The following is a 72,089-nucleotide window of genomic DNA, read 5'->3' on the forward strand; positions in this document are numbered from 1 at the left end:
GACACTCACAAAGTCACGCACGTTCACAAGTCAAATAAATCACACCACTGTCTACTACCACTGTTTTTCGAATCATCGTCCAATCCGCGAATCTACTGTACCTCCTTACTTACTGTTACCACTGCCTATTACCACTCCTGTTTTACCGTCCGTGGCTTGCATATATCCCATCCTCCTCCTAACCAACACCATACCACTGCCTACTACTACTACTGTCTGGTTCAGTGTTTGTACCCTGTATCTCTCCTATCCTCCTCCTAACCTGTACCATACCACTGTAACCTATCGCCATAATCTATTTTTTCGCCTGTTCGTGGTATCTATCCTACCCTACAAAGTATACCATACAACAGCCTTCTACCATTACTGCCTGTTTTACCTTCTGTGTCTTGCATCTACCTTACCCTTACCCTCACCCCCTCACCCCATATTACCTTTAGAGGACAGCACACAAAAACAATCAAGGACTTTACTTCTTGTCAGTCAGCCTTGATGAGCAGACGCTACACGAATGATACACTTTTTATTGCAGTTTTTGTCGCGGTTGCAGGTCCTATAAACATCCAAGGAGGTGCAGGTTGTTTGTACCCTAGCTTTATGGGGCAAACGAGGTGCATCTATTACGAAGAGTGGCTCCTCCACCACGTCTATTTTATAATCAGGGCACGTCCATCACTTTCCTCCCAAACACATCATATCAAAGAGAATCATCCGTGTCATCTACGGCCAGAGAAACATACCAAGCCTCTCTAACCTTGGGAATACTGGCAGAGGAAATAAGAAGTGTCTAGAAAGTGCTCAGGAAAGACAAACTGCATCATTTTACTCACCAAGCTGCAGTAAAGGAGGCTGATTCTGCTGCGTTGCTTAATTGGCTCTATTGTCAACTGGAAATAAAGATGATAAAGATGAGTTATCTATGTCTTGTCTTACTGATTACTGACTCCCGCACTACGATAGCATAGCGTTTGTACTGACTACTTGCACACACACACACACACACGGTCACTCCTGGGAATGGTGTTTGAACAAGATGTATCTGAATTATAGCATTTTTTTTTTCCTCGCTCTCTCTGAAAATGGGGGCAGGGTACGCTTTACCTCCCATTACCCACCCCACCACACCACTGACTAAAACACTTCGAAACTAAAATTACTTTAGTAAGGCATTATATGGTAAAGAAAATGCCTTCACAGAAAACGGAAATATTACAAGGGTGGCTGTTTGAAATAACTCCAGGCGACACTTCCTGGCGTTGAGGCTTACAATGACTATAACAATAATAACAATAAAATAATAATAATAATAATAAAATCTTAAACTTCTCGTGGTCGTGAAAACTATAGTATTGTTTTCCTGATATCTTAAATCGATTCCTATTCAGGTCAGAGTGTAATGCATATGTCTTAATGTATAGCTGGTTGTATGATGCAGTTGCAGGAATGTATAGCGTAGCTGTTAGGAAGTATGTCGTGGCTAAATTGGTGTATTTTTCAAGTTCTGCGAAACGAGACCAGTGACCGGCCCTCGTTGCCGCCCCTCTCTCAGGCAGCAGAAGACAGAACCTGACACATCCAGCTGAGTAAATCAAGAAACCATCGTATACAAGTTTTACTTTTACACTTGCACCTGCTCCGTCCGTCCACGCCTGTTACAGTGCATGAAGGAACCTCAGAGTGTACTGTGAAATTCAGCCCTATAATGTCCATGCAATGCAGCTAACGTCAGATGATTTTACTAAGCTTACAGTGGATCATTATAACCTAAGTGTATGGACAGACAAAAATAATCCATGAGCACTTCCCCGCCAACAAACGGGGATGTATGGTTCCTGTGACGCTCCAAACAAACATTATTGCATTTACTCCTTCAATGTATTGACGACTTGCATAATTTGTTCTTACTACCTCTAAGCACTTCTATTCAGCTTTGGAGAGACTTTCTGAAACGGAGAGGTGAGATATAGCCTTCATTAACCTCTTGATCAGAAAGGCGAAACTCCTGGTTTAAATGCAATAGACTGACGATAGCTGGGACACTTCTTTGTAACCAGCACTGGGTTCTAGTGTAGATCTATTGCTACAGCTCCCCATTCGAATGAGAGATGGCAATATAACTCCTAATTAAAGCGAACAAAGTGTAGTTAAGAATGAGATGTTAAAAATCCTGCTAAGCGAAAAAGAATACAACCCTAAGTGTAACAGATGTAAAAACATATCCTCGACACCATCGTTAACGGGGCTTTCACTGCACACACCACCACCGCCAACACAATGAATGTTCTAAGTGCCTGGACTTCTACTGTATTTTTTTTTTCTATACCACTATACTATGCTAATCAGGTTAGAAAATCGCCTGGTATTCTGTCTGTCTATATATCTCTTTGTCTATCTATCTGACCGTCTGTCTATCTATCTATCTATAATCAGAGGCCTTAACCCCGGAAGAGGTCGCCACCCTAGTCAGTCTCACATTCTCCGTTATTAAGAGGATATAATATTGGGTGTAATTCATACCGTTTATAAATATTAAGCCATTTCCTGGTGGAGTAAGAGATTTCCTAACACTTTTTCCTAAGCGATTTAAACTTTCATATCACTAATTAATATCCTCTTGTATGTATATGAGGGAGGGGGAGTGAGCTGGGGGGAGGGCAGTCAAATGGTGGGTGACAGAGCGACTTGGAGGCGTTTTATTTGCGGCCACCCTTTGCGGGATTAGGGCTTCAGGCTATAGATAGATAGATGTTACTGATGCAAACTATTTCACTATTATAAGCTATGGATTACACACAGACGAGAGCACTGAGGTGTAACAGGCAAAATACGAGTAAATCGCCAAGGAATAGGTGCAACGATATCCCCTACACCAGCAAGAAAATATAAGAAAATTTTTACCCGAGGGCGTTTACACTCCCTGACCTACCCTAACTTGCCAAACCACAGCAGGGCGTCGGCAAAAAAATAATAATAATAATAATAATAATAATAATAAAAAAGAAAGAAAAGAAAAAAAGAGAAAAAGGTTGGGAAGAAAAAAAAATGTCAGTTGTATCTCAGGGTGATTTTATTTTATTTATATTTCTTGCATTTTTTTTGTTTGTTTTTGTAACGTGTCAGAGTGATGTGTGTGTGGAAGGGAGAGCTGGCTGCAGGATATGTATCTGTGAAAAGAAATAGTAAGATAAAGTAAGATAAAGTTTAATTAAAATAAGATAAAGTTTAATCTTTGCGTAAAGTGAATACAGAAATCATCATTATTATTATCACTGGAGTGAGGTGTGTAAATGGACTGTGATATTTGTGTGAAAATCAATAATATAACAGAAAATACGAAAAAAATAGTGTTCGGCAATATAATGTACATAAAGATTATCATCATCATTATTATCATCATCATAATCATCATCATCATTTTATTTTCTACTTTAAAATTAGGGTGGGCAGGATCCAGGCAGGAATGGGAAACAATAAAACAGAACATACTCCCTTTATGTTCTCACTGTCCGCTCATTTTCTCACTCATCTCTCTCACTTTCTCACAGTTTTTTCACATTCCACTCAGTCTTACTTTTCTCACTCGGTCCTCTCATTTTCTCACACTGTCCCTCATTATGCCAGTCAGCCTTCATTTTCCCACTTAATCCCTTCATTTTCTTACTCTTCTCATTTACTTCTCTCAGTCTCCATTTTATTGTCCAATCCCGTCATTTTCGTACTCAGTCCTCTCAGTTATTCAGTTCCCTCATTTTTTCATCAATCAGTTCTATCGCTTTCTCACACAATTCTCTCATTTTCTCACCCAGTTCTCCCACTTTCTCGCCCAGCACTTCGCTAGGCCTCAACACACCCCTAGCCAGACCCTCCCACCGCCCCCACTGCCTTACTATCCCAGTCTCATCACAGATCACTTCACACACTCGCTCAGTCTTCCTCAAGCTTCTCAGCTTCACCCAGCCTCACTCACCGCTTCCCAAGTTCACCCAGCTTACTCCCAGCTCCTCCACATCACTCCCAGCTTCCTCCACATCACTCCAAGGTCCACCTTACTCTTCAAGGCTATGCAGCACAGTCTACATTATTCTGATTTCCTCAAGAATCTGTCTACAGTAGCTCTACACTCCACAGAACTCCCATCTTCCTTCACATCCCTATCAGGTCTATTCCTCTCCATAACGCTTCATACTCTACATTACTCTGAATTCCTACGGCATCTGTAAAGCTCTACACGTCACACTTCTCCACCTAAGACATGTATTAAGCTCTACTTCTCACTCCACTCCAACATCCTAAAATATCCATTAACCTCTACTCCACTGCCTTAGATGATACATTCCACACTACTCTGACTTCCCAAGGTATCTGTCAAGCTCTAAACTACATAGTAATCCTACTTACTAAGGCATCAATCAAGCTCTAAATTCTACACTATTCCAGCTCCTACAGGCATCCATCAAGCTTTGCTCCTCTCCCCAAGGCTCCACACCCCACACTACTCCGGCTCACCCAGTGTTTGGGTAAGTTATGATAGCCTGTCATTCACAGTCAAAACACACACACACACACACACACACACACACACACACACACACACACACACACACACACACACTCACACACTTTTGCTTGATTGCAGCCCTTACAGTACGATGATGCATTTTTTGCTCATCATTGCTATTTCCAGGCGACATAATTCAACTCAGCGAAGGCCTCTGGTAACGAAAAGGATAATGAAGGATTTGTTTAACCTCTCACTTTCGGAAAAAAAAAAAAAAACTCTTATTCCTTATTAATATGAGTTTTGCTGTCTGGAATAAAACACTGAAATGAAAAAAAAAAAAGAAGATACCATGGTGAAAGGATTATCGCTGCATGTAACAATGCCACATTTTTGCACAATTATGAGACACATAATTGAACAAATATTAACCCAAATAACACTAAAACAAACTATTGGAACCAGGATGTGTGGTCAGTGTGGCTGATGTAGCTTATCACTTGTGACGCACAAAAACACTTCGTTATATACACTTACAGTAGCAAAATAATAGAAAACCGAGGAACTGAGACAGACACAACGCAAAATTTTGCTGTCCGACCAGCGTGTCATTTTGAGGATTAAACTTTGCTATATTTTAATTCTGTATGTACAAAGCCACCTAGTTATACAAGCTTCCAGTTGCGACATGAGAGATTACACAGAGACTGAGATAGACAAAACGCAGAATTAAACTGTCTGGCTTAGGATTTGCGTGTGGTGTGGTGTGGTGTGGCGCAGTGAGGTAGTGTAATGTGGTGTGGTGTGGTGTGGTGTGGTGTGGTGTGGTGTGGTGTGTGTAATGTAATGTGGTGTAGTGTGGTGTGGTGTGGAGTGGTGGGGTAGCCTACCGCTTGCGACAGACACATACACTACCGTCCTTGCCCCGACCTCCACGCTTCTTCAGTTGCCTAGTCCTCCATTCTTTGCATCTCACTGATCTTATTGTCCTGTCCACTCTATGTATGAGGGGCCTGGGAGGGTCGGGGAGAAAGGTGCTGAGTGGGTGGTGGTGGTGTGGCTGAGGGAATGATGGGGAAGGGGGTGAGAGAGAGTTACATGTTGGCCTTTCTTCATTTACTGTATTTTTGTTTTCTTTGTTGTTACCGCTGTGTTTGCTGCGTGTGTGTGTGTGTGGGGGGGGAGATGAGGGGGTGGTACAGGAAAAGAGACTGGATAAGAGAGAGAGAGAGAGAGAGAGAGCTTGTTCCTTACCCCTTTCAGTGTTCTACTCCCTTCTTCTATGCTGATTCTGAGATTAAAATAAATATTGCGTTCTAAGGCTTAAGGGGTAAAGGCCTTATTTCTGGCTAGCTTCGGACAAAAATTTTATTCAACGGAAGAAAAAACATTAACACTCAAATGGTCAATCTTTTAATCCCCTTTCCACATTTATTTATTTATTTATTTATTTTTTGTGGATATTCGGTTGAGAGATGAGGGTGGTGGGAAAGCGTAGTTGGGATGGGGTAAGGAGGTGAAGGGGAGGCGAGGCGGGAAGGGAGGTGAAGGGGAGGGGAGGCGGGAAGGGAGGTGCAAGGGAGGGGCCCCGAGGGGAAAGAGGGGAAGGTTACATATTTCTTCATTTTTCCACAGTTGTTTTACTTTCCCCATTTCTGTTGTTGTTGGGGGAGGGAAGAGGTGAAAGAGGAAGGGTGGGCATGGTCGAGGAGAAGAGGAGAGATAAAAATGAGGGGACACTGGGGAGAGAGGGAGGGAAATGTTACATATTGTTTCATGTTTTCATTTTTTATATATTTTTAAATTATTATTTTTGCGGTCGGTGGGGTTTCCGGTCGGGGGAAAGAACATGTGGAGGTAGTGAGGGGAAGAGAGGAGGGGAAGGGAGGAGGGTAGGGTAATGGAAGGGGAGATAATGGGTAGGGAAAGGGGGAAGGTTGTAAGGTAATTTCCATTTTCCAAGTCACTTTCCCCCTATTCTTTGTTGTTGTTGTTGTTGTTGTTGTTGTTGTTGTTGTTGTTGTTGTTGGTGGTGGTGGTGGTGGTGGTGGTGCTGGTGGTGGTGGTGATGTTTGTGGTGATGGTGGTGGTGACTCCGCCGTGAAACGGAACTGCCCCGAAGATTTATTGCTTTGAGGCAAATATTGTACACGTTTCATGGACATTCGTAATTTTAGTTCAAACAATTATTACAATTATAGTGAGATTTACAGTTTTGGGTAAAAGTAAACATTATGAAGGATGTTTGAAGCCTCATGCCCAAATTGTTTAGGTTCTTCGACAAATCTATTAACCACGGTCAAATATCGTAAATACTGTAAGGACATAAAGAACTTTAGGTCAACTTCTATATATTCAAATGGATCTATAGTTGTAGGTCACATCAATGAACTTATAGAGATTTTTTTGATAAATAGGTGTGGATTTTATGTTATTATAGGAATACTTACAAGGGTTTTTGTATGATTTTACGGCAGACCTACTACTTACTATAAATACTTCTAGGAATTATACAAAGGGTAACGTTCAAGAATATTTTCTTACCTGTAGGTAATATTTATATTTTTCTCGGTACTGCGTCATCCTCCACTTACAGGCTCTTTGGGATGTTCCAGGAAGATAGAGAGGTTTCTTGATGGGTGGAGACGAGGGGAGGGGTGGTAAGTGGTGTGTGGTGGGATAGTGAAAAAGGGTGGCTGGAAGTGAGTGGTGGTGGTGGTGGTGGTGGGGGTGTGAACTGATATGTGGGTGTGGTGTGGTGGTGATGGTAGGCTGTGGTTGGTTGGTGGTGGTGGTGGAGATGGTGATGCGTGCTGGCTGGAACCTGTATGTCTAGTTGTGAGGTAGGCAACTTGTGGTGGTGGTGAGTGAGGAGAATATATGATGAGTGAATGCGTAGGGGCGTTGAGGGTGTAGCAGTTGGAGATGTGGGGGGATGAATGAATGGGTAGAAGGAATGGGGACGGGTAGCAAAAGGGAAGGGAATGGGTAGCAGAAGGGAAGGGGATGAAGAGGGTAAGGAAAGGTGATAAAGAGAAAAAGGAAAAAGGGTAGAGAATGGAATGGAAAGGGATGGCGAACAAGGTTTGGGGATCGAGAGAGGGAGGAGGATGAAGATTTATGAAAACAGTAAATATTGTAGGTTAATATTTTACGCCTATCGACTCAACGAAGGCCACTGAAACAAACAAACTACCTGTATGATCTGCAGAGCCCGAATCTTCCCCCAAAACACGACCACCATTAAAACAGTGCAGGGGAGTTGGTAGAGGAGGCAGAGGAAGGGGAAGGGGGCGTGAAGGGGAGGTGACAGCAGTGAGTCTTTTGTCCCTCATTCCAACGTTATCTTAGTTACTGTGAGGTGAGGCACGGCTGGTCTATCTCTTAAGCTTGTTTTAGGCGACACAGGAGATTTCGTAACACCACTTCATGTACGATTTATTGTGCATATTTCAAGTTTATATCCTCTTCTGAGTCAGTGAAGTAAATTACGTCGGTACTAAAAATATATAGATAACGAGAGAATTTGAGTGTGCAAAAGACACGATAAATCGCTTAGAAAAAGTTACTACGAAGCCTACAACTCATTAATCCACCGTCAACTCCACTGTTATATTCTGGCTGCCATTAAGCTATTTATCATGCAGATACAGTCCCTATCAACTCTCTCACGGTCGGGTCAACCATAGCGTTATGACCTGGCAAACACAAAACGATTTTATTCAGTCAGGGGTGAGCAATGACAGCCTTATAGTGTTAGGAGAGCACTCTGAGTAGTAGTAGTAGTAGTAGTAGCAGCCCAAGGTTTATCTGAACTGCGAACCAAGTGGATTGCAGGCTCAAATTGTCCTCTTTTGCTGTCCACCATCCTCCTTTTCGGGGATACGGAGGGAGATGAGGGATGCTTGCATAACGGAGCAGCTCCACAGCCCAATCACATCAGTGCTACCACATGAAGGCGCCCCCCTCCGTAACCCTTCTGAGTAGTGACGGGATTTGACGTGTGTCGGAAGATAGCCTGATTTAAATGAACAAGACGTCATCGTACCTAAGGGGTCAACTATTTCGAGTACATATGGAGATTATTTGCACTACTTTTCATAAGTCTGTTTATTCTCAAAGGGTCATTACATTAGGATTTCTTCTATAATCGACTTTCGATTCCACGAACTGTGCCCTTGTTAAGTATAGCAGCAACTTCGTATTTATTTTTACATTATCTGCCATTCTCTACGAGTTCCAACACCCTGGGAACTTTCTTGCTGAAGGCCAATCAGGGATGAAGCGAGCTGAAATACAATGGAAGTGAACATACATGACAATATCGCATCTCGGTGAAATACTAAGTCACCCATAGTTCAGTGTCATAGAAAACTGTACCAAACATTGGGTATCTTAAGTGAACGATGAGTGAAGTTTTTATGTGCTATATTTGCTTTTCTGCTGTATTTGTTACTTATTTTCCTCTCTCATGTGGTAACGTGCTTCCTCACTGTGTTTGTTATTGTCCCATGTTTGCATCACAGTACCCTTCCTGCTTGACCTACAGCGACAAATTCCCACTGTGCTGAGGTTTGTACTGAATGCTAAATAATATAAAATATGCTCACACTCTACCTAAAACGTCTCTTCATCAACCACTGGACTCCTTGATTAAGGTGAAGTATTGATTTTAATTCCTGTCATCCTCATACAATGTCAGTCAGCTTAGAGAAGACTTCAATCTCAAGGGGAGAGATATAACACTGGCCTTAATAAACCTCTCCTCTACTACCGATCCCTCCCTAGCTGAATACTATGGAGAATGCAAGTGTACTAAATGATGCGCCCCAGGGTTAAAAGGGCTAAGGCTCCCTCATATTTGGGAGGACGTTCTCATCTTTTATTCCGATTTCCTTTTTAATTTCACAACTTCCGTAACCTGTATAGTTTTTTACACTGATTTATTTACGATTCCTCCATCCACTCTGTGTTCCCGTGTGAACCAAACTGTCCTTGCATCGCTGCTGTAATGTGTGAATAATAGTTTTTCAACCAACATTTGTAAAATCTCTGATTGGGTGTGCTAAACCGAGGTGTACTTCTTTTTATCTCTGCACAGCAGTAAACTTTATACAGGAGCGTTAGCCTATTTTCTCCTGTGTAAAGAAGGTTACAAATCTCGTGTGGCAGGGCTCACTGCATACAACTCCCCTGAATAGGGTGGAGGCAAAGACAATTCGTCTCATTTGCTCTGCCTTCTCTTACTGACTCCCTTCAGCCTCCCTCTCTTTGTTCCAGAGCTGCATCTTTATTCCTCTACTATCACCATTTCAATGACCACTACTATTCTGAGCTATATGCTTGCATAGTTCCCCCGTTTCGGTGGCCGCGTAACACCTGTCTAGCAAAAGATTCTCACCTTTTTTCTGTTCAGCCCTCCGAGGCAAAGGCTATCCCATACCCTCACGCCATCATGTATGCAACTGGTCAACTCTGGGGTCTTCAACAGTTTGTATCGACCTCTGCCTACTACCTCCAGTTTCTTCAAAGAATCATCTCCACATATCTCGACATGACCGGATCTTGAATCTGGCACTCTTTTGTTTACCATTCCCTGGAGAGAACAACTATTTTGTAGGCCTATAGTGCTTGTTTCGGTCCTCTATGCATAAACAAAAAAAAAAAAAAAAACTTTCCAAACTTGTCAACGTACAGTTAACTTTTATGATGCAAAAGTTGTAAAATTTTCTGCCTAAGCCATCGCATTGGTTATCATCAACACAGATTATGATGACCATGAACATTTATGCGACGCGGTAACTAGCTCTAATTTCAGTCAATATAAATATGTAATGAACCGATGTTAAAATTTTAGTGTGCCGGCTTTGTTTGTCACGTACATATGTAATGGTAAACAGGCTCGCAAACGCACACGCACACACACGCACACACACACACACACACACACACACACACACACACACACACACACACACACACAGATATTAGGAACTTTTATATACGCACTTTTCACGTGAATTTTTGCCTAGACGGACAAAATGTTTCAGCGTTGCTCCAAAAAAAAAAAAAAAAAAAAAAAAAAAAGTACTCTTCAATCCCTCTTCATTTCTCTAGCTTCAGTTGATAGCAATTACGGTCGCAATATTGACAATCCGAACAGAAAAGACACATTTCTCTCCTTGCCATTATTTCTTGTCTTTTCTCTTGAACCCATATTTAGGTGGTAAGGGTTGGGATGATGATGATGATGATGAATCTTCTCTTTCCAGGAGGATGAGGAAGATGATACGAGCTGCCCTTTGCCTGAAAATTCGGGGGAGGGAGTTTGCAGGAGCCTTAAGAACACCCACGCACAGCAGCAACAAGCTCTCAGTGGTTCCTCTCTCCTCCCCGGCAATTCACAACAATAAGCAAGCAGAGGAGGACAATGAAGAGAGTGGTATGAAATGTGGAAAGATTATCAGTAAGATCAATGGGCTGAGTAGCATGCACACTGGAAACGCTGCTAGCATGATTTGTGGAGTGAGTAGAAGGGACATTTCAGTGGCCCCTTTCTCTTCAGCATTCCACAACACCAAGTATTTAGTGGAAGACAGTGGAGGGATCAATATAAAGAGTGGTCAGATTGTTAGCAAGATTAGTGGAGTAAGTAGCAGGGGCATCTCAGTGGCTCGTTTCTCCTCTTTACCATTCCACAAAAAGAATGCAGAAAATGAAGGAGGGATTAACAAGAAGAGTGAAATGACTCCCAGCAAGATCAACAGAGTGAGTAGCAAGAGGATGATTAGCAGCTCAGACAGAAGTGAATCCAAATCTCCAGCGTCTGTGAAGGAGTCAACTCAAGCACTTCCCTTCTCTGACATGCCAGGTCCTAAGCCTCTGCCTGTCATCGGGAACAAGCTGCTCTTCACGGCCTTAGGTGAGTCCCCCATCCTTTCTCATGGATGTGTGTGTGTGTGTGTGTGTGTGTGTGTGTGTGTGTGTGTGTGTGTGTGTGTGTGTGTGTGTGTGTGTGTGTGTGTGTGTGTGTGTGTGTGTGTGTGTGTGTGTGTGTGCGCGTTTTTTATTTTTTGGAAATAGTTGCATGATAGACTTGTTGGGTAAAGTTGGCTGGAGTGGCGTAAGTGGAGGAATTCTTTTAGAGTCACCTTTTTCAATGCAAAAGAGAAAGAATTAAAGGCCCAGGGCATGCAAAATCGCCCCTTTCAAGTAAAACTGAACCAAAATGACGCCAAATTCAAGATTCGCTCGTTTTCATATCTGGACACAGGAATAATAAAATCAAAATATGTCACTGGAGGTAAAGTGAGCTGGACTACAGTAGCCTAACCCACGCTGCAGAAGGGGTAACAAGGGGCTGGGCGGCTGGCTGTCCCCGTTAGAACTGTACACCAGAAAATACTGCATATATATGGAATTACAGAACAATAAAAATCAGAGGAAAAATATTTAAGAACTGGCAAGCTTTTTATAATGCGCTTTTTTCCGGGAAGGCTACGCCACACCTTTTACGTAGATTTTTATATATCCAGGTGTTAAAGTTCCTGAAAAAATTACATTTATATTTTTATGCCACATGGCAAGAGGAAATTAGGAAAGGAATTGTCAAAGGGAATTTTAACTTTGTCACAGTTTAAACGATTTTTGTCAGCTGGGAAAGGGAGCGACGAGGAAGGAATCGGGGCACAGTATTCTTGATGTCGTATTCTGTTGGACTGAGGGGATTTTCTTTAGCTGGTTTGTTTTCATCAGACGGAACTGAGCCACTCCTGCAAGTTGAATATTATGTCTCTGTTGCATTAAATACGATGAGTCTTAGGTTATGCTGTAAGAATGAGTCTCCCTCGCTAGTTGTAAAATCAACCCTCCCATCTGTTTACCCCTGACCATCAACTGTGCTGGATGGAGTTAGGCAACTTCTTTAGGTTAGAAAAATAATCTATGATACGTTTTCCTTTGCGTTATAATTTGATTAATACATTTTACTAATCTCTTGCATGATATTTATGCATTTTTAATATAAACACAGACTACATAAATAACACATACGGGAATATTGGCGTGACATACACAAAAATAAAGTCGTAAGGAAGGCATAAGGAGGCCTCTTCTATCGACGAAAGTACTTGGGTGGCATAGGAGGTTTCGTGGCGTCTTTTTTTTTTTTATAATTTTTATAGTTCCTTTCATATTTTCGAGTCTTCCTCTCATTTTCCCTCCTTCCTTTCCTCTTCTTATCCTTATTTCTTTTATCCTCTTTTTTCTCGATTTTCTTCCTTTTGCGCTTCCCTCCCTTTCTTTCATCATCAGAGATTCTTATCCATCTTTTCTTTTTTTTTCTTTTCTTCATCCCTTTGCCAGATTTTCCTTCGCCTACCTTTGATCTTCCAACTTTCTTTTTTCAAAATTTTCTCTCTTCCTCTCGCGCTTCTTTCCCCGCCTTTCATCTTCCAAGTTTCTCAATTTCTTCTTTTTCTTCTCGTCTAACAAACTTTTCTTGTGTTAATCCTCTACTGCTTTCGTCATCCAGTTTTCATATTTTCTATTCCTTCTCTTCACATTTCTCTCACTGTTCTCACATGTCTTTCCTTTCTCCTCCTGTTCTTTCTTTTTCTGTCTTCCTCTCTATTTTCACTTCTTCCTTCCTACCTCCGACCAAATCGTCATTTTTTCCTTTTATCTCAGTCTTTATCGTACACTCCTCTCGTCTTTTCATCTTCCACACTTCTCATTTTCTTCTTTTTTCACATCCTCTCATCTCACTCTTCCATATCATCGTCCCGACTTCACATTTCCTCCTTTTCTTCTTTACTTCTCTTAATTCAGTCCAGAATTTTCATTTCGTGATTGCTTCCCTTTTTTTCGTTTTTTGTTTTTTTCTGTCTTTTTCTTTCTTTCCTTTCGTCTCTTCAGCATTTTTCTTTCCTTCCTTTCATCATCCACATTTCTTATTTCCATCACACCCTCTCGTATTTCTCGTCCTCATTCCTTCAACGACACAAATATGACAAAAGAAATGAATATGAAGAGAAAAGGGGAAGAAAATGAAGAAGACAATGGAAGCATATAAAGGAAAATATTAGAAAGAGGAAAGCAATGTGAGGGAAAAAGGAAAGGTAATTAATACTGAAAGGAAACTAAGGGAGAATGGGAAGAGGAGGGAAAGGAAAGACAAGAAGAAAAAGAAAATAAATCAAGGAAAGAATAGGAGGACCTCAAGAAAATGAATAACTATGGGGGGAAAATGCGAAAAAAGAAGGCCTGTAAAATGAAGTTGCTCTAATGGCAGAATGACGAAACAGGAGAGACAGGAGTTAAGTGTTGACTCTCTCTCTCTTTCTCTCTCACTCTCTCTCTCTCTCTCTCTCTCCATTTTCTGTTTCCATTTTATTATCCTCCTTCCATTCCTTTCTTCTTCATTTTTGCTCTTTCTCATCTCCCGGGGTCCTGTTTCTGGCTATCCTGTTTCCTCCCGCTTTATTGCTTTTTTCCTCTTCTTCCTCTGGGCTAGCTTTTTTTTTCTTCTTTCCTGTCACGTTCTCTTTCTGTCCTATGTGAAATTCTTCCACGTCTTCATGTTTTCATTCTTTATTTTTTTAACCTTTCTAATCTTCAGCTTCATTTCCTCTTTTGCAGTTCTTCATTCTTTTTCTTCCTTAATTGTTCCTCCTCTTGTCTATTGGGAATTTCCTCATCTTCGAGAAACAGCTTCACTTCACCACTATTTACTACAGTTTCTTTAACATTTTTTGAGGGATTTTACTAATACAAGGAGTTCGTTCTCTCTCTCTCTCTCTCTCTCTCTCTCTCTCTCTCTCTCTCTCTCTCTCTCTCTCTCTCTCTCTTCTTGTATAGTTAATGTCTGGAGAGTGAAAGTCTGGATTTTCTGGGTGGTGAGGTCAGACCCTCTAGTAAGGAGCTTAAGGTCTGTAAGGTCTTTGTATCTGCAACTTTAGGTTAACCCCTCTAACGCTTCTTCCTTTACCTGTACCTCTCAGTCTTCCGTCTTCCTTGTATCTTTTCCTTTCCCTTTGTGTTTCTGTTTCAAGTCATCCCTTCCCCTCTTCCTTCTCTGTATGCATTTCTCCCTAAAAGTTCTCTTCCCTCTCCCAGTCGTCTCTTCCTTTCTCTACCTCTCCCCTGTCCCTCCCTCTTTTTCTTGCAGAATTCTTCCTCTCCGGGAGTCCACCTGGTCCCCGATTCCATTTCCTTCTCCTTGTTCTCGGTTCCCTCGCTTCTCCCCTCTGCGCCTTCGTCGTTTTTATCTTCCCCTATCTCAGCTTACGTTTCCTTTCCCCCCCACAAACTCTTTTTTCCTGTTCCCCTTTTGTCTCTCCCTTCTTCCTTTCCCCTTGCCCTGCGTAGTCACCAATCACTCCAAACCAACATTCACAGGGATGTTACTAAAGTTTGACATGATTTTCCCTTTTATATCTCTCTTTCTTGGCTTAAGCTTCCCTTTCTACCACTTCCCTTTTAATTTTTTCCCTATTCTCTTTTCGTCTCGCCCTTCTTCCTCTCCCCAGGCTCTGTAGTCACCGTTCACTCCAAACCAACATTCACAGGGACGTTATTAAAGTTTGTTATGATGTTCCCCCAAAGTCAACATAATACGAGAAGTTTGGGCAGCTCCCCAGGTGATATTCAGATCCCTACTTCTCCGTTCGCATCAACCCTGCTCCGTCTCTCCACAGGACGATCGGGGAAATTTGGGTGGCGTACAGTTATAGCCCATTTTTAAAAGTCTAGCATTAGGAAATTTTTAGATGATACTGTGAAAAATAATTGTTGGTTTCTCAATATCACATTCATGTTCTCGAAAGTCACTGCTCACTCATTTATTTGTCATAATGAAGTGATTTAATATTTGTGTCCGCAACTGTACTTGTTATGAACGGAGGGCTTTTCGTCGCAGGCAAGGTTAAAAAAAAAAATCTTCCCTGTATGTCGGAAGCTTATTTTGTACGATCGAAATATAAGCAGACTCATAGCTAGACTAAAACATGTCTGGGAAGATTCGACTCTACCACAATATACTTAACACAATGTATGACTGTGTAATTCGATGACCCTATGTATACATTTTCATTGGGATTTATGATGGCATGACTAATCTCTATACTTGTAATCTTGCTTGTTATACCCAACAGATCAGTTTTCCACACACTACGTCACTCCCTCCTCCGTCCCTACGTTCAATCTCCACTCCCGCCTCCCCCAATACAAATCTCCACTCTCCACATCCCATATCACTCCCTACTTCTGCCTCCACACCTTAATTCTACACTTTCACTTCCCATGCATCTTCGAACTACTAATTTCAACAACTGCACTCTCCACATCACTCTCCACCTCCACACTTCCGCTTCACATCCACACCTCCTCCTTCCACATCTACACCTCCACTCTCCAAGCCCACACCTCCATTTTCCACACTGCAGAATGTAACCAAAACAAAGAAAAACGATACCAATATTCCTTGATTCATCCGTGACTGTTCACTTGATCAAACACTTCTTCCTACTACCCTCTCCCCACAACTCACAAAAAGGACACTTGTTTTGATATCAGTCGTACCCAGATACCGGGGTCCATTCTCTCTGACTGTGCGTCTTCCGATTTGGTGGAGTGGCAGAAATCGACCAACCGAACGTATTGCATCGGATATTGACTCGAGATTTGTTAGGTGGATACAGTAGAGTTTTCTGCAGGATATTCAGGCAAAAATCCGTCTAATGGAGAGTCTAAATGTGGATTGTGAAGAAGTGCGATGATTCTTTTTTCTCGTTAGTTCATCCGTTTACATTTATATTCTTTATTTGCCTTTCGGTACGAGCAGCAACAATCTGGGGAAAGCTGTTGTTTTTGTGTCTTATCTCTCTCTCTCTCTCTCTCTCTCGAAAATATCTAAATAAGAAACACAAATAACAGGAGCACTAACTAATGAGAGAGAGAGAGAGAGAGAGAGAGAGAGAGAGAGAGAGAGAGAGAGAGAGAGAGAGAGAGAGAGAGAGAGAGAGAGAGAGAGAGAGAGAGAGAGAGGAGACTATTACTGTAAGTCTTTGGCGAAAATTAATATATTGAACCGCCTGCAATTAAATTACCTGGGCCAATTAGAGCACTCCTCGGCTGCTAATGGCTTTTGCATTATGAGAGAGAGAGAGAATGTGTGTGTGTGTGTGTGTGTGTGTGTGTGTGTGTGTGTGTGTGTGTGTGTGTGTGTGTGTGTGTGTGTGTGTGTGCGCGCGCGAGTTCGTGCGTGCGTGTACACACACACACACACACACACACACACACACACACACACACACACACACACACACACACACACACACACACACACACACACACACACACACACACACACACACACACGCACACACACACACACACACACACACACACACACACACACACACACACACACACACACACACACACACACACCCTCCACCATCCATCCAACCATCCATCCAGTTAACCTTCCCCCATCCACCACTGCAGGAGGGTACCCGGTGGAGCGGTACTGGGAGACAGCCCTAAAGCTCCATCGTAACTTCGGCCCTGTGGTGAGGGTGGAGCGATTCTTGGCCGGGATGGACATGGTGGTGACCTTTGACCCCGACGACGTGAGGAGGATGTTCAAGGTGAGAGGATAGAAGTGATCGAGCTAGTTTTTTCAGTCACGTAAAATGCTAGCAGGGGCGTAGGTCTGTATCGTGCCCTAAATTGTTCTGGATTAGGGTAGTCTAGCCTCGGGCCCCTAAACACTGACGGGGAAAACATGGGATTGATTGTTTTTTATGAAGCGTAAGTGTGGATGTTTAAACCTGTGGGATGGAGTTAGGATTCCGGAGGGTTGAACGGCGAGTGAATTACTTGGTCCACTTAACTAGGCTGACTTTGAGTTAGTTTCTCCTTCAGTCAGGCTTTTCCTTGCTCTCTGGGCTGTACCACGTGCATTCTTAAGTGGGAAAAAAGAGGTCTGAATGATGTGATGATGACGATGATGAAGATTGTGATGATGATGGTTATGGTGATGATGATGGCTGCCTTTCCTTGCTCTAACCCGCTCCATCCCACCCCGCAGGCGGAGGGCAGCTACCCAACGCGACCCGGCCTGGACATACTAAGCCACTACAGAGCATCAAGGCCTCAGTGGTTCTCCTCACCGGGGCTAGTTCCAGCGTAGGTGACCCCCCCCCCTCTCTCTCTCTCTCTCTCTCTCTCTCTCTCTCTCAGGGATTGTTCAAACTAGGTGTTATACTGCGGTTCTCTCGGGTGAAAAACGTTTGGCAGCGGATATGAACAAACCCAGATGAAGAGATGGGTCCCGGTAAAATGAGACGGAGCAACTGAAAAAAAAAAAAAAAAAAAAAAGAAAGGAAATAACGAAAAATCAACAAAAGCAAGACGAGGAGAGAAAATGTTGAATAGTGAGGGAGAATGAGGAGGGACTGAGGAAGGAGGGGGATGGGGCAGGGGAGGGAGATGGGGAGATAATCAAAATGGAGTGGTGAATGAGGGAAATTGACTACAAGGAGAGGTGGGGAGTTGATGTGGAACAATTAGAATAATGTCACAGGGGAAGGGAAAGAGGGAGAGAGGAGGAAGGAAGGAGGAAGGGAGGGAGGGAGAATGCGCGGGGGGGAGGAAGGACAAAGTGGTGGGGAAATGAGGAAGATGGGGGTACAAAATGAGAAATAAATAGTGCAAATTTGAAGTGAAGGAGAACAGATATAGAGTGATGGAGATTGAGATGGAGGAAATGGAATGAGAGCGAGAAGGTAGAGGCAGGGAAGGGGAGGGGAAAGTGTAGGAGGGGGAATGGGATGGGGGAATGGGATGGGGGACTGGAAGGGAGGGGAAGGGAAGGGAGATTCGAATGACCCCATCGAATGCACTCACCTATAATATTTCAGCGATATTAATTAACCTCCGAACAAACATTTCGCTTCAAATTCACCAGTAAATATGCTCACGCCCGAGTGATAGTCAAATCCAATTGCCTGGGTGTGTTGAAGCTTTCGAGTGGAATTTTTAGTGTTTCAGTCCAAGTGTTACGTACTGCCTCGTAAACAAGGTCGGATGCTTGTTGTACTTCCTCTCTCTCTTTCTCTCTCTCTCTCTCTCTCTCTCTTTCTCTCTCTCTCTCTCCAGTGTATTTTAGCAGGTCCCAAACACCCCCTTAAACAGTCCCCTCTAGTCCCTATCCCAACTCAAGTTTCCCACCTAAAGGGGCGTTTACATGTCGTGCGCTGCCAGTTGGGCGCCTTTCATATTTAGCGAGGTCAGGTTGAAGCGGATGGAGCAGATAGGCGAGGTTAGCACAGAGGAGGGGGAGAGACAGTGAGCGGGAGAGACAGGAAGAGACAGAGAGCGGGAGACACAGGGAGAGACAGAGAGCGAGAGAGACAGGGAGACAGGGGCGGAGATAGGAAAGATGAGAAAAACAAGAGACAGGAGAGGAAACTCGGACCGAACGTGCTCGCGTAAGAAAACAGTTTGATACACTCACGGTAGGCTGTTATTCGAGTGATGCTGGAAAGTGTTTCAGGCCTTCAGGTGCTAAAAAGGAAAGGGATTTTGTGCTCATGGGGAAATATAATAGGTTTGTGACGGCTCAGTGAGACGTACAATACACTGTCGTTTGTGGCAGGCTAGATTGTCAGTGTTTCATGCAGACGGCAATTAAAGCGACAGAAGCTACTTGTGTTCTAAGAAAAAAATTAGCAGGAACTCTCGCATCTTTTATGACAATTCGAAAAGAGGTTAGCTGTCCTTGTAGGGATGCTAAATTGTCAGTGTTTTAAGCTTTTGGTGGTTAAAATAAAGTCTGGTTCTGTGCTCAGTGGAGGTTACCTATCAGGGACATTCGTATTGCCCAGGGATACAAGGACTGAAAAAGAGGCAGGTTGTTCGAGGGATAGCAAAGTGTCAGGGCTTTGTGATTTCAGTGACTTTAAGAGTGGAGTTGAGAGTCTATCTGTTCTGAGGGAATCAAGAAAGCCTTATATTTCCAGGTCTACACCGACTCCAAGAAGGTTAGACTGTCGATCCAGGAACTAACACGAGAGGGACTTGTCTGTGTTCAAGGGGAAACTACCAGAAACAGGTCTAGTTCTAGGGAAAGCGACTATTTAAAAAAAAAAAAAAAAAAAAAAAAAAAAAAAGGCAGACTGTGGTTTCGGGTTGCTAAATTATCAGAGGTTGAAGGGTTCGGCCGCTTAAAGGAGAGGGGTTGTCTAGTGCTTGGAGGAGAACTTTCAGGACCATTTTCACCTCCTTCAGCGCCATGAGGTCCTTTCTGTTTCACTCCGGCTGTTAGAGGACAGTTTTACTTTGGCTACGAAGGACCCCTTGTACTAAACTCCTGACAGCCACACCTGGGCTAAATAAAATCGTTCTGTTATTTTGTATGTTACCTATGTCTCTCTGATAACGAGGTTGATTAATAACATACAAGAGAATATTACCATGGCGGATACAGAATAACCTGGTAAGAAAAAGTTAATAAGGAGCTTTCTTAACCGAAGAGAACAAGGCTCAAAGAGAGAAATTTAATCTCACGGATGGTAACCCTTTCACTACAATGACGTCATTAGTTTTATGTTCGTGGTATGTCAAGACGGATATATTCAGCTTTAGAGAGACTTTTCGGAACAGATGGGTTAAATACAAGCTTCAATAACCCATTCTCTGCTATGGGGATCTCCTAAACCAAACAAAGTAATCTAACAAGCTATAAGGATCGCCTAAACCCAGTAAAAATCATCCAACAAAACTAGTAAAACAGTGAAAGAAATGGCACCGGACTGAAGGCGCTATATTTTCATGGGGTTTCATGGGTCTGGTGGGCAGGGAGGAAGAGGTTATCCATGCAGAGAGCCCCGCTGCCTTGACAACTAAAGAGGATGTTTGGTAGGAGGTACACTCGAAGAAACACTATATTCCCAGTTCCGTCTAAAGAATATTTACATATGGTGAAATGCAATGAAAACCCCATCTCTGTTCTTGCGTGTTGCTGATGATTCGGTTTTTTCCGCTATGTATTCGTCAGACTTAGGGAAGACACTTGTATCCCTTCCTGTACAGTCATTATCAAGAGTTCCTGTCTCACCTCCTGCTTTTCTCACCTTTAACTCTGAAAATCAATGTAGTGAATACCTGATGACACTGACCTGTGGCCAAATAAGTTATAAGTGTCGGCTGCAGCTGATTCACCACACTGCTAATCAGAATACAAGGAAAGAAACACAGGAGAGACGACATGACTTTTGATGCTGATGGTACACTCATCAGCTACAGTTCTTGTTCTTTCCCTCATCCCTGAACAGCTGGCTTCTCCTATATTCCTAGGTTTCGAGACTCGGAATGTTGTACTATCCTAATTTTCTTCTGACCTGATGGAACTGGGCCACTCACACAACGTACATACTAAGCCGTGGTTAAATGAACTAGTTGATTAAGAGGTAGGAAAGAGTGTCCTTGGTTACTAGTCAAATGTTCCCTTCTGTCTAGTCAAACGTGAGCACTGACCAAACTGAAAGGGGTTGAAGATCCTCGTCAGGTAAAAAAAAAAAAAAAAAAAAAAAAAAAAAGAGAGAGAGAGAGAGAAAGAAACCCTCTGCAACACGTTTATAGTGACATCAAGGCAGCATCCTGACACAATCAATTCGTACACGCGTCAGCCACTGTTTCTCTCCACCCACTCACCCACCCCTCAGAAAAGAGGAAGTGACAGCCTTGGTTTCACAGCTAACGAAGTCTTGTTGTTTGTTTAAAGCTTTTCCAGACTTTGACGAGTAACAATGTCATCACAAACCGTTCCTCGTGCAGTGTATCAAAGATCTGAACTACACCCTTAAAATGGATAACGGCACTTTGGTGCTGGAGAGGGATGCCCTCAAGTGGTGGCGTTGATATAACTGGGCAGTGGAGCTGCCTGGATATATAAACGTCCCTCATTTTCCTCCCTCTCCACCCGAATGGAAAATGATGAGTTGCAAGAGAAAGTCAGCTTCAACCTGCGGTCAACTGGGTTTGTATTCAGAGGAGTTTGGGGCTGCAACTAGAACTACCATCAGCATTTCGTTCGGTGTGAAATAATGTCCTGAAGGTGAGAAACCATATCAGATTTTTCTTAATAATTCAAAGTGCTTATAAATTCAAGATGCACTTAGCTCTGCGTAAGATGAAGCGAGTGGACGATAGACGCATACCAGGCAGAGTCCAGTGACCCAAAGACAGTAGATGCCTCAAACAGGTCAGAGTAACAGTGGGCCGCATTTCACAGCAGGTCGGAAAGGGTGTGGGTCAGTGGGTGGAAAGGTGGACGGAGGCACAGTAAGCCACTTTAAGGGGAGTGATCTCATGGTTTTAGGAGTGGGCACATTCCGTGTGGCATTAACTAATCCCCCCCCCTCTCTCTCCCACACACACACACACACACACACACACGATTGGGTCACCACTACCCCATCCATCCCATTCACCTACTTCATCTGTTTCCAAAGCCTGACTAACAAGCGAATGAAATCGTGGCGCATCTCTGCTGGGAACTCTCATGATAGCTCTCCAACTCGTGTGTCTTCCATTTCCTGTTCCTGAATCTCCTACTCTCATTCATAATTGCTGGAAATTTTGATGATGATGATGATGGTGATGATGATGATGATGATGTAGGATAAAAATTTATTTGTTATCATGAGAGTTTAAAAAAGGTTGATGTCATTACTAGCATAACAGCTGAGGAAAAAAAAGACGGTGTTATGTTCTGGCCTTGCGGAAATATTTTGGGCATTTTTCGGCCGTATTTGGCTCTTCCGGGATAAAAATTTAGTACCAATGGAAGATAGTTTTCATGACATCTTCAAAATGGTGCATTATGCTGCGATTGGTTCAGTAGCTGTGAGGAGAAAATTCTGGTGCTCCTCATGTAGGAAAATTTTACAAGCTATATGGAGCGAAAATTTTACACACCAAATTTCAGCTTAAGTACTGTGTTTTCGCTGGCTGGAACAAACGAATGAGAAGGAGCGGGAAAGATGAGAGGGGAAAATCGCAAGGTGAAAAGTGTAAATTATTATTGTGTAATATGAAGCAAAATCTCTTAACATTCCACCTGCCTACCTACCAATCTGTGTATCTATATATCTAGGGCCACATCTTATCTTACACCGGGATCTGTCGTGAAAGAAAATAACTGCAAAATCCTAATCATTCCTCATCTGCAGCCTTATTTTTCCTGCCGTAATACTAACTACTCAGCCCCAAAGGGGGTAGGGCATCTTTGCCAAGAAATTTAACTCATTTGGACCGATAATGCAGCTTCTGTTAATTTTGCTATAGCTGTGCTATTTGACTCACCTAAGGAGAACATTTTCGAAATGAAGAAATGAATCTACATTAATACCTCAAAAATTAGGATGAGGCCACAATTGCTCCAAACATGTGATCGATAAGTGAATGTGACGCTCAGAGGTCCATCCAACGTTCCGACTTGGATATTGCAGTGGCTCTAACCCGGTGCTTCGTTTCATCTTGTCGATCACATGTTTGGAGCAAGTGTGACCGCACCCATGGAGGTCTGTCCTGAGGGTGTGGTGATGGGTGCATGTGGTTGTGTGACGGAGGCGGGGCTGGGTAAAGGTGACTGCACCTTTAGACCCGCCTTGCCTTGCTTCACAGAGCCAAGCCTTTATCAATCCCGCTTCAAGTCGCAGTAACTATCGGGGTATTCGGGGCCTGGAGGGGATGAGAGCCTGAACTTAGAGAAAATGAAGATAAAGCCGAGAGAAAAACTTAATGACGTATATTTCTAACTGCATTTACGAAAAAAGTACGAGAGTGATTTACATCCATCGAGATATTCTGAGGACGAGGAAAGATGTACTTTGCGTGCGAGGGAGATGTCTTGAGTATGAAGATGAAATTGTCAGTGTAAAGGAGGGTGGTGGAGCGTGGAGTACATGCAGATGACGCCGCGTACTCTGGTCCTCAGGGAAGACACTGGTGACACCCCCTGCCTTTGATCCTCAGTCCCTCTCCTCGCCTTTGTCAAGCGTTTTTACTACTCACAGTTTTCGTCTCCAGTATACGAGGACTCACACCATCCAGAGTACCACGACACACACGCAGACAGATTCACATACATACCTGTATACATACAAACTGTATACACACACACACACACACACACATACACACACACACACATCTAGGTGTATATGTTCCCTATCCCTCAACCTGTCTGTCTACCAATCAGTCTATCAGTCCTTGTATCTATCTCTATGTATATGTCCATGTATGTATTTATGTATGTACCCATATAATACTACCTACACACAGTATTAATTAGTTTAGAAGAGAGACTTGGCCGTGAAGGGGTTAATGAAGGCAAAATTCAACCTCTCCAGTTCGAAAAGTCACTCCAAAGAAGAAAAAAAGCCATCCTTACCTAACCAACAGAAAATTCGTCCTGGCAGTGAAGGGGTGAAGGCAAAGAGAATGGGTCCCAGTACAAGGGATCTTTCTTTCTCTCTCTCTTTTTTTTTCTTTTGGATGGTTAATGGAAAGAGAAGAGGTTTGGTCAAGAGGAGACAATGGGAGATACAGAAAATAGCGTTAGAGTACAGCTGCGTGGTGTACTGTAGGTTGTTTTGTGTGTGTGTGTGTGTGTGTGTGTGTGTGTGTGTGTGTGTGTGTGTGTGTGTGTGTGTGTGTGTGTGTGTGTGTGTGTGTGTGTGTGTGTGTGTGTGTGTGTGTGTGTGTGTGTGTGTGTGTGTGTGTGTGTGTGTGTGTGTGTGTGTGTGTGTGTGTGTGTGTGTGTGTGTGTGCGAGCGCGCGCGTTTGTGTTTGGGTGTGGGTGTGAATTTTGTCTTTCTGTCTGCAGTTCAGGTCAGACGTCTGGGTTCGTATTTATAAAGGATCCCATGAAATCTTTCACGACAAGAAATTCCCCATAAAAGTTAACTATTACCACAGATAATTTTTTTTCTTTTGGTCACTTACCCTACGTTAAACAGATTAATTCTCTCACAATGATGCGACACACACAACCTTTGAATTCATGATTAATTTCGTCAGGTTCCCCCTTATGTAAGAAAAGAGACCGGAAGAAGACGAAAGGGGCCGAAGGGCAATAAAGGATGATAAAGTGGAACAAAATAAGGATACACGGATATGAAATGGCAATAAAATTACAAGAACAAATCATAACAGGAGGATAATAACAAGAGGAGGAACGACAGGTGTTAAATAAAAGGACGACGACGCATGACACGGGACGAGAACCGATGATAGAGACGATAACGGACGATAAGAGGACAAGGACGAACCACAGAGACGAGAACACACGATATGGGAGCGAGGAGGGATGATAAGAACGATAAGGGACAAGAACAATGAGAAAAGACGATGAACGAACGAGAAAAGGCAATAAATTGATGATAAGAGGACAAGAACAACTAGAACAGACGACGAGAGGACCATTAAAAGTACGAGAACGGCCGAGAACGGACGATAAATGGGGGATATGGGGACGAGGACACTATTTCCAGCAGGCATATATGAAAGATACAACGTGTTAAAGGCGACACAGTCCCACCACCTCCCACGTACCCCACAACAGCACTTCACAGAAAATTCTCAGATAATCCTCGTCACTTTTTGCAATATACTCGCTAATACTCGTGAGTTGTTGGAGAAAACTCAGAATAAGCGGAAAATAATCGTTGCTTGGTGCAATACTCCCTGGAAATATGCGTGGCTTGGGAGAATATTCGTGGGCAATACTCGTTTCGTTGAAATATTTACTAAGACTCGCCACTTGTCGGAGAACACTTAGGATATGCTAGTCACTCCCTGGAATATACTCACTAATACTCGTCACTTGATGGAATGATTCAGATAACACTCGTCATTTACTGGAAAGTGGAACTGAATTATCGCTTATCGCTGCAGAAGATTCAAAATACTAGTCACTCACTGAATTACACACGGCTCGTTTGAAAATACTAAGAACATACTCGTCACTTGCTGCTAAATACCTGAAAAATACAAACTCCCCGTCCCCTCCCTCTTCCTGATTAATAAACCAGCACATCCTACACTCAGCTCATTCTCTTCCCATAGGAACTTCATTTCTCCATCCACGATTTTTCCCTCATTACTCCCTGGCCACTTCGTACTCCAAATCTCCCCACGCCCTCGCAGGTACTTCAAGCTATCGCCCTCTCATCCGCTCCCCAAACACTTATCCATTCAGTGTACGTCGATTTTTTTCTCCCATCCTGTACTCTCACGCTCTCGTTACACATACACCATACTATTTAACATCACCTACGCACTTCACGCACTCCTACTCAGTCATACAACACCCACTCCCTTACACTCACACATCATCCACTCCCTCACACTCACACATCACCCACTCTCCCACATTCACATACCACACACTCCTACACACTGAAATACCACTCACTTCCATACACATACCACCCATTCCCTACACTTACACTTACCACCCAGTCGCACATCACTCTCCCACATTCACATACCACACACTCCTACACACTCAAATACCACTCACTTCCACACACATACCATCCACTCCCTAAACTTACACACCACCCAGTCGCACATCACTCATAACAATTCTTCCCCACTTGTATAACACAGATACCTTCCAATTCCCTTCCCTTCTCCACAGCCCCCAACCCACAACTCCTCCCCCACTCCCCACCCATCATTCTCCACCTAATTCTCAACTCAATTCTCATCAGTTCACCACAACTCCCACCCCACAACACCCACTGCATAACTCTCCACGCACTCCCCAGCCACATCTTCCTCCTCACCCACAACTGTTCATCCAGGAAACCCTGCTCACAAATCTACACCTCCTCCCCACTGACTCCTCAACTACATCCCATCGATTCCCTACCCATATCTTCCTCCTCATCCAGTCCCCATCCACTTCCCATCCAAAACTCCCTACTCACTTCCCATTCACAGTTTCAACTTCCTCTCCATCCACTCCTCACCCATATCATCTTCCCCAACCACATCCCACCCTCAACTCTCCACCAACGCCCCACCCACAACTTCAACTTCCTCCCCAACTACACCCCACCCATATCTTCCTGCACCGTGGCGAGGGAAGGGATCGTGAATATTGTGCAGCGTCTGGGGGAGGTCGTTGCCGGGTTGTTGATGAGTCGTGGTCCACTGTCTGAGTCGTGTCTACCTGTCGTTCCCTACATGCTCCACCTTCGTCTCTCTGTCCCTCCCTCCTCCTCTCTGTCCTCTACCTATTATCTCTGTCCCTTTTCCTCCAACACCGTCTCTCTCTCTCTCTCTCTCCCCGTTTCCTCCTTTGTCTTTTGCATATCTCCTCTCCACTGTCGCTTTTGTTACGCCCTCTGAATCTGATTGTATCTCTTCCCTGCCCTTTTTGTCTATCCTATCTGCCTCTCTCTCTTGTCTCTCTCTCCTACCTCTCTTTTCTCCTTCTCTCTGTCTCTCGTGCCTCTCCATGCCTCTTCAGTATTTCCTTTCCTCTGTTTGTCTCTGTTTCAATCTCTTCTGTCTCTATGTTCTTGTGTTCTGCTGGTCTGGGTGGTGTGAACTGTGAATGACCGTGGCTTGAAAGGTCTGGGTGTATTTAAGTGTGTGTGTGTGTGTGTGTGTGTGTGTGTGTGTGTGTGTGTGTGTGTGTGTGTGTGTGTGTGTGTGTGTGTGTGTGTGTGTGTGTGTGTGTGTGTGTGTGTGTGTGTGAGAGAGAGAGAGAGAGAGAGAGAGAGAGAGAGAATCTAGGAGTGCGTGTCAGATTTTTCATACCAGTGTTTTTGACCTCCGTGTGTGTGTGTGTGTGTGTGTGTGTGTGTGTGTGTGTGTGTGTGTGTGTGTGTGTGTGTGTGTGTGTGTGTGTGTGTGTGTGTGTGTGTGTGTGTGTACTTCATCCAGGTCTAAGTGAAGTCTACGCACTTTATCCTAATTTCCAGGTTAGCTTATTAAGAACTTTATATTTTTGCTGCCAATTTTTTTCTTTCAGCGGTGGAAGAGAATTTTTTACATCCTCCCAACTCTTCCTACTCTCTCTCTCTCTCTCTCTCTCTGCAGAGACTTGGCATTTATCCCTCGTGTGCACGTTGCAGGAGAGAGCCCGGATTGCCTGTGTGTGTGTGTGTGTGTGTGTGTGTGTGTGTGTGTGTGTGTGTAGCTAATGACGACAGGGGAACATAAAGTTGATTACCTCTCTCTCACTCATTACTGGCCGAGTGTGTAGGTGTGAGATGAGGGGAGAATGGGTGATGAGGGGAGAGGAAGGGGAGGGAAGGAGGGGTTGGGAGTGAGGAGGGGTGAGAGTGATTCCGGGAGGGGAGAGGAAGGGAAGTGAAGAGGGTCTGGGAGTGATGGGGTGAGAGGGATGTGTGAGGGGAAGAAAGGGGAAGTGAGGGGGGTCGTGTGTGTGTGGCAAAAGGGACAGTGTGTGAGGGAGGAATGTGTGTTAGATGGAGGGGAGATGAGGTGAGGGGAATGTGTGAGGGGAAAGGAGGAAGACTGCAATCGAAGGGGAGAATTGTGTGAGGGGGAGAGAACGTGAGATATGGGACGTATATAATGCAAAGGGAGGGAGATTGTGTGAGGGATGGGGAGGGGGACTATGTGTGGGGAGGAGAGGGGGATTGAGCAAGGGGTGGGGAGAGAGACTTTCTGAGAGGAAGGAAGGGAATTTGTGTGGGGGAAAGGGAGTGAGACTGTTCGAGGGAAAGGGCGACGATGTACAGGAGGAGCGATGTGGGAATATGTGAAGGGAAAACCACCAGGGAGGTAGCAAGTACAGACGGAAGGGAGGGAATACCAAGAGAGAGGGAGGGAGATAATGCCGATGTGAGGGAGCGAGAGATAAAGTGAGGGAGGAATTGAGCCGATGTAAGGGGGGAAAAAAAAAAAAGGAGGAGTACCCACGGTAGGAGGGAGAGGTCAACTAAGGGAGGGGCTGTGAGAGGGGGTGAAGCTGTGACATACATACATACATACATACACACATTATATCTATCTCTCTATCTGTCTATCTATATATCAATATCTATATCTATCTATCTATCTACCTATCTATCTATCTATATCTATCTATCTATCTATATATGTGATGTGTGTGTGTGTGTTTGTATACATACATACATATTTTATATATATATATATATATATATATATATATATATATATATATATATATATATATACATATATATATATATGATATATATATATATATACATACATACATATATATATATATATATATATATATATATATATATATATATATATATATATATATATATATATATATATATATATATATATATATATATATATACAGTGAATGTGTGTGGTAAGAGTGTAGTGTTGCGACCAGCCAGGCAAGAGAGGGGATGCTAACAAGGTCTCTAGGTGAGTGAGCTAGTTGTCATGGAGACGAGAGGGGATGTGTTGTTGTGCTCTCTCTCTCTCTCTCATTTCCCTTTACCTCCCTCTTCCCACTCCATTCTCCCAACGCTCTCCCTTTCTTTTCTTTTTTCCACCTCCGTCACTCCCATACACTCACATCACGTCTTCCTACTCCTCTCTCCCTCCCACTTCCCATCCTCATTCCCTTAACATCATTCTTTTCTGCTTCATCATTCCCGTTTCACTCATTCCTTACCCCTCATCTAGACCATTCAATTTCCCTCCCTCCAACTCCATTCTCCTCATCCACTTCCATTTTTACTCCCCCCCATTCACTTCCACACTTTTCCCCTCATCTACTCCCACTCCATTCCCCTCATCCACTCCTACTCCCACACTCCTCACCCACTCCCACTCCCATTCCCCTCTACCAATCCCCTCTCATCCATTCCCACTCCTCCCCTCCCCCACTGCCACTGTCACAGCCACTCTTCCCCTCTCTCACCCAATCCAAAAGCGATTACATCCATATTAAAACGCTGACAAGAGTTAAAAAGCGTGGAACATCGAACGTCAATGTATCCAAGCTGTTAAAAAAAAAAAAAGGGAAAGAAACACACCTACCGAAACATAAAATAAATGCAAAAATCAGTGGAAACACACGCTATATTTACGACTGTTCACTCTCTCTCTCTCTCTCTCTCTCTCTCTCTCTTTCTGAAGGAAGAAAAGGAAAGCTATGAAGGAAACGAAAGCGAAAGAAGGTAAGAACGAGGAAACTTGAAAAGGGAGAAGAGGGAGAAAGGAAAACATTATTGGAAAGAGGTAAGGGATGGTGGGTGAAAGGGAGGGGAAAGAGAGAGGGAAAGGTGAAGGAGAGGAAGGAAAGATAACTATGGAGGAAGCCGGCGGTAGGGACAAACCGAACTTGGGGGAAGAGTGAGTGAGATGAAAGGGATTGAAGGGAAGGGGAGAGAGATAGATAGATAGATAGATAGATAGATAGATAGAGAGAGAGAGAGAGAGAGAGAGAGAGAGAGAGAGAGAGAGAGAGAGAGAGAGAGAGAGAGAGAGAGAGAGAGAGAGAGAGAGAGAGGAGCGTGGTAAGATATGGAGACGTATCAAGGAAGAGAGGGAAAAGAAGGTAGGAAGGGAAAGAAAGGAAGGAAGAGAGGGAGGGGGAAGGACGCGAGGAAGGAGAAGGAAGAGAGGGAGAGAGAGGAAAGTAGGGACGACGCATATGCACACACAAAAAGACCTTTGGTTGACTGTACGCACTTAACCCCAACTTACGTCCCTCCGCAAACCTCGAACACGAACACGAACACGAACAAGAACACGAAAACACACACACACACACACACACACACACACACACACACACACACACACACACACACACACACACACACATAAAAGAAAAAAGATTAATTGGGATCTAAGTATTATCTCGTTTCCTTTGTAAAACGAAAATCCGGATTCAGACGGCAACTGACAAATATCAGATTCGTTTCCCGAACACAATGGGAGTCTCTTATTCAAATTTCAGACATATATATCTTTTTAAAGAATCCTTTTGACCGTTCTACAACAAATACTTAAAGAACGATCCGGCTTTAGATACTCATTCAAGCAGAATCAATTTCAACAGCAGGAACGAAAATACAAATACAGATATAAATATACATAAATACATATACAAATATTTTCACCAAATCCTTTTTATGCCTAGCAGGCCACGATGAATTGGTTCATTTGCAATACCTTTTCTTGTCACAAGATAATGCAGGTATAAGTTCCAAGTAACGTCAGAGAAATACATACTGGTAATCACAAACGTTACCTGATACCTAACCAATATACATCAATACCATTTAGTCTGGCAATGCAAGCAATAAACAATGACGGTGCTGGAGAGGGGCGCTTTTACGTTGTGGCACCGAAATGACTCAATGACTCCGCTACCTGGTTAAACAAACGTCCTTCACTTCACTTTCAGTACCCCAAAAGGAGGACAGTGGACTGCAGGGGAAGGGCAGCTTTATCCTTCAGACCACTGAGTTCATGTTCAGATAGGCCAGGGGTTACAAATACTATAAATAATAATAATAATAAACAGTGACAAGAATGACTTACCGGAAAACGTTATTCAAACCCCATGTCTTCATTTTTCAGAAACGGGCCAGAGTGGAAAAGACTGCGCAGCGCTATCCATCCCCTTCTGCGCAGGGAGGTGGTGAGCGCATACCGCCCCGCACAGGCTCAGGTGGCGGAGGACCTGGCTCTTGTCATAGCGTCCAACCACCCTCTGGAACCGTCGAAGGGAGGAGGACAGGAGGAGGGGTATCTTGTCCATGATCTCCTGCCTCTCCTTTTCCACTACACTCTGGAAGGTAGGAATAATGAATCTTAAAATAATGCCTATCGACCACACAAGGACCTTTAATGCAGTGTATCATTACCTTATTTTTTCCCCTTGATCTTCCCGAAAAATTCGATCCGCAATAGTCCCAGTCCCCATTACAGCTGGGAAAAGGAGGACAAGGGGGGGGGGACATACTTTATCCAGAAGTCTAGCCGGCCAAGGAATGGAAGGTATGTGAGGGTGGATCTATAGAAAGAGGCACAGGGAACAGTGGGTAGTCAAAGAGTCATAAACAGAGGGCAAAAGGATGGGTATCTATTTTCTGACCTCCTGCTTCCCCTTTTCCACTACACGTTGGAAGGAAGGAATAAGATACGTAGGGAAAAGAACAGGTATGATGTGACGGAAATAGGAGGTGGACACAGGTAAAGAGAAGGGAGGAAACAGTTCGTAAAGCGGGGGCACATATGCAAATAACAAATCAGTAAAATATATGGCAGGAAAAAGAAGTGGTGTTGGGAGGATGGGAAAACAGTGGAAAGAAGTAGAAAAAGGGTAAAGACCATTGACTACTGAGAAAGGGAGGGGGGAACAAAGAGGAAAAAAATTATAAAGAGAAAGGGAAATACGCGAGGGGAAGATGGGACAGCCAGTGAAATATAGGGGAAAAGAAATGAAGATCAGACAAACAACAAATGAAAAACATGAGAAATATGTGGATCTGAGGAACAGCAGAAATAAAAGAATGAAAATGGGAATAGGCACGAGTGAAAGATGAGTGTATGGAGAGAAAAGACAAAACTGGGAGAGAAGGGAGAGGAACATAGATGAGATATAGCTAAAGATACAGGAAGGGAGGAACGGAGAGAAATTATTGGAGAGAGAGAGAGAGAGAGAAACACACTGACAAAATATTAAAGCAGCGGATATACAAAACTCGAACAAACAACCCCCCCTCTCTCTCTCTCTCTCTCTCTCTCTCACACACACACACACACACACACACACACACACACACACACACACACACACACACACACTTCACTCACACAAAAGTCCCCTGATGAAATTACTCTTACCCTCATTACCCTCTTTGAAGGCACAGCTTCTAATGGAGCCTCGATTGCCCTTTTCACTTCCCTTCTCCTCTTAGATGTGACTTTTACACTTTTGGGGGCTTTCTCCTCCTCGTCTTTTCTTTTTCTCTTCTCTCTCTCTCTCTCTCCTTTCTGTGTTTTTCCATTCCATTTTTTGTCGACTGTCCTTTCCACTTCCCTTCTCCTTTCAGCTGTGCCTCTTAAAGCGTTTTTATCCCCATTTCTCTTATCTTTTTATGACTTTTATTTTTCTTGTGTCTTCTGTTCATTTAGCTGTACCTATTTTTGCCCTTTCCTCGTCTCTCTCTCTCTCTCTCTCTCTCTCTCTCTCTCTCTCTCTCTCTCTCTCTCTCTCTCTCTCTCTCTCATTTGTCTTTCTCTTCTTTCAGCTGCACATCTCATTAGCCTTTTTATTGCGTATTCTCTTCTTCCACATTTTCGAGCTTTCGTCTTTCTCTGTCCCTTCTTTTTTTTTCTTTGTCTCCATTAATTGGCTCGACTGCTCTTTCCACTTCCTCTTTTCTTTTAGCTTTGCATTTCTCTCTCTCTCTCTCTCTCTCTCTCTCTCTCTTCTCTTTACTCCTTCCCTCATTACTCTCTTTGAAGGGGCAGCTCCCAATGCCTCGATTACCCTCTTCACTTCCCTCCTCTTTTCAGCCTCACCTCTCTTTATCCTCCTTTCCTTCCTCTCTTATATTTTCGTGTCTTCATTTGTCCTCCTTTCTTCTTCCATTTGTGTTCATTATTTATTCACCTTTTTCCTCCCCTTTTTGTTCCATCGTCTCTTTTCCGGGTCGTATTGTTTCTTTTCTTTCTTTTTCTCTTCTCCTTCATCCTTCCTCTAACATACGTCTCATCTCTCCTCTCCTCTCTTCTACTTTTTTTGTGTCTTACCTCCTACAGTTCATTCACATTAACTAGGTAGAGATGCTCGTCCTTTTGAGTCCCGTAGCTCAATGACAGTATAAGACACTACTACAGTCCTGTATCCTTTTCACAGCATTTCTTCGTGACTAACAGGTGGGTGGGGTGGGAGGGCTTTGTGGATGGGTGGGAGGGCTTTGTGGGTGGGTGGGTGGGAGGGCTTTGTGGGTGGCTGGGTAGTTTTTTTTGGGGTGGGTGGCCTTAGTGGGTGGGTGGGAGGGCTTTTTGCACAGGTGGGTGAATGTGCGGCATCCCGGAGGTCAAGCAGGGAGATGGACTTAATACACTTGGTAAGGCTGTAGGTATGTGGGAGGGTGCGTGGATGGATGGGGGAAAATAAGCAATACACTATCGGGTAAATATGTCCATGGTTACATTATGTTCATGAGGGAAAGAAGGTCCATGGGGGATACGTCCTTGCAGGTAATGGGTCCGGCTGAAACCTAAGCCCAGAGTGTAAAAAAGATCCATGGGGGAAAGAGGTCCATGAGGGAAAATAGATCTACGTCGGGATTTGGTGTGCCCCCACGGGAAGAAAACAGGTTTATAGGAAACAACAGATCCACGTGAACAACAGATCCATGGAGAGAAAATGGGTCCAAAGGAAAATACGTTCACTGGGAACATAAAGGGCACCCAAGAGAAAATGGTCGTAGGTTCTCTGACGACAACAAGGTCCAAGGTGGAAAACAGGTCCAACGGGGGAAGTAACTCCATAAGGAAAAATAGGTTTATCGGGAAAATAAATAGATTGGAGACAGCAGGTCCTTGGGATAAAAAAAAAAAAAAGTCCATCGAGTAAAAGCAGATCCAAAGGAGAAAGTAGGTTCACGGGAGATAACAGGTCTATGGGAAGTAGGTCATGTTTAAAACAGGTCCATCTCTAGATATATAGATCTATCTCTCTACATATATATATATATATATATATATATATATATATATATATATATATATATATATATATATATATATATATATATATATATATATATAAATAGAATATATATACTCCAGAGTGCACAGCCTTACACGATATTTGCTGAGAGAGAGAGATTGTTAGACTGCATATGTTTAAATGTCAAAGTGAGGTTACAAGTGCGCGATATGCTGGTATATCTATTTCTTTTCTCATTTTGTATCTTTGTGTATGTTTAAGTGTACAACGGTAAATGCGTGCATGTAGATCAGAGTGTGCGAGTACGTGATTGCGTGTGTGTGAATAAGTGAATGTGTGTGTGTGTGGGGGGGGAAGTATGGTGCGAATTCCGTGGAGGAGACGCAAAAGATCATATTCTCCTTACCCCCACTTACTGTGATTGTCAGGGAAGGGCCAGAGGGGTGGGAGGGAGAAGAGGGAGAGGGGGAAGGAAATGGGGGGAAGAAGTAGATGGGAGAAGATAAGGGGATGGAGGGAGAGGTGATGAAGGGAGAGAGAGACGGATGGAGAGAAGGGGATGCAGGAAGAGAAAGAGATCGAGGGAGAGGTGGATTAAAGGAGACAGGGGGAAGGAGAAACAACCAGGGAGGAGGATGGAAGAGAAGGAGATGGAGGGAGAGAAGGGGATGGAGAGAGATGAGGAGATGGAGAGAGAGAGAGGAGGGTGGAAGGATGGAGAACAGGAATTGTGAGCAGAGAGGAAAGTGAATATTGACAGAAAGAAGTGATGAATAATGAGGGAGGAGAGGAACAATGATAAAAACAAGGCGGAGAAGGAAAAAGAGGAAGGTAAAGAAGTAAGTATGGAGATATGGAGCAGAGAAGAAGGTAGACAGAGGAAGGGGATGAAGAGGATAGAGGAACAGGAGACCAACGATAGATGAGAGGGATGGGGGAGCACGAAGGGAGCACCAAGAACAGCAACAAACGTCCTGATCTTTTTCCACATGAATTATCGTAAAGTCAGAACCAAGTTATCTAATTACTGAACCTTAGACAAGGGTTGTAAATCTGGAAAACGCCTCACACATCACTTCCCTCAGCAGAAACCGGTAGGTAATAAGAGGAAAGAGAATAGAGAAACTGTAATGGAAATTTCACAGGAAATGAAATTTCTTAGGATCAGTGGAAAACGTGTTCAGCATTATTTTACCGTGTAACGGAAAGAGGTATCAAGTAAACATCAGGTGTTATTGAATTAGTGTGCAGTGCTTGGGATCTTATAACCATTTAGTGAAAAATATGGTATGTAAAACTGAACGGCATAAAACAACTTCTTATTTATGGTCAGACTAAAATATTACTTAAGCATGCCCCCCTGTATTTACTAAGACTGATACTTCCCACCTCTTTAACATAAACTTCTGCGCTCAGTACTACATAACGAAACTACTGTGCTGTTGCATACTTCACATGTGCCCGTCCCTCCATCCCCTACCCACTACCACGACGACATTCATTTTTAATCTGCTTTAAAAATTTAAGTCTGAACAATTCGTGTTAGGAGATCTGGAGCTGCAGTTTGTATTATCTTGCACAAAATTTCCTGTTCATAATATATTGCCCATGACGTTCTGTTGTGACCGTGGTCTCAGGTGAATGAAGAGGTCACTGAGAGAGAAAACATCAGTTAGGGAAGCTGCATGACTGGTGAAAGTAGTCGAATCTCTCTCTCTCTCTCTCTTTCAAGGTCTGCTCAACTTGACGTGACAGCAGCCCGTCTGTTCCTCTTTAATCTTCCACCTGTATCTTTTCTTCGTTGTTTTCACGCTCGCTATCTTTCACTCTTTTAATCCTTTTTAATCTCTCTCTCTCTATCTATCTATCTATCTACCTCTGCCATTCTCCTGCCTCCTTCATTACCCTAAGCTCTCTCTACAGTGGCAGATTCAGCTCGATAAGGGGAGGGGGAGGGGCGCTCGTAAAACCTACGATCCCTTCTCATAATCCCCTCCCTTCTCCCCCTCCCCTTTCCCCTCACCTCGTCCTTTCCTTTCCCTCTCCCCGCCACCCCCGCCGCCAAGGTGCATTGTCTAGACTCAATAAAGGAACAAAAGGGCTCCTGGCTAAGCATTTATAGGGAACATTTCAATAATCATTAACTATAGCATTACACTTAGCCACAAATCTATATTCCCAAGTTATTATTTCTGTTCTTCCTCCGTTCCTTACTGTCTCTTTCTCCCCCTTCATCTCTCCTCTTCTCCCTCTCCATCTTGCCGCTTCTCCCCCTCCATCTCTCCTCATTTCCCTGTTCGTCTCCCCCCGTCCATCCTTCTCTTTCTCCTCCTCCATCTCTCCTCATTTCCTTGCTCATTTCTCCTTGTCCATCTTTTTCTTTCCCCCTCTCCATCTGCGCCTTCTTCCCCTTCTCTTCCTCCTTTCTCCCTCATTCTCCCTCTTTATCTCCCCTTTCTCCCCCTTCATCTCTCCCCTTCTCTTCCTCCTCCTCTCCCCTTCTATCCCACCACTCCCCGTCATCCCCTCCATCTTACCCTTTCTCCCACAACCTCACTCTTTCTTCCCCTCCATTTCTCCACCCTCCACCTTCACCTTCTACCCACCTCGGTACTTAAAGCTGGACCGAACTGCAATTTCCCGTGTGGAAGGGGGGAATTTTCAGGCGTCTGGCAGAAGGGGGGCCATTTTCCATTGAGACTCCAATATCCGGCTAAAGTTCCGGTAGGGTTGAAAAAAAAAATGAAAAGAAGGAAAAAAAAAAAAACGGTGGATGGTGATTAGTATGTACGGAAATGAGAGAGAGCTGGGATTTTGTTGCTGATTATGATGATGATGATGATGATGTTTGTGTTGTAGTCTGTATGCCTGCTGTTCTTTTTCTTTATCATTATCATCATCATCATCATCATCATCTCAAATCCGGCTTGGTTTGAATAGACGAAGAAGCAAAACACTCACAGCCATTAAAAAAAAAATGAAGAAATGGACTAAAGATGAGGCAAAACTAATAAGGCATATCTTTGCAATATGGGAGAGAGAGAGAGAGAGAGAGAGAGAGAGAGAGAGAGAGAGAGAGAGAGAGAGAGAGAGAGAGAGAGAGAGAGAGAGAGAGAGAGAGAGAGAGAGAGAGAGAGAGAGAGAGAGAGAGAGAGAGAGAATCAATATCACCTCAGCTCTGACTCACCTTGCCGACCCTCACTTCCGGTCAGACACGTGCTGGGGGGACGAATGAAAGGACGAGTGAGTGAGAGCAGTGGAAGAGAGCAAAAGGTAGTGGTAGAGAAGGACAGAGGAGTAATGGTATGGGGAGCGCGGTTAGACAGAGAGAGAGAGAGAGAGAGAGAGAGAGAAGCGGGGGGTTCTGGAGAGAGCGGGAGGGCAGTGGTAGGGAGGAGTGGTAGTAGTAAAGAGAGAGGAGTGGTAGTGGTGGACAGAGAGCGGTGTCAGTAGTAGTGGAGAGAGAGAAAGGGATGAAGCAGCAGACAGAGAGAGGGGAGGGGGGTTGTGGTGGTGAGAGGTGCTAGTGGCAAAGAGTGAGGTGGCTGAGGTGAGAGAGAGAGAGCGAGAGAGAGACGGAGGAGGGATGGAAATAGTAGGGAGAAGATGCTGAGTAGAAAGAGGTGGAATGACAAACAGTAATGAAAATGGGGAAAGGAATAATGCTGGATTACGCTGCTACGATGACTGATGATGATGATGATGATGATGATGATGATGATGGTGATGACTGCAGTACTAACAACAGCGGTAACAACAACAATAACTACACCATTCATCATCATCATCATCATCATCATCATCATCCCTTTAATTAACGAGGAACGAGAACATCAAAACACATACAATAACGAAACACTAATTGGAATATGCATCGCCAATATCTGTGATTTTTCGCTCTGATTATTGTGTGTGTGTGTGTGTGTGTGTGTGTGTGTGTGTGTGTGTGTGTGTGTGTGTGTGTGTGTGTGTGTGTGTGTGTGTGTGTGTGTGTGTGTGTAACCTCATGTGCTTGCTTCTTTTGCTTGCTTTTGTGTGCATACCTCAAACGCACTCTTTTCCTCATATTTTTTCGTTTGCGTGCGTGGCGGGGAGACGGCGTGTGCGTGCATATTCATACCACTTCCCCCCAATCACCCCCTCCCCAAATCCCCCTCTCTACCTCATCCCCACCTCAACCCCTTATGGCTAGTGGCCCTCTCGAATCTCATTGTCTGGATTCTGTATTCCGGAAAAATATACCATTCTTTTTATCAAGAGTCATGTCTATTAGTGAGTATTAGTGGTGTGTGTGTGTGTGTGTGTGTGTGTGTGTGTGTGTGTGTGTGTGTGTGTGTGTGTGTGTGTGTGTGTGTGTGTGAGATTCTGATGCTTGGTAAATGAGTGTTTCCCTCTGACTTTTCTAAAACTGTGTGAATGTGTTTGTGTTAGTGCTTCTCTCTCTCTCTCTCTCTCTCTCTCTCTCTCGTTGGCAATAGTATTAATAGTACCTAATTTCTTTGCCAATTCTACTGACCACTCTTTTTATTTTTTCTTCAGCTGTGGGTGTGGTGTCTCTTGGCACTCGGTTGGGCTGCCTCGATCCCACCCACGCCCAGCCCTTCACTCATATCCAGCCTTCAGTTCACGGCCACAAGGATCTGTCAAACCAAGAAAATCATACAAATCCTCTTACCGAAAATCTTGATTCCACCCACACCCATCCTTCAACCTCCACCGATATCCATCCTTCTCACACTCACGCCCATGCTACCCAATCTAAATCATCAGCCAATACCTACAGCTGTCATACACACTCCCATACTAAGACTTATCCTACCCAAATCCACACTCATCACACCCACACCCACACCCGTGCCCAAAGTATAATTGCTGCCAACGAAGAATTCTTGAGGGTTCTGGGAAAAGCCATCTTCTCGCCGCCCCTGTACAAGCTCTTCCCCACAAGGGCCTTCAGAAGACTAGCTGCAGCCCAGGACACCATCTCCAGGTAAGGGGATTTGGGGAAAGGGAATCGAACAATACTGATAGGGAGGAATCTTTGGGGGGATTAGAGGATGGAATTTCAGGGAGGTGGAAGATGGGGATGAGAGTGGAATGGTTGCTAGGTGGATAGGAGGAGGGTGGATGCTGTCGAGGGGGAGGAATGTTGGAGGAAGATAGTTATTGGTGAGGACGATGAAGGAGGAGGGGGAGGATATAAAAAGGAGAATGAAAAAGTAGTATGATGCGAGAAGACAGAACAGGACAGTGAAGATAAGAAAGAGAGAAAGGAAGACCGATAGGGATGAGCAGTGAGAAGGATGAGAGGAGGAAGACGAGGAAGGAAGAAGAGAGAGAGACTTCGAGGGGTAAAGGAGATAGAAAGGAAAGCTAGTGAGGAAGACACGAAAAGAATAGCATGAGAAAATGAGGAAGATGAGGAAGGAGAGGCAATAGGCAGGGCAGAAGGGAAGGAAAGGGAGAAGGTGGGTGAGAAGACAGAATAACCACACTATCACCATCCCAAACACCCAAATTTCTCACATTTTCCACTCTTGTCTTGTCTTTTTCTTCCTTTTCTTCTTCCTTGTCGCCGTCGTCGTCGTTAGATTAGTCGTTATGATGATGCCTTCTCTATCTCTCCTCACTCTTCTCTCTCCTCTCCCTCCTTCAGAGCGGTGGAAGAGGATGTGAGGCAACTTAAGGAGCAGTTGCCTCCTCTACCTCTTCTTTTCCTTCTTCCCCTTCCTCAGAGTGGTGGAGGAAGAGGTGGAGAGACTGAAGAATGAGAGAGCCGCCTCACCCGACCAGTTCTCCATCACCCAGCCCTTCCTCGAGTCCCTGATGGCCAACCCAGACCTCAGCGCAAAGGACGTTCTTCTCCTGCTGGTTGAGGTCTTCCAAGGGGGCATTGACGCGGTTAGTGTGTGTGTGTGTATGTGATAAATGGAGTGTATTAAAACATGTGTATCAAAAACTGTATACTTCTGCTGCAACTGTGAAACAACTGGAGTGGGTAAAATCATGCATGTCAAATGGCTATATACTGTATATTTATGCTCTGTCTTCATACTACTAATTGCCTGTAAGAGTCTGAAATTAAGCGTGCCAAAGATTGTACACATATGCTCTGTTTCCATGTAACAAGTGGAATGTTTAAATTAATATATATGGCAAAGACTGTAGACCTGTGTTTTGTATCTACGCAGTATCCGAAATGTCTTTAATCATATGTCCCCCCCCCAAAAAAAAAAATATAATTGTGTGCTCATTGTAAAAAAAAATGAAATGGCTATGTCACCCTCAGACGGCCACTACGCTAGGCTTCTGTCTCCACTTCCTTGCCCTCCATCCATCTACACAGGACCGCCTCTACCGCGAAGTGAAGGACGTCGACCCATCCACACACTCTCTCCAGGTCAGCTTTCTCCCTCTTTACTTCCCCTTTTCAGATCAGCTCTCTCCATTTCTCCATCAGTTAAGTATATAGAAATAACCAGGAACACCTTCTTCACTTCCTACCTCCCTTCCAATCTCGTACAATCCCCTCTTCCCTTTCCTCCTGCTCCCATTCTCTCTTCTTCTTCCCTGTACCCTTTCCCTCTCCCCGATCTTCCTTGTCATTCCCTCCTCCTCCTCACACTCGCCTCCTGTTCCCTCACCTCTTGGTCACAGATTCTTGCCTTCTTATTCTCTTCGTACCTCTGATCTTTCCCTTCTTTCCTCCGATTCGCAGCCAACCCCCCCCCCTCTCTCTCCTACCTCCCTCATTTTCCACACCATTTCTTCACCCACCTCACTCTTCGCTCTCTCCCTTTCTCCTGCCCCATTCCTCTCGTCTGTTTCTTCTGTCCACTTCCCTGTCCTACCTCTCTTCCTCCAACCTTCCTCCCTTACACTCCTTGACTTTTCCTCTCACGCGCTCCAGCTTTTTTCCCTCCACCCCTTTTCCTTTCTTGTCACTCTCTCCAATCATCTCCTTCCTTTCACCTCCTTGCCTTTTCTCTCCTTCCCCTCTACTATACCTCTCACCCCCTCCATTATTCCACAGGGCCTACAATACCTGCGCGCGGTGGTACAGGAAACACTGCGGCTTCGACCCTCCGCCTCATCCCGCAGCCGAGTGATTCAGGAGGACACGGTGCTCTCGGGATATCACGTACCGGCTGGGGTGAGCTTTGCATGTCCGTATTCTGGTCGATTTGGGAACTTTTCTACACCTCATCCAAAGCGACTGAGTTGGCATATTACACTTCAGCATTCATTTGTATATATGTCTTTTTGATATCGTCTTAGATAACGTCAATAACATTCAAATTAAAATACTTTTTCTCGCACCTCTTCCTTAGCGATTATTTTTTTATATTATTCGTGTTTTTTTTATTATATCGCCTTGGATTACACGACGTGTAAGTGATTAATACAGTACCTTTCCTAGCAATTCTTCTTTAGCGATTTAGTGTGTACATTACATGCTCATAATACTCTCTTATCTTGCTTAGATTGTATGATATCGTTGTACATTATACAAATGATATACATGGAAATAATACAGTGCCATAAACAGAAATAAACTGACTATGAATATAAGCAAGGGAACCCTCTAGGATGAAGAAAATAACATGCCCCACCTTTGCACTTTCTCCTTGTGTCTGGATCCTGACTCATGAACATCCCACTTCTGTGTTTTCTCTCTCTCTCTGTTTTTAGATCCCTTCGCATGAGTGGGTAACATGTGTTGTCCCCCATTACAGACATACGTACTCTCCCCTCTGTAGGTTTAAGTGGGTAATGAATGGATAGTGAATGTTGTCCCTTCAGTTCCAGACCTACGTCCCTTCTACTATGGGTAATGAGTAGATAATTTTAGTGGGAGATGAGTGATTAATGAATGCCGTCCTGCCTACACTTTCCAGACCTTTGTGCTGTCCCCTCCCGTAGTGGCGTGTCGTGACCCTGAAGCCTTCCGGGAACCAGATACATTTCGCCCTGAACGCTGGCTCAATGTATCCCGCCCAAAACACCCTGTCCGCCCTGCCACCACCCCTACCACGAGTTTTGACGCCAACCCTGCCACCACTCCTACCACCAATACATATCCAACCCCTGCCACCAGTACAGATCTCGCCCCTGCCACCAGTACAGATCCCACCCCTGTCACCTCCCCTACTAGTAGCCTTGACATCACACCTTCTACAACCCCCGTCACTAACCCTTCCGCCAAGCCTATTACCAGTGCAGATGCCAACCCTACCACCTCTCTTGTCACCAGTATAGATGCTACCCCTGCCAAGAGCTTTACCACCAGCCCTGCCGCCGCCCTCTCATCAGAGAGAGGCAGGGTTGATGGCAGGGGGCTCGTCCACCCTTACACCATCCTTGCCTTTGGTCACGGGGCGCGTATGTGTCCGGGGCGACGGCTGGCAGAACAAGAGATATACCTTGCTATTATACAGGTGAGGAGAGGAAGGGCGAGAAAGACAGAAGGGTGGGAGATATAGCAGGTGGAAAGGACAGAGGGAGGGGTTGAAAGTAGAAAGAATGGAGGTAGGGAGAGAGGTTGGCAAAGCAAGAGATATACCTAGCTCTTATACAGGTGAGTAAAGGAAGGGAGAGATCGATGCATTATGGCCATACATCGATCTACACTTGCGTTTATCATTTGTCTGGTAAAGGATAAGGAGAAAGATTTCTTTGCTTTTACAGTTTATATATCTATCCATCTATCTATCTGTCTGTCTACCTACCCATTTGTCTGTCTGTCTCTCTATCGATCCACTTATCTGACTAACCATCAATCAGTCAGTCAGTCACTGAACCTGTTCATTACTTATACAGTCAGTCAATCTATATCTGTCTGTCCATAGATCCAGCTGTCTTTTACACAACTTTCCTTTCACCCATCCATTCACCCGTCTATCCATCTATCAATCAGTATATATGTATCCAAACATATGTAAAACTGTCCATCACTGTTTTTCTCTCTCCCCGTCAGCTTGTCAAGAGATACAGGATGGAGGTGAACGGGAAACAGGTAATCGGTCAGGTGATGCGGCTCAACATGATGCCCGACGCACCGTTTTCTATCAGCTTCATCCCCAAAAGACGCTGAAGGAAGAACTAAAGAAGACGAAGTAGAGTAGTGTAGAAGAAAGAGTTGTAGGAAATGGGAAGCTACTTTGATTTTTTTAAAGTAGGTAAAAACGCAGCTGACATTGTATTTCTCCATTAGAGATAGGAGGCTCTTAGGAGTGATATTTGTACGAGGATAAATAAAGATAAATGAAAATTAGCTCTGGTTGTTTTTCACTCGGCTTCACATGGTGCCTGATGCGTCATACTCTACCAGATATATTCCCAGGAGGAGATGAAGGAGAGGACACTAAAGAGAAGTAAGAAGTCGAGATTTCAAATGGGAAAAAGCACAGGAAGCTTTGAAGGAGAAAGACTGGTGCACACACACACACACACACACACACACACACACACACACACACACACACACACACACACACACGCACGCACGCACGCACGCAAGCACACACACACACACACACACACACACACACACACACACACACACACAAACTGATACACGAAACGAACGGGGGTACAAAACGGAATTTGAACGAACGAATGAGGGTACAAAATGGAATGTGGACCAACACAAACGAACGTGAATATAAAATGAATACGGACGAACATGAACGAACTGGGTTACCAAAGGAATACGAACACGAATGAACGGGGTTATAAAAGGCATAAGGACGAATTCAGACGAAAAGGGATACACAAGGGACTTTGGACAAACACGAACGAAAGTGGTTGGAAACGCAAACTCTCTCTCTCTCTCTCTCTCTCTCTCTCTCTCTCTCTCTCTCTCTCTCTCTCTCTCTCTCTCTCATTCACAAAACGCACACGACCACGAGTCAGAAAATGGAAAGAACTCACTAAAATGCGGAAAAAGGTGAATGTGTAAGAGGCAGCCAGTGTGCAAAAGCAAGAGCCAACAAAACTGGAATGGAAAGGCAGATCCCGTCACTGCAAGCTTAATCAGAGGACAACCCGGAATCAGAGGGGACTTTAATATGATTTCCAGCGAGGCGACCCGATACATGGAGAGTTACAAGGTACTGGGCAATACTGAAGAAGGTCAGAGTGCAAAGGTATTGGTGTCTGATGAGAGATGTTGCGGTAATGATGCTTATTATTGCATTAGAAGCTGGAATTACATATGGGTGAAATGCGGGAGGTATAAATAGTTAGGATGTGGATTGGGATGACGATTGTTACGTTATAGTGAAAATAATCAGATGGGTAAGCTTTGGTATAAACTGAAAAGTAACTTCTTCACCTCTTCACTTCTAAGAGATTCTCCAATGCTAAAAAAAAATCATTTGGTGGTTGTGAGAATAAACTTTCAAGGTCTCCATCCGACTGAAGGGGTTATTACAGGTTGCTTCAAACTCTCTAACTGCTGTAGTCCAAAAATTAATACATTCATCTGGCCGCAGCATAAATAAAAATATATTGGCGTCATAGCGCTGAAGGGATTAAAACATGATGCTAAAGTGAAGGGGACAAGTTAGAATGAGAGATTAATAAGACCTGAACGAGTAAAAAAAAGTCAAAGTAGGAAGAAATAAAAGTGATAACCAAGATCCAACCGAGAAGTAACAAAACTAAGAAAATATCAGTAAAATATACGCAGATGGGTTTGGCAGGGAGACAGAGAGAGAATTTCAGGTTGAAAAATGGAAAAATGATTGACTGGTCCATTTCACCGTACTCTGTTGATATTTCTCCCTGATTTTTGTTCTTTCCCTTTGCTATTTCTGGAACCCAACCCCGATATTATTTTGAGGGAATGAGGATTATATTGAAGGTGAAGGTGATCATAATTATGATGATGATGATGATGATGATGATGATGATGATAATAATGATGATGATAGGGAAAGTAGGATGGGTGTATGAGAATTAAAATGAGATAAGAAGAGACAAGATAGAGAATGTACAGGGCAGAAAAAAGATGAAGCGATCAGAGAAGAATCGGAGAAATGGAGGAGAAATAGGAGAGATAACAGGGCCGTTTGGTAAGAGATAATCCTGAGTGTACTCGTATCGTGTGTCAGGCAGCTTTGATCTCTTGTCCTCCCCCCCTTCTCTCTCTCTCTCTCTCTCTCTCTCTCTCTCTCAGCTTCTTTCAATCCCAATTCTCCAATTTCTCGTGATTGCCGCCTCGTCTTTCACTTCCAATCCTTAACTTTTCCTCTCTCTCCTCCTCCCTTTGATGCTTCGCCATTTCTTTTATCCTGTACGTTCCATTTTTCAAAATTTTCTCGTTTCCTTGTTGGTGTATATAAATGCTTTCTTATTCCTCCTAACCCTCGCCCTCCGTGTCTATCCCTGGCTATCTCGCCCGTTCACTTTCTATCTGTTTCTGTCTCTCTTCTTTCTCTTCGTTTTTCTTCTCCTCCTTGATTTCCACTCTCACTCATTTTTTTCTTCCGTCCCCTACTTCCACTTTCCATTCTTTCTTACGATTTCTTTACCTGTCTATTTCCCTTTCTCTTTCTTCAAAACTCTCTCACTCTTTGCTTTCTCTTCCACCTTTCTTTATTTCTTACTCCATCTCCCTTACCAGATTTCATGCTCCTATTTTACCTTTGTCTCCCTTTCTTCCCTTTCCCCGACTCTCTCTCTCTCCCTCTCTCTCTCTCTCTCTCTCTCTCTCTCTCTCTCTCTCCCGTCCCTTCCTCTCTTCTGCTTTCACGAATAACCATCTTCCTTCCCCCTTTCCTCGTTTCCTCCCTTACTCCCTCCTGTACTCTTTCCCTTCTCTCGTTCTCTCTCTTTCTCCCTCGTATCATATTTTTTACCTTTATCTTCCAAATCCTCTTATACTCCTCTGTTATCCTCTCTCCTCCTTCCTCCTACTTCCTTCTTGTCCTCCGTTTTTCCTTGTGTGTGTGTGTGTGTGTGTGTGTGTGTGTGTGTGTGTGTGTGTGTGTGTGTGTGTGTGTGTGTGTGTGTGTGTGTGTGTGTGTGTGTGTGTGTGTGTGTGTGTGTGTGTGTGTGTGTGTGTGTGTGTGTGTGTGTGTGTACGTATACAGCTTGAAAGGAGAAAATAAAACAAACATAACCTCACATTCATTACGTCCCATCCCTCTTCCTTCTTTAGAACATTAAAAACAGCGAAGATTTAATTCATTTACTCTTGAACAACATAATATGAACAGGCGAAGGAAAAACCTATTAGTTTTTTTTTTGTACATAAATGCCTGAATAATCGAGAGTCTTAGAGAGTTTTTGGAATAACAGAAAACACAACATCTGATCATTTAGTTCCACTGAATAACTGAGAAGATCCGTAATTTTAGGCATGTGTATGCTGAGAGAGAGAGAGAGAGAGAGAGAGAGAGAGAGAGAGAGAGAGAGAGAGAGTTATTGGCAAGCACTGACCACGGCTGCAGGTCAGTGATATCCACCCACATCCCCCCCTTCACTGTGGCCCTTCCCTACCTCTCCAATCCTGTCCCATTTCGCCCCTTCTTCCCCACGCGCTTCCCCTCCCTCCCCTTACCTCCCCCTTCTATCCCCTCCCTTCCCAGGAACTCTCCCTCTTCCCTCCCCTTCCCTTTAACTTTCATTCCCTTCCCTCCCCTTCCCTTTAACTTCCATTCCCTCCTCTCCCCTCTCTGACGTTCTCTTCCTTCCCCCTCCCTTACCTCCTCTTCCTCTCTCTTTCCTTCCTTCTCCATTCCGAATCCATCTCACAACCCTTCAGTCCCCCACTCCTCTCCCTGCATCTCCCTCTCATCTCTCTTAATCCTCTGTTTCTTTTGTTTCCCCTTTTTCTTCCACCATCCCTCGTCTTTCCTCTCTCATTTTGTCCTACCTCCTTGCTCTCCAGTCTCTCCACCATCTCTTCTCTCCTTCTTCAGTTTTTCCCTAACGCATCCCTTTCCAGCTCTACCCTCTCTCTCCCTTACATTCCTCTCTATCCCCAGTACACCTCTCACTACTATCTTCTCCTCATCCCTCTTCAATATTATTCTCCCTTCTCTCTCCCTCTCTTCTTTTCTTCACCTCTCCTCCTTCACCTCCCTGTTACTCTTTCCACTGTTTGTTTCCCTTCTTCCTCCATCTCCCCCTTTCATCCATCCTAATCTCACCTCAGTTACCTAATCCTTCTGATTTCTCTAGCCTTTATTTTTTCCATCATCTCTCCTCCCTCACCACCAATAAACTAGCCTTCTCCATTTTCTCCTCTCTCCATTCCCCCTTCCGTTCTCCCCTCTTGCTTCTCTCTCCATCACCCCCTCCACCTTCCTTCTCCCCTCTTCACCCCCCTTGCCAAAAGCCCATGTCCCTCCCTCTATCTGCTTCATGCACACACGCACACACAAAGCCGACAGAGGGAAAAACAAGCAAAAACACAAACGAAATAGAAGCTAGCGGACTATAAAACGTGTGTGTGTGAGAGAGAGAGAGAGAGAGAGAGAGAGGAAAAAAGAGCCGATTAGTAGGACAGAAATAGAATTATTGGAAACACTGAAAGGAAAGGAGAAATGGGCGAGCTAATAAGGAGGTGGAAGCAAATGAACGAGTAATGTGCAGAACACTCTCTCTCTTTCTCTCTCTCTTCAGCGGTGAACCCTGCCTCACCTGGCCTCTGGAAGTAGGTCACGGTAGCGCTTTACCTGCCTCCCTATCTGCCTCACTTACCCGCTTCTCATGGTGGTAGGTGGTGGCAACCATCATCCACTCACTTCATGTAATGCAGCCTACTCCTTCTTTCACTTTTACCATTCTTTCCCTGTGGCTGCCCTCCCCTCTTCCTAGGACTCCCATCCTTCCTGTCACTTTTTATTACCTATCTTTCCATTTCAAGTGGTTCTACACTGAGTGACAAGCCTGCTGCCACTAAACAATTTACAGCTCACATCATTAATGACTCAAACCATCCAGCCACAAAATCACACACACAAATCCCGCACAACGACACGGACAAATAACCATCACCGGCCGAACAATATTAATAAACACAGCGAGCGCCTGCGAGATAACTAAATATTTAATTTATTTGCTACTAAACAGGTGAGAATTAATGCCCTTTTAAGCTCCGGGCATTAACCCCATTTAGCGGCCTGACGTGGCATCAATTAGGTATTTACACGGGGGGATTTGGACAAACATTTTAATGCCCCCTCCCTCACTCGTAAATATAGAAAATGTTGTAGCGACCTGCTGTGATGAATGGGGTGAGTCTTGGGGTAGGGTGGGGGTTGTGGTGTGTGTGTGTGTGTGTGTGTGTGTGTGTGTGTGTGTGTGTGTGTGTGTGTGTGTGTGTGTGTGTGTGTGTGTGTGTGTGTGTGTGTGTGTGTGTGTGTGTGTGTGTGGGTGGGTGGGTGGGTGGGTGGGTGGGTGTGTGTGTATGTGTGTGTGCTTATCTTGTGTATACTGTTTGTTGATACGTATGTTCATTCACATGTGTACATCTGGCCACACATGCATACATCCAGGTGCATGCAGGTACTCCCAGGCAAATGAACGTATTGTACAGTATATTATACAGTCATATGTACGTACGTACGGTCACATATATGGTGTTTCTATTACACACACACACACACACACACACACACACACACACACACACACACACACACACACACACACACACACACACACGCTTCAAACGACAGACCCTCCCTCCCTCATTAGAAAAAATAAAATCGATAGGGAACTTCAAAGGGGCGTTTAATGGCTGCAAGGGCAGAACGTATAAGTAGGATGACCGTGTGGTGGAGGATGTAAACTGGACAATATATAGATAAATAGATAGGCCGACAGACACACATGTAGACAGACAGACAGACAGACAGATAGACAGATAGATAAATAGACAGACGGATAAAGGACGACATCTAAAGCCAAAGTTCCTTAAAGCGTCATGATAGAATTCAGTCTGTCTACATCTCAGAATTTCTCTGTCATTTTTTGGCTTTCATTTTACTCCTCTCTCCCATTTGCTTCCCTGTACATGTCTAGATATTTATTGCATCGCGTCTCAGTACCTTCCCATTCACACTCCACGTTCAATCCATCTTATTACTGATGATTATGAAGTTTTTGTTTACGTTTTCAGATCATTATTTCCTTTACCATTTTGAGAACATGACCTTACTTTGCCACCAGACGATTTTATTCAGTTGAGGGACACTTCTGTTTTCGAAAGGTTTAATACACTCTGCTCTTTTATTTTTCATATTTTTCGTCTGTTCTTCAGCTCTGATTAGTTTTATATGTCTTTGTTCTTGTTCTATTTTAGTTCTTTTGTTTTTGCTTTTATATTTTTGCGGGGCCCTAGTATTCAGTTTCATTGTAATCTCTTCACCTTTATTTCTCCTGTTGCAGTTTTTCCTTTTTCTTTCTCTAAATGTAAAAATTTTCCCTCCGTTTCTTTCACTTTCTATTGCTGTCGCTTTCACCTCATACTCTCCTCCACTCTCTTGATTGTTTTGATTTTTCACTGATACTTTCTTTCTCTTCTTTTAAGTTTGGATTGCTTTTGTTTGTTCTTTTCCATTAACTCCCTCATGGTTGGGACAGCTCTAATACTTTTTTCTTCCAGCTAGTACCTCCTCCCCCTCTTTTCTCCCTATTCCTGATTTTTTTTAAAATTCCCGCGTCCTTCTCCTCTTCTCCCTCCTCTCATGTTTTGTAATTACTCCCAATCCCTCCCTCTCTTACTCCTGCTACTTCTCTCTCTCCCTCAGCCTAGTTCATCCTCTTTTACTGTTTTTTTTTTTTTTTTTTAGTAACCTCTATCTCTCTCCGCTCCTGTCCCACCAATTATTTTATCTGTTCCGTAATTACTCGCGATTTCTTCTCTCCCTCCTCCTCCTCCTCCTCCTCTCCTTTCGGTCCTCCCGGGTCCTCTTTCAGTTTCAAGTTACGGAGCAAATCAAGGGCTGCCAACAAGTGAGAAAGGATGTACCTTTGACGTCAGAAAGAGTTAAACATCAAATAATACATATCCCTCTCCCACGCACCCCTCCCACGCACACACAAACACACCTGCAATCGAGAGTACGTGCATACGAACCCCACACGGATATAAACACACAAGCTTATACACAGACAAGCACACAAACACTCACATACATAATGCAGACACACACATGCATATAAACGCACGCATACACACACACACATAAACGCAGAAGCACCAATAAGTGAAAGCACATGCAGAAAAACGCGTGCACACACATACATGCCCATGTACACGTCCAATAATACATATAAGGTTACACGCACACAAACACACTGATAATTGTATGGGCACAAAGAAAAACACACCCAAAAAGACACACACAGGCATGCACACTCAGGGTCAGTGTGTTTGATTGCCTCTACTTGACTATGCATCATTCTCCCCCGCTCCCCCCCCACTCTCTCTCTCTCTCTCTCTCTCTGACCCGTTACGGACTTTCCTCTTGCATTGTCTATCACCTACCCACTCCTACCTTCCTACCAGCTACCTACTTACCTACCTACTACCTCCTGACCTACTTGCCTGCCTGCCTGCCTGCCCGCCTACCGACCTACCTACCTGTTCATTTCACTTCTAATCTAGGCCCCGTACAAGCCACTCCTGTTATCAACCAATCCATCTGTTTTTTAAAAAAGCTCGCTTCCTGTGAAATGGACAGGGTTTTTGTTGCTGTCCCTTGTACCCTTCCGTCCGTCTGTCTGTCCGTCCGTCACTCCCTCGGTCAACAGAAGGTGCACAAAAAAACAAAAACAAAATGACACGACCGGTTCGAATTTAAGCGTGGTGTTTCTGGTCGAGGAAAACCGAAATAATCCGCAAAATTTTAAAGTCTGTCTATCAGTCTCTCTGCCTGTCTGTCTGTATATCACTCTGTCCATCTTCCTGGCTAATATGTCTACCAATATATTCTCCCTTCTCTCTTTCTCCTTCCATGATAATTATTCTTTCTACAAATTATTCACAAATCACACATACTCTTTTCCTCTGCACATTAAATAACAACGAAACATCTTTGCACTCTCGGAACCAATAATTACTAGTAAAGGATTTTAATATGGTTCTTTGAGAGCGTCATTAGTTATTCCCCAAAGAGGTGATTACGATGAAAAGTGTGCGTAATTACCCTATATAGAGGACGTATCATGAAGTTAATTTCCAGGTAAGAGAATTAATGACCTTTGACCTGGCCTGGAACCGTGCTTTGCTCGATTCCCGTAAATTAATTAGTGTGGAGAGTGTACCATTACCCAGCCAAGGCCCCCCCCCACTCACTCACCCACTTACTACCCCCTCCCCCCACCCATTAAGTTCCATTTGCCCCCACTCTCCTACTCTCTTTGACATTATATACTCTCCACACCCCCTCCTCTCCCCTCCATACCTCCCCTCATCCACCCCCACCCCTTCACTGCACCTCTACACCCCTCTTTCCATCACTTCCTCCTCCCCTCCACTCTCTCTCTCCACACCACCTTCTCTCCCTTCCATTCCTCCCCTCTCTTTGATTTTTATCTCTTCCACATCTTTTCCACACCTCTCCTCATTCATTCCACTTTCCTCCTCTCCTAAAGTTCATCTCCTAGACTCCATACCTATGCACTACCATCTAACCTCCCCCACCCATTACTCCATCCATCTCCACCTTCCCACTCCTATTTCTCTCCAGCCTCCCTATTTCTCAACCCCTGATCTCCTCTACAATAAAAAGGTAGAGGCATGGGGTGTTAGGAGGAGAACAGAGGACGCAAATATTAGAAAAAAGTGTTAACAGATCGAAATAACTTAGGCTTCGGGCTACGAAGCTCACCCACTCCACACCCTCCCTTCCCCTTATGCCACCATCATCCCCATCTAGTGTCCTCTCTCCATCCTCTGTCTTTCCCATCTCCATCCTTCATCTCCCCCCTCCCCCTCCCCATCACCTCCTTCTCCCCCACCTCCCTGCATCATTAATTAGAGCAAACCATAAAGAATTAAACAGATGAGAAGCCACCAGCCTCCCATCCCCTCCTCCCCTATTTCCTTTCCCCTCCAACCCCCTTCCCCCTCCTCCCCAAGCTCTTCCTCTCTCTCCTTCCCCAATCTATTCATCTACAATTTTTTCCTCAGTTCTTAGTATAAAAGAGCATAAAGCAAGTAAATAATAACTAATCAACTTATGGTCATTTGCTGGAGGTTAGTTATAGGGAAGATTATAACTCATGACTACAGTATGATATAGGGACATGGGCAGCAATCTCCTCTTCCCTTCCTCTTCCATCTCTTTCCCTTCCTCTCCCCTCCCTCACCAATGATGATCCACCCCACCTGTTTCCCTTCCCCCATGCTGCTCTCTCTCTCTCTCTCTCTCTCTCTCTCTCTCTCTCTCTCTCTCTCAGCTAAGAGTGATTATAGAGGCCTGCTAGTATTAATACTGATTCCATTAACTCCCTCACGGTTGGGAAAATTTCAGCATTCTATTCCAACCAATGCCAGAGAAACTATCCATCTGAGAGTGAGTCATTAGAGCCTGAGAATTATCATACATCGTCTTGGTGGTCAGATATTCTCATATACTCCATTATACCAGAGAATCTAACTCAGTACTATACTCAAATTGGAGGGAATGAGTAAAGTGAGATGAAATGCAAAGGAGAGGAAAAATTTAGAGAACTGAAGGAAGAAGATGAGATAGTGTGGTAGTAGTAGTTGATGTGGTTGAAGCTGTAGTAGTAGTAGTAGTAGTAGTAGTAGTAGTAGTAGTAGTAGTAGTTGTTGTTGTTGTTGCTGTTGTTGTTGTATCCCCTGGTTCATCAGAAATGTGAACTCAGTGAACAGCATGCTAAACCCCTCCTCCTGCGGCCCACCATCCTTCTTTGGGGGATAGGGAAGGAATTGAGGGACGTTCGTATAACCGGACAGTGAAGCAACCCGGTAGGCCTATATCAGTGCCACCACGTGAAGGCGTCCCTCTCCAGCACCTCAAGACTGAGTGAAAGGTAAGGTGGGATGAAGGAAAGAGGGAATCACGAGAAAAAAAAAAAGTGATGGGAAGAGGAAATGGAGATGAAAGGGAAGGAGTAACGTGGGACAAAAGAAACCATGACAGAGGAAAAAGCATAATTGGATGGGTGAGAGGGAAAGGAAGTGATGAGGATGAGAGGAGAGACGTGTGAGATGAAAGGAAATGAGCTGAAATGGGACAGAAAGAGTGGACTGAAAAAATGAAAGGATATAGTGAGAAGGAAGCAGATGAATGGCGAGAAGAGGAAATAAAGAAACGAAACCGAGAGAGGATGTCAGGATGAGAGGAAATGAAACGTATGGGAAGAAGAAAAGATAAGAGGAAAACAAAATAAACAACACGAAGACTCATGAATAAAAACACGAGAAAGAAACAAGCTCAAAGGAAATGAAAACTGTAGGAAGTAAAGTGAAAAGAAAAGAAAGAAAGGAACGACACGAAAGGTAAAGGAGAAAGACTCGAGAAGAATACAACTCACAGGAACTTTCAGAGACTCAAACACGACCCCCTCGAGTGATCAAGGTTCGGGAGACACACAAATAGGAGGATAAAACAAATGGAGAGACAAACACACTCCTTTAGCTTATTCATGAGAAACATAGACAACGGGACCACTTGTGTCTTCCTCATTTTTGGGTTGTTCGGGGGGACGGGTGGGTGGGCAGAGAGTCGAGATGTACTCCTTTAGCTCTTGGAGAATGTCTAAGAGAGGGGGTGGCTGTCAGAGAAGAGTGAAGGCTGGGGTAAGGGGACGCGGGAGAGGTGTGTGTGTGTGTGTGTGTGTGTGTGTGTGTGTGTGTGTGTGTGTGTGTGTGTGTGTGTGTGTGTGTGTGTGTGTGTGTGTGTGTGTGTGTGTGTGTGTGCGTGCGTGCGTGCGTGGGGGGGGTGAGGACGGTAAGAAGTACGAGTATGTGTGGGGGGGTGAGGGTGGGTAGGTTTGCTTGGGGGAGCAGAGGGGGTTGGAGGGATGTGCGGGGGTGACATGAGGTGTAAGGTGAAGCAGGGGGAAGGTTCATATCAAAGGGTTGGTCTCACACGCTCGGTCTTCAAGGAGAGAAGTTATTGATATGCGTTTGACAAGTCGGCTGCCGCTGGAGTAGAGGGGAGGAGAGAGAGAACCAAGGATGGGGAGAATTTGGCGGAAGCACTGGGTAGGGTACTGGGGAAGGAGGTGGGGAGAACCTGATTGAAGGGGCTTGCGTAGAGGAAGGGGGACAGGAGTGGAGAATCTGATGGATGCTTTGGGTAGGGGAAAGGGGGATGAAGGAGTGAATCTGATGGAAGGTCCGGGTTGGGGAAGGGGGATGGAGGGAGATCTGATGAATGCTTCGGGTAGGGGAAGGGGGAGGCTTTGGTGGAAAAAGAGGAGCCAGAATCTTGTGGATATGGAAGGGGAGAAGCTCTACGAGGGTATGGGAAAGCTCTAAAGAGGAAACAAGGCTCTTCAGGTATCGGCCAGTATCAGAATGTACTCTCCCTCTCTCTCTCTCTTTTTCCTTTTTCAATTTTCCGCACCTTCCATCCTCCCTCTCTCCTTCCATCATTCTTCACTCCTTCCCTTCTTCATTACATCACTCACCCTCTCAAACATCTTTTTCTCCCTTTATCTCCACCAGAATCTTCTCTCCCTGTCACTCTCCCTCCCTTCCTATCTCCCTTCCTTCTCTTCTCCCCCCCCCCATTCTTCCTCTCCCTCCTCTACATTACAGCTCCACATTTTTTCTCTCCGCTCCTGATGGGTCTTCCCTCCTGTCTTCGTCTCTTCCTTCTTCTCTCCCTTTCTCCCTCATCTCACATCCAGCCTCCACTCTCTCTTTCATTCTTCCTTCCTTTACTCTTCCTCGTCCATCTCTTTCATTAGCAGTCTCATACTCTGTAATGTTCGTTCTCTCCTTTCACTTCTGATTTCCCTCCCTTCCATCATCCCTCCCTCCATTCCTACCCTTGTTTTTCCCTCCTTCTCTCCCTTGTTCTCCTCCTCCCTCCCTCCCTCTTCATTACAACGCTCACTCTCTCTACCACACTTTTTCTCCTCCTGCTCTATTGAATCTTCTCTCCCTCTCACTGTCCCCCCACCTTCCTTCTCAACCTCTCTACCTCCCTCTCTCCTTCCCTCCCTCATTCTTCCCTCCTTCATTCTTCCCTCCCTCCCTCTCTCCACTGACGCTCACCAAATTGGATTTCGTCTCCGTGTTTTGACAGCCAGAACGACGGCTTTTGTGTTTCAATTTTGGCCGACCTGATATCTTTCCACTTGGGTCTCCTGTCTCGGCCTCCCTCCCTCCCTACGTCTGGCTGAGAGAGGGAGGGAAGGAGGGAGGGAAAGAAGGACGCAAGAGGAGGAAAGGAGGGAGAAAAAAAAAGGATGCAGGAGGAGGGAAGGGGGGAAGAGAGAGAGAAGGGAGGAAGAGGAAAGAATGAAAAGTGAATGGGAGGGAATGAGTGAAGAGAAATGAGGGAGGAAAAAAATGGGTTTCCTATTTCAGTCTCTGGTTGGGGGAGGGAGGGAAAGATGCGAATGCGATGGAGGAACAAAAGGTTAAAGTGAGGAAATGGGGAGGCTGAAAAGGAAAATGAATGAGGATGTGTAAGAGAAGGAGGACATGGGTGATTGAGTAGAAGGAAGAAGGGGAAAGTGGTTGAAGAAGGGACAGTATGATCGAAGGTGCGAGGGAGAGAAAGAAGGAAGAAGACACGAAGGGACTGAGAGAGAGGTTTCCCATTTGAGTCTCCTGTCGCGGACTCCCGCTGTCTGACTGAGGGAGAGAAAGATGGATGGATGGGGGGAGGGAGGAAGGGTGCGGAGGGAAAGAAGCAGGGATGGTACTAGAAGAAGAATGGGGTGAGAATGAAGGGGGATGACTGAAGGAATGAAGAATAGGGAATAAAGGAAACAAGGGACTTAGAGAAGAATGGGGAGAAATGGGGAAGTGGGAGTGTCACAAGTCAACTGATATAGTCTTGTGGTTTGGTTATGAATCTCGTTTCGCAGTTCAGGGTCCATGTATGATAAAAACACTGGTAATGGTATCAATATAAAGTGTTATGGTCTATGATTGTTAATACTGTTTTATACTTGTAAGATCTGATTCATTTTGACACCTGTAAATAATGTATAAAGAATTACAGATGTAGTCTATAGCTGGTTAACATGAGGATGATTTAAACAGCGAGTGGACGAGGGAGAGGGGCACTTCACGTCCATTTCTCGCACTGTTTACACTGGCAGCTCTCTGGACTGTTATTCTGTACATTTTAATAACAACGAAAAAATGTTCCACGATATTTTCCCCACCACATTTTTGTCTCTGATATTCCCGTGACGAGGAAATGCAGAGAAAATAGGGGGAATGGGGAAAGTGGGAAACGCTGAGAGAATACGAAAGTAAGAGACTGATAGATGAATGAAGAGACAAGGAAGTAGAAGAGACTGAGAGAACAGGAAAGAAGCAGAGACAGAGAGAAGGTTGGGGAAAACAAGATTATGGAAGAGAATGACAGAAGAATCAAAGGACTTAAGAATATGAGAGACAGAAAAGTATGAGGGAACTGGGAAACGGGAGAGACTAACTGAATAATGGGTAAATGGGAAATACTGAAAAAAGTAGGGGATATGTGGGGAAATGGGAGAGACTGACAAGGAATGGGATGAAACAGGGAAGATGCAGAGAAGGATATAAGAAAGGAATGGAGAAATGGGGAAGTCAAAGAAAAATGGGGAGTGGTGAGACTAAAGGAAAATGAGAAACAGAAAAGTAGAAAAAGGCGGATAAATTGGGGAAATGGGAGAACATAATGGAAGAACTGACGAAATAGGGAAGTGGTAAAGACTAATAGGAAATTGTGAGAAACGAGGGAAGAGACTAATGGGAAAATCGGAGAAGAATGGATCTGGAAGAGACTAATAGGAGAATGGTGGGAAACAAGGAAGCGAGGGGACAATTAGGAGAATGGGGAAAAACAGGATGAAAGGACAGAAACAGGTGATTGAAGCGGTTAGATACAGCCTCAATAACCTCAACATCACTACGGTTATGTGCTCGTGTAGGCTAAAAATACACACATGTATAATTAAATCGCATGTAAGCATCAAGAATATATACAAAAGACCTAGTAATGAAGGGGCCTAATGATTTATCCTCAAAATAACCTAAGCCATACACCTGCAACTCTATTATTTTTCTTTTCACCTTTCATCTACTGACATCGTATTAAACTGATACCATTAAGAAAAAGGAGAAAAAACTGAGGACTGAAATAGGAGAGAAATGAAATGGTGAAAAAAGCACGAGCTGGAGGGAAAAAAAATGAGAGGAAGGTTGGGAAAAGAAAGGTGGAAGCGACTGGCTGAATAACCTGAGGAGATATACAGAAAATAAATAAAAGTTAAACAGAAAAAAGATAAAGAGGGAAAATTGTAGCGAGAGAGAGAGAGAGAGAGAGAGAGAGAGAGAGAGAGAGAGAGAGAGAGAGAGAGAGAGAGAGAGAATTAATCATAATGTACAGCAGTATACGTATGTCCGTCAAGAGAGGGAGGAGAGAGTGGGTGGACAGGAAGAGGGGGAGGGCGAAGGAAGGAAGAGGGAGAGGAAGGGAGGACGGGAGGCGAGAGAAGGGAGGAAGGGTGGCGGAGCGTGGAGGGGAGCAAGCAAGGTAGCAAGCATCCCCCTCTGGTGAATTAGTTAAGACCTACACGTGGCCCACCCACACGTGACTTAAAGTAGAACTCGCCATTCTAAAAGCACGTGATCCACTAATTATGCCCACCCAGACACGTACCCTCACAGAAAAGAAACAGCAGTAAAAAATGATAACTACTAATATATATAATATATATATATATATATATATATATATATATATATATATATATATATATATATATATATATATATATATATATATATATATATACAATCTAGCGATATTGCTAGCGCCACTTAGTCTAGTGAAGCAAGTCAGCATGGATAGATTGCCTGTGGCTGGAGCTAAGAAATTTAGATGTCCTGAGTAATGTGACAAATTAGTCTTGACCCATTTTCGATTGATCCTTTTGTTGAGGCCATCCCTCAAATTATGCACCGTCAGCCAAAAGATAAACCTACAGACAAATAGCTTGTTAACTAGACGGACAGACAGACTGATAGATTTGTGAGATAAGAAATGTAAAATGCATAAGGGATATCAAACCCAATGGCGAGAAATGACGGATGAGAGGAGAGAAGGTTTGGGTTTCAGAGATGGACAGGGTAAGTGAGCATATGATGTATGGAAAGGAAGGATGAAGGAAGGGGGAGAGAGAATGGGTGAAGACAAATATGAAGAAAGAAATGGAAAGGGGAAGGTAAGGGACAGGGAGAAGTGACGATTTTACGAGAGGGGGAGGGAGAATTGATGATTTCACGAGAAAGAGAGGGCGAGGGAGAGGGCGAAGGAGGACTTAAGGAAGGGAAGGACGGAGAGACAGCAAGAGGAGGAATGGCTTTAAGGGCGATATCTTCATCACCTGTACAAGTCTTTCTAGCACCATTTCTTTAACCCATTCAACCCGATGACACATTTTTAACTTCATTCTCAGCATCTTCAGACGTCTTTATTTCGCATGGGGAGAGACATCAACCTGTGAAGAGGCTAAATCAGACTTCCAAACCCCGTCACTACGAATGGTGTCTCCCAGGATAACAAAATCGTCTCGAGGTTGCACGAAAAAAACTGAATGTACACTTCATAGCATTCACGGGTGTAATGATGTATTTTGCATATTATCATCTTATATGTAGTTTATATCATGTTTTTATATGGACAGGGATTGCAACAATGATATGCAAGAATATAATAATGTATTTGATAAAGAAATACCCTTATAAGGAAGAGGTGCTAGGAAGCCGCCTTCATAGACGTGAATTTGGGTTTATATGTGGGAAAGGGTGAAGAAAGATAAGATAATAAGAGCATAAGGGAATGGGAAGGTGAAGAATAGGATGTGATGAATGACCAGTGTGAGAGAAACAATGAAAAGTAGGAAGGATGGATAATAAAAGAGTGCTGAAGGAAGAAAAGTGAATATAGACAGATAAACATAAATATTTACTGGTACGCTACTGTAAGAGAAGGTGAAAAAGGGAAGGGCTGGTGAGTTATGGGTGAGGGGAATGTGAGAGAAGGGCACGTGAGAGAGGGGAGAGAGAGAGAAATATGAGGCTAAGGACGAGAAACTGGAAGAGTAGAGGGAGACAGATGAAAACAAGAAAACAGATTAAATGCAGAAAGAAAAGAAGACAAGAAACATGAATGCATACCAATATTCACGTGTCAAAACATGGCTAGAATATGTAAGTATTAGAAACGAAAAAAAAATTAATGTAAACAATGAGTGCCAACGGTGAAAACTGAGTTGGTGCTGATTTTAGTGGCACGAGATCATTGGCTCAAACATACAGTGATGATAATGATTAGATGGATATGTAGTGCGTCCTTGAATGACAGGCCTGGTGGGGTTAGGACTGTGAATAAAGAGTTGAGGGGAAGGATGGAACTTGAATGCATTAGTGTTGTGATGGGAAAAGTTTGTTTGTGTGTGTGTGTGTGTGTGTGTGTGTGTGTGTGTGTGTGTGTGTGTGTGTGTGTGTGTGTGTGTGTGTGTGTGTGTGTGTGTGTGTGTGTGTGAAAGAGAGAGAGAGTAGAATGTGACAGAAAGTGCTGGCCAGGTGTGTTAAAGTGGTGTGGTCATATGGAGAGAACAGGTGATGTGACAATGATCAAGTGAATATGCAAATCGTAAGCAGAGGGAGTGCAAGGAAGGGAAGGCAATGATAGAAAAAGAAGAGAGATTATAAAACCAGCGAAAAATAGTGACGAAAAGAATAGGTAGTGAAAAATTTACAAGTGGAAGAAGGGATGTGGAGGAAGGGAGGGGGGAGAAGGAAATGGAGGGCGAGGGAAAGGAGTGAAGGGGAGGGAGGAAGACAGGGAGGAAGGGAAGGATGGAGGGGAGAACAAGGGAGGTGGGGAATGGGAAACAGAACAAGAACAGTAAAAACGAGGAGGTGAGGACAAGAGATGCGGGAAGAGGGGAGGGGCAGAGAACATGAAAAAGATGGGGAGAAAGAAAGGGTAGAGAGGGAGCGGTTCAGGGTGGGTGAAAGAGTGGGGGGGCTTGGGAGGTTAGGGAGGAATAGAGGAATAAAGTTAGGGTACAGGAAGTAAGGAAGGGGAGGAATGAGGGGAGCACGTGGAGGAAGGGAGAGAAGGAGAAACAATGGAGAGGTATGGGAGGGGAAAGGGAAGCCAATAAAGGGAGTAGGAGAGGGGAGGAAAGAGAAATAGCTGCGATGGATGTGAGAGGAGGGGAGACGAGAGAGATACAGAGGGTAGGATGGAGGGGAAGTAAGATAAAGTTGAATATGAAGGACAATGAGTGGTATGGAGAGCAAGGTGGATAATATTGGGAGCAGGGGAACGAGAAAGGCAGAAGAAGGAGAGCAGGAACAAGCTAAACAGAAAGAGGAAAGAGAGAGAGAGACATGAAGAGGAAAGGGAGGAATATAACAAGCAGGGAAGAAAGGGGGGAGAAGGATGGGAAGAAGGAGCAAGTTAAATATAAAGAGGAAAGAGAATGGTACGGGGAGGAAGGGAAGGGATATAGGGAACAGGAAAGAGATGGGAGGGAGAGAGGGGAAGAATGAGAAGGGAAATATAAAAAGGAAAAAGAGCGGTATGGGAAGGAAGACAGAGGAAAAAGAGTGGCATGGGGTGGAAAGGGAAGACTACAAAGAGAGGTGAAAGTGAATGGGAAGGAGGGGAGGGAAAACAAAGAAAATATATAATGAGGTCAACAACGGATATGGTGAGGAATATGGAGAGGAAGGTGAGAAATATAGGAACGAAGGGAAGGAATAAAGGAAGCACGGGGGAGGACAGCTGCGTCGAGTAGGGTGGGAGAGGGGGGTAGACAAGAGCTGAACCTAACCCCCTTCAACAGCAAATGACAGCAGCCATTACCCCCAGAATTTATGGCAATCCCCTCTCGCTCCAGACGCTTAAAAGGCTATAGGCGAAATTTGCGACCCATATACATGGCCCATATATTCACCAATGATCGTCAAAAAAAAAAAAAAAAAAAAAAAAAAAGGGACGACACACCACATTCGGAAAAATAAAGATGATCCTCCCCCTTCCAACCTTACCCCCCCATTAAAAAAAAAAAAAAAAAAAAAAAAAAAAAGCAGACAACACACCACACTCGGGAAAAATAAAGATGATCCTCCCCCCTCCTCACAAAGGAAAAAAAATGGTTATCCATATAGAAAATCTTGTCGTCCAATATACTAGAAGACTGAATTTATTTGACTTCGATGGGGACTTGCAGATTTAGACTGGGATATTTTACATGAGGCCTTTTCAGCAGAGATGGAAGCCCTTCCAGCCGGATGGGACCTTGTAATTTAAAGGGGGACTTTAAATTTAGATGAGGAGCCATCAGTTAGAATGGATACCCTGTAATTAAACAGAAACTCCTAACCTTTCACCCTAATGACGCTTTTTTTTCTAGATTATTCTCCAGGTGAGTTTAATCAGCTTATGGAAAACACTTCGAACGGGAGGGATTTAATACAACCCTCGTCTACCTTTTCGGTAACAGCTCTACCCAAAATTGAATACAAACGTCTTGAGGTGGCAAAAAATAAATCAATAAAACACACTACCAGATTGAAATTCTTAAATTTATATGGATTTTTGTAATTTTGTAAGATATGAAGAGATTGTACTTCCCCTTGAGAGTGTAGCGTGATGTCTGCCTCGTTTACACCCCCTGTACCACCCTGCACACACACACACACACATACACACACACAAACACACACACACACACACACACACACACACACACACACACACACACACACACACACACGCACACACACTGTAAAAACGTATATTGACCCAGTGAATCCCTTTTTCCTGGAGTCGCGGAAAGCCAATACTGATGCATTTACCCGAGGGATGAGGGAGGGGGACTGTGGGTACTGCCTGATTAAACTGTCCCTCTCCCTTCACTCCTACACCCTCCCCTCCTCCTCCATCACCTCTCCTTCCCTCTACCCTAACCCCTCCTTTCCCCTCCCCACTCCTCCCCTTCCCTTCCGTCTTATACACTCTCTCCCCTTTCCTCTACCTCTAATACCATCACTTCCCATCCCTTCCTGCTTTTATCCTTGCATTACTTCCTTCTGTGCACTCCATTTCAGTCCACCATTCTCCTTTTCCTTATCGTTGAGCTGTATTCTTTTCTTATCCTTTTTCCTCCTCCTTTCTCTTCTTCCTTCTTTCCGTTCGACCGTCTGCCTTTCCATCCATCCCTCCTTCTTTCCTTCCTTCTTTCCATCTCCTGCTGTTCTTTACACGTCCAATATCATCCCTCCTTTTCGCTCCCTCCCACCCTAACGGAATCTAATTTTCTCTCTTTCCCTGTTCAATTCCATTACCTTATATCCCTCCCTTAACTCTCGCCTACACCGTAACCAGTCAGTTCTCTCCACTTTCTGTTTTATCTTTCCACTTTCTCCACACTTTGTTCTCTCTCTCTCTCTCTCTCTCTCTCTCTCTCTCTCTCTCTCTCTCTCCAATTATAATTCCCTTCACTCTTCCCCTTTTCTCTTCACCTCTTCTCTTTTTCCTCCATCCCTTCTTTTTCTGCAACCCTTCTCTTTTCTCTCCACTCCTTTTTTTCCTTCCATCCCTTCTCTTTTCCTTATACTCTTCTCCATTCCCTTCTCCTTGCCTCTTTACATCCACTCTTTCTCCCCCCCCCCCAATCGCTCTCTTTTCCCTCACCCCGCCTCCTTTTCCCTTCGGCTTCGTCCCCCTCAGTACTCTGGATCAGTTTACCTACCTTAAGGGCTCTTCTCCACGCTCTCTCTCTCTCTCTCTCTCTCTCTCTCTCTCTCTCTCGTCTTGGATGTCTTTTTCCCTCCTGTCTCCAATCTTTTCTTCCCGTGCCTTTCTTCCCTCTTATTTTCTATCTATCTACTGTATATTCATACACACACACACACACACACACACACACACACACACACACACACACACATATATATATATATATATATATATATATATATATATATATATATATATATATACACACGGTATATGTAATTTGTTATTCTTTTCTTAACTCTGTCCCTCCACTTATATTAGTTTTTTCTTCCCTTCCATTTGCCTTACTTCCTTCCCTCCTCCTCCTTTCCTCTCCCGCCCCGACTCTTCCCCTCCCTCCCCCTCAGTACCTCGTCTCAGTTTACCTTTCTACAGGGTCTTGCCTCTCCGTCCTCAGTCTCTCTTTCCTCCCCGGTTGATATAGTAGTAGTAGTAGTAGTAGTAGTGGTAGTAGTAGTAGTAGTGGTAGTAGTAGTAGTAGTAGTAGTGGTAGTAGTAGTAGTAGTAGTAGTGGTAGTAGTAGTAGTAGTAGTAGTGGTAGTAGTAGTAGTAGTAGTGGTAGTAGTAGTAGTAATAATAATAATAATAATGATAAGAATAATAATAATAATACCGGTAATAATAATCATACCGTCTTGAAGCGATAAAGGCTTTGAGTTGCTTGTTAATGACTCAGTAGAAGCCAAATGTCTCCTGCACAAGCTCAGTCTGTTATATAACTTAAGGGCCACATAGGAAGACGCCCGATCAGTGAAGGATGACTGATGATATGCTCTCGGATCATCAAGGAGTAAAAATCATCTTCGTTGGCGTCTCGTGCCTCCTCATGTCTCTAATTTCTCCCTCTCTTCCTCTTGTCACTCCTTTTTCCCTACCTCTTTCCGTCCCTCTCTCTATCTAAGCAGCCCTCCCTACAACCGCGGCTTCTTATTCCTCTTTTTCTCTTCCATTTCTCTATTTTCCCTCGTCCCTCCAGTCTTCCTCTCCCTATTCAGTTTTCTTTCTCCTTATTTCCTCTCCTCTCTTCTCAGAATTTTGGATCCACAGTTGCCCAAAACAGATTCACATGCTCTCAAAAAGTGTTTAAATGTCACCAAACAAGTAAATTCCTAGAAAATCGCTAAGGGCTATGATTGAGATATTACAGTGTCGTTATATGCTTGTGTGTGTGTGTGTGTGTGTGTGTGTGTGTGTGTGTGTGTGTGTAAAAATGATGTATATGTATGCATGCCCAAACCTACGCGCAGGCTCCTAAACTCTCCCTTGCACCATTGAATGACGCCAGCAGAAAGAAGGAGAAAAATGTGCGAGTATTGTGGGGGAAATATTTTATAACCTGAGAGAACTGTTTCAACTTGGCCAATATCGCTGGGGAATTTTTTGAGAAGCGCTCTTGGGGATGACTTGGAAATTATTGGTTGCTGGAGAGAGAGAGAGAGAGAGAGAGAGAGAGAGAGAATGTGTGTGTGTGTGTGTGTGTGTGTGTGTGTGTATTTCTCTATCTTTCAATCTCTATCTCTCTCTCTTTCTTCCTATTTCTTGTCCTCTTGTTACGTCCTTCTTACTCTTTCCGATCTATTGACATTTCACTTCACTTTCTTCTCTTCGTTCTAGTTCTCCTTCCACTTCTTCCGTCCTCCTCTCTCATTTACACTCCTTTCTTTTTTCTGTCTCGTCTTTATTTTTCCTATCTCCACCTCCTTCTCTCTATCTTCTTCTCTCCCTCCATGTTCTTCTCCTCCATCTCTTATTTTTTCCCAACACTGCCTTCCATTTCTTCCTCCCTCTTGAATACCGCCTGCATTAGTAAGTCAAATTCCAAGCTTTTCACGCAACATCAGAAGTGAAAAACTACCAGCACTGACAAAAGGCTCATTAGGTGAAGAGAATGGACGGCAAGCTAACGATGAAACAAAGATGGTCAGCGTTCTTCATACTTGGTGCATCTAACTCATCAGAAACCATCCTCCCTCTTTCTCCTCTCCCAAGCCTCCTTCATCCTCTCACTCGTCATCTCCCTTCTTCCTTTCCACTTCTCTTACTTTAAACATCCTCTCCTTCTGCTTCTCCTAACCCTGCCCTCATCTCCCTCTCCTCTTATTCCTCCCTTTCTCTTCTCCCCCCTTCTCTCTTTCCTCCAAATCCTTCCCCCCTTCACCTCCCACCCCCACCCCTCCGCCATGTCTTTGTGAGGTGTGGTTGCGTGAACAGCGACCTGATGTGGCTTTACCCTTCGCCGCTCACCGCACCACCACACCACACTATACCACAATACACCACACCACACCAGCCGACAGGAGATGAAATAAAGGCTATAATTATTCTCTCTCTCTCTCTCTCGCTCTGAAAAATAGTAGTTTTCGTCATGGTCTACTCCTCGAGCTTGCACCAAATATCGTTAACTGGATAAAAAATGTTCGCTTTCTCATAACCGGGACTAATTTCACTGCATGCGGAAGAAGAGTTCCGGCCATGAGAATTGGAAGTTTTTATTCTTTTCGATTTTAACCAGATTTGGTCAAAGGGTCCGGGGGCAACTCATCACCTTGTCTCATTCCTTTTAAGTCCGGATGTACCTACCATTAACTCGTAAGTTCGAAGTCTTCCTTAATAAAATCGTCTGAGGGCAGTAAGAATAATGATAATGGATATGGTGGAAGGCAGTGGTGATCGGCAAGTACTTTCCCTCCCGTGCTCTTCCCTTGTGATCTGATGAGGTGGATGATTGGGGTCCTGATGAGCAGATGGACCGGAAAGGGCTCACGTATTTTCAATCAGCCCACCACCAGAGGATTTTAATTAGCTTCAGGAAGAATCTAGGGAGTGGGAGGACGATTACTGAGGGGTGTGGGTACTCTTTAACCTCTTCAACGTTAGGACGGATTCTTCAAGTATTCCTCCAATCACTAAGAGGTTCTTCTAAGTTTCGGAGATGACGTTTGGTGGTGATAGGGCTAATGAAACCTATATCTAATTCATTCAGCTGGAGAAATTTATCCTACTCTGAATAACACGATATGGATATAACAAGATCATCATAAATACGGCATCGGAGTAAAGTCTCAGATTTATTTCAGTTTCCTTTAAGATGAAACACGAGTCAGCTGATATTCCACGTGTCTAATTTCGTCACTGCTAATATCTTAAAGCACACACACACACACACACACACACACATATACCAACCCACACCACCCACACATCCATCCCACCCACTAAAAGACCCCCTACCCCTAAAACACTCCCCCCACCCGTCCGTGAACCCCAATAAAAAACGGAAGTCCATCTAGGGGTAACTTAATTTTTCTGCCCATTTTAATACAAGTAATACTCTCTTTTTTTTCCACCCAGGCAAGGAGACAAAAGGGGATGCTGGGTCTCCGTTCTTCTTATCCTGGAGCTTTAATCTTCTGAAGTGGCGTTGTCGTCTCACATCGCTGCTTAAGTGAGGGCGGGAAAGAGAGTAAGAGAGAGAGAGAGTAGGAGGGAAGGAAAAGGATGGCAGAGAGACAGAGATGGAGATAAACAGATAGATACTGACAGACAGGTAGAAAGATATTTGATGGATACAGACTGACTGAGAGCAAGAAATATCTAGAGTGGGAGGGAAGGAAAAGGAAGGGAGAGAGACATAGATGAAGGTAGATATAGATGGACAGATAAACAAATCGTTAGAGAGAGAGAGAGAGAGAGCGGAGTTACAATTCACCATTTTTTGTTGTTGACCTGGAGTAGCAATTTCCATTTAGCAACAAAATTTACAGTCTAGCGGCAAGAAATCCAGGATATTATCTCTGTCTCTCGCTCTCTCTCTCTCTCTCTCCATACCATCCACTCACCCCATGGAGTGTTACCTTTAAAATACTCTACACTGAGAATAAGCCAAAGAATATCCTGTAACCAAGGAAATCATTTACTTCTATGGGTGGTAATCATGTTGTAATATCAATCAACAAACGCCTGTCGGTCTAGTGGGTTGTGGGCACTCAAACCTGACCTGGATCATAGGAGTCTCAAGTAACCCCTTCAGTTCGATGGCCTGATCTGTTCTAAATATTACCGGAAGATTTAATTTAGTTAAGACTTTTTTTCCTAACTCCACTTTCTAACTCCACTTTCTAATTCCACTTTCTAACTCCACTGTCTAACTCCACTAACTCCACATCCTAACTCCACTTTCTAACTCCACGCCACATGCAGGTTAGAAATGGATTCGGAAGGACAACGCTCACGTATATAATTTTTTCTTTATACCATGATATTTATTTCTGTGTTCAGTTTATGAAAAATACGTTCATATCAATTTTCTGAATTTCCATTTCTTTTTTTTCAGTTTCATGGTATTTACATAAATATTATTTTGGGGGGTACACATCGAAATTTATCACTGTCATCTTTTTTAATGGACATAGTTTTATAAATTCCAAAATACTTCGATATATATATCTCCTTTCAGTTTCAAAATTTATATCTGCATTATTTCTCGAATTTTTTGCAGCATTAAGCTGTAACACATATATCTACGTACAGTGTATGTAAATATTTAACACTGTACGCTTTATTTTTTTTATGCTTGATTTTGACATTTCCAACTAATAAATAATGCATCATGAACAAAAGCAGCATTTATAATTATCATATCCATAAATTTTTGTTTTATCTGGAATTTTACACTGATATTCTGTTTGACAAATCCACATATATTTACACATTTCGAGTGATCTATTAGTTTCAGTGTTTATGTGTACATTTATATTTACTTTGCCTTTATTCACTTCGAGTTTTGTGTTGGGCTTTAATTTGGTGTGAACAATGATTCTGTCGGGCCAGACATCAAAAGGCAGGTTCAATTGGTGGCCAGCCTTTGATGAATTATAAATGTGGTATTGGCTTACTTCTCCCATGTTAAAGTTGACAGAACACAGCCGTGGGGGACTGTGGGAGGACGGCGTGGTGGGAGAGAGAGAGAGAGAGAGAGAGAGAGAGAGAGAGAGAGAGAGAGAGAGAGAGAGAGAGAGAGAGAGAGAGAGAGAGAGAGAGAGTCCTTCTTCACCTTCACTCTCACCTGCCATCTCATTTCGCAAGCTCACTCAATTAGAATTAACTTCCCCAGAAAATTAGCTTCCTCCTCCCCATACATCTTGTGCGTCTCTGTGAAAGGAAGCGTCGAAAACATAAGTGTGTGCGTTTATCCCACGATGGAAATGAGGGGAGGGGAGGAGATGGTAGGAGGAGAGGTAGAGGAGGATGGGAGTGTGAGTAGTGAAGGAAGAGGATAGGGGAGAGGGAAGTGGGGATGTCGAGTGGGAACGAAAAAGGGAAAGAGGCTAGAGAAGAATAAAGAGGGGAGATTTTGGTGGGAGAGGATGGGGCGTGAGATGGGTGGAAGGGGTGGGGCAATAACAGGGAGGGGAAGTGGAGCGGAGAGGGAATGGAAACAATGATTTGAAAGAGGAGGGGATGAAAAATAGGAATAAGAGGACGAGGTTAGAGATGAAGGAAGCAGAAATGAAGAAGGGAGCAATGAGAGAGAGAGAGAGAGAGAGAGAGAGAGAGAGAGAGAGAGAGAGAGAGAGAGAGAGAGAGAAGAGGGGAGGGAGACAAAGATATGAGAGGACAGTAATGCTGCACCACTTTTTAATGGAACAATTATGAAACTCGAACATAACATTCTGAAAACCTTGTTGCACTCCCAAGACGGCACCACTGGTTTTCTAAAGTCAAAACTCACCGTCTCGTAATTTATCGTAATCTGGCGAATCAATATTTACGACCGCGATTCTGCGTACCGATCCACTGTGTGTGTGTGTGTGTGTGTGTGTGTGTGTGTGTGTGTGTGTGTGTGTGTGTGTGTGTGCAGCCAGCTCTGAGGTGTACACATGAAAGACCACAGCCACCATAAATGTCCCCAATTTCACATTTTACGTATTTATCTAAAGTGTATAAGAAAATGCCTGTACATGTATGTATGTGTGTATGCATGTATGTATGTATGTGTGTGTATGTATGTATGTATGTAATTATGTATGTATGTGTATGTATGTATGTGTGTATGTATGTGTACGGCATAACCCGGAGTTGCACACATAAGGCGAGACCAAAGCCATTACCTCCATCGCAAATTACAATGTGAATAGAGGGAGGGGAGAAGGGAGGGGACGGAAAGGGTGGGGGGAAGGGAGAGGATGAAAGGGGTGCGGGGAAGGGAGGGGACGGAAAGGGTGTGGGGAAGGGTGGGGATGAAAGGGGTGAGGGAGAGATGATGGAAGAGGTGGGGAGAAGGGAGGGGATGAAAGAGATGGGGGAAAGGAGGGAATAAAGGGGTGAGAGAGAGAGAGAGAGAGAGAGAGAGAGAGAGAGAGAGAGAGAGAGAGAGAGAGAGAGAGAGAGAGAGAGGGCACATCAGTATTCCCGACTCGTAGGGTTCACTGCTCCTTGGTAATGGGGAGCTGATATCCACCTCCCCCCTTAACCCTTCCTTGCCATCCCATCTGCTCCCCTTTCCTTCACTCACACATAATAGGTAGGCCTACTAAGAGGTACTGTAAACATATAACAGTACTAGTAATGTTAATGATAAGAGTTATACAATGTTTTCATTTAAGTTGTGTGGCCTGGGAGGACTATACTGTCTTTACTAAATATTTTATTCTTTTATTCGGGTAAATTTCTTCTTCTTTTAATTATTTTGCCCTCTTCATCGTCTCCTTCATCTAATAATAATAATAATAATAATAATAAAAACAGTCGCAGTTGCAATTTTCCCACCATCCACTCCCCTTCCCCAACCCTCCATGCACTCCAACTTCCCCGCTCTCTCTCTCTCTCTCTCTCTCTCTCTCATCAGTCAGTTTATCTATCACCCGATCCATCTATTTTCGACCTATGTAACAGAGCACGAAAAACGCGAACCTGTTACCGATCAAAAGACGTTTTCTCAGAATTAATTCTATTCACGTGTCGTAAGCCTCTATTGCTTGAGAGAGAGAGAGAGAGAGAGAGAGAGAGAGAGAGAGAGAGACGGAACAGAAAGAAGGAGAGAAAAAGGTAGAAAAATGACAATGAGAAAAACGAGAGCGAAAGAGAGCTCTGCAGGGAGGGGAGAGGGCGATGGTACTGGAGGGAGGAAGAAGGTAAGATTACAAAGTGGAAGAGGCACGCTTTGACAGAGAGAGAGAGAGAGAGAGAGAGAGAGAGAGAGAGAGAGAGAGAGAGAGAGAGAGAGAGAGACAGACAGACAGACAGATAGACCAATGACCTTAATATTAGTTGATTATACCTTCTAAAGTAATTATATTCTCTAGCAGATTATACTCCCTAAATAGGAAGTCAAGAAGCAATGGGGGATAGAAATAGGGTGAATAACAGTTAAGTTTAAGGGATAAAGTGTTTAAGGGAGGCTAAGGGTGAGGGATAAAGGTGAGAATATAAAAGATTAGGGTGACTAAAGATGATGTCTAATGGATAAGGATGAAGGGAAATTTTTAAGGGTGCGGGGATGAAAGTGTATAGATTTTAAAGGTGAAGGAGAAAGAACTCAAACTGGTTAAGGGTGACAGTGTGTGCATAATGGTTAAGGGTGAGGTAGCGTGACATTACTAAGCGTGAAGGAAATGGGCGCATAAGTTAGGGATGAAATAGGGTGACATGCTAAGGGTTAAGACATGCTGTAGGGTGACATGCTAAGGTTGAAGGCATAATGGTTAAGCGTGAGGGAGAGTGACAAGCTGAGGGGAGAGTAGACGGGCAATGCTAATGACTATACTGAAAGGGGGTCCAGAGGTGACTAATTATGCCCACCCTACATGAATACGTGAGTAGGGTGAAGAGGGAGAAGGGAAAGGGCGAGAGGGGTATTAAGGGAGAATAAGGGAGGCAAGGCGACGAGAAAGGGCGAATAAGAAGAACGGGAAGGGAGAGAGAGGAAGAAGAATGAGTGATACGTAAATGAGAAAAGATAGAGACGGGAGGGAAAGATGAAGGGGAGAGAGGAGGAAAAGTGGGAAAAGAGAATGGAGAGGAAGAAAGAAGCGAAAGTAAGAGAGAATAAGAGATGGAATGTAGTGGAGAGGTGTAGTTGGAAGGATAGGGAGAGGAGAAAGGAGAAAATGATAGGGGGAGACGGTGGAGAAAGAGAAGGGGTAAGGAGGAAAGAGATGTAAGTGGAAGAGGAGGAGGAGGAGAATGAAAGAGAGGGCAGGAAAGAGAAGGGGCTGGTGGAACAGAGTGGTGAAGAGGAGAGTTAAAGGGAGGGCAAGGGAAGGAATGAAGGAAAGCAGATGGAGAAGAAGGAGAGGAGGAGAGAGGAAGAGGATCTGAAAAAAAAAGAGAGAGACAGAGAGAGAGAAAGAGAAGGGAAAGGATGGGAAGGAAGGAGAGAGGAACGGGAAGAGTCAGGAGGAAGGGGAAGGGAAAAGAGGGGAAAGAAAGATGGTACAGGGAGGGGGGAGAAAAGCAGGGAGGAGAGATGAAGAGAACAAGAAAAAGGAGGGGAAGGGGGAGGGAATGAGCCTGTCTGTGATGTGCCTGATTCCTAGAATATGTCAAAGAGATGTAATTGTGTGTGTGTGTGTGTGTGTGTGTGTGTGTGTGTGTGTGTGTGTGTGTGTGTGTGTGTGTGTGTGTGTGTGTGTGTGTGTGTGTGTGTGTGTGTGTGTGTGCGTGTGTGCGTGCGTGCGTGCGTGCGTGCGCTCGCTCGCGCGCTCGTTCGCTCGCTTTAATCTTCCCTCACTATCGCTGTCTCTGTCTGCAGCCCCCTCCTCTCTCTCTCTCTCTCTCTCTCTCTCTCTCTCAAGGGCAGTGTTTACACCAACATATAATCTGCTTTTATAACACATGTCGCTCTACCTTCCACTTT

At 44.0% G+C, this 72,089-nt stretch overlaps 1 protein-coding gene across 1 annotated transcript; it reads left to right on the forward strand.

Moving 5' to 3' along the window:
- Nucleotides 1-10,774: 10,774 nt before the first annotated feature.
- LOC145409298 (putative cytochrome P450 49a1) lies at nucleotides 10,775-43,338 on the forward strand. The gene is made up of 12 exons (XM_080279776.1): nucleotides 10,775-11,420; nucleotides 17,006-17,148; nucleotides 17,592-17,689; nucleotides 31,136-31,353; nucleotides 38,784-38,859; nucleotides 39,109-39,234; nucleotides 39,980-40,145; nucleotides 40,534-40,644; nucleotides 41,278-41,397; nucleotides 42,143-42,257; nucleotides 42,504-42,682; nucleotides 43,222-43,338. Exons 1-12 carry the CDS (start codon nucleotides 10,775-10,777, stop codon nucleotides 43,336-43,338), a joined length of 2,115 nt encoding a protein of 704 aa, XP_080135902.1.
- Nucleotides 43,339-72,089: the final 28,751 nt, after the last annotated feature.

The sequence above is a fragment of the Coenobita brevimanus genome, chromosome 80 (genome assembly GCF_032717465.1).
Source record: "Coenobita brevimanus isolate Jiangsu-jjx chromosome 80, ASM3271746v2, whole genome shotgun sequence".
NCBI lineage: Eukaryota > Metazoa > Arthropoda > Malacostraca > Decapoda > Coenobitidae > Coenobita > Coenobita brevimanus.

Coding starts and splice junctions, on each gene's coding strand:
- LOC145409298 (XM_080279776.1), top strand. CDS start 10,775: ATGAGGAAGATGATACGAGCTGCCCTTTGCCTGAAAATTCGGGGGAGG. Junction 17,149..17,591: donor ACGTGAGGAGGATGTTCAAG/GTGAGAGGATAG, acceptor CCCACCCCGCAG/GCGGAGGGCAGCTACCCAAC. Junction 17,690..31,135: donor TCACCGGGGCTAGTTCCAGC/GTAGGTGACCCC, acceptor TTCATTTTTCAG/AAACGGGCCAGAGTGGAAAA.